Source organism: Megalobrama amblycephala, linkage group LG7, assembly GCF_018812025.1.
Source record: "Megalobrama amblycephala isolate DHTTF-2021 linkage group LG7, ASM1881202v1, whole genome shotgun sequence".
NCBI lineage: Eukaryota > Metazoa > Chordata > Actinopteri > Cypriniformes > Xenocyprididae > Megalobrama > Megalobrama amblycephala.
Genome location: NC_063050.1, coordinates 3,390,704 through 3,462,792, shown reverse-complemented (window position 1 = coordinate 3,462,792; position 72,089 = coordinate 3,390,704). Strand labels below are relative to the sequence as shown.

Sequence of the window (72,089 nt, the reverse complement as noted above, 5' to 3'; positions counted from 1 at the left end):
ACTATGGTACGGTCTAAATCCTGACTGGAAATCCTCACAGATACTATTTCTTTCTAAAAAGGAACATAGTTGTGATGAAACTGCCTTTTCTAGTATTTTTGATAGAAAAGTGAGATTTGAAATCGGCCTGTAATTGACTAATTCTCTAGGATCAAGTTGTGTTTTTTTAATAAGAGGTTTAATAACAGCCAGCTTAAAAGTTTTTGGTACGTATCCTAGTGATAAAGATGAATTAACAATATTAAGAAGAGGATCTATGACCTCCGGAAGCATCTCTTTCAATAGCTTAGTCGGTATAGGGTCTAACATACATGTTGTTGATTTTGATGATTTAACAAGTTTAGACAATTCTTCCTCTCCTAAAGCAGAAAATGAATTGAATTTTTCTTCAGGGACACTACAATGCACTGTCTGACACAATACTGTAGTAGACGGTTGCATGGTAATCATTTTCTCTCTAATATTATCAATCTTGCAAGTAAAGAAGTTCATAAAGTCATTACTCCTATGCTCTTTGGAAATATCAGAAGTTGAAGCTTTATTTCTTGTTAATTTAGCCACTGTATCAAATAAATACCTAGGGTTGTATTTATTTTCTTCTAAAAGTTTTGAAAAATAGGCAGATCTAGCAGTTTTTAAGGCCTTTCTGTGCTCAATAATTTTCTCTCTCCACGAAATGCGAAATACTTCTAGTTTTGTTTTCTTCCAGCTGCACTCCATTTTTCTAGCTGCTGTTTTTAGGGCCCGAGTGTGCTCATTGTACCATGGCGTTGGATTAATTTCCTTAATCTTTTTTAAACGCAAAGGAGCAACTGAGTCTAATGTGCTGGAAAAGACAGAGGCAATAGTTTCTGTTGCAACATTGAGGTCTTCTAAGCTGTCTGGTATGCTAAGGTGATGAAAATGATTAGGAAGATTATTTATAAAGCGATCTTTAGTGGTAGAAGTGATGGTTCTACCATATTTATGGTAGGGAGGCAGTTTAGCCTCTTTGACTAAATGTAGTATACATGAGACTAGATAATGATCTGAGATGTCGTCACACTGCTGCAGAATTTCAACGGCATCAATATCGATTCCATGTGACAATATTAGATCTAAAGTATGATTACGACAATGAGTGGGTCCTGACACGTGTTGTCTAACACCAATATAGTTTAGAATGTCTGTAAATGCCAATCCCAATGAGTCTTTTTTATTATCTACATGGATATTAAAATCACCAACAACAAGGACTTTATCTGCAGCTAGTACTAATTCTGATAGAAAATCGGCAAATTCTTTGATAAAGTCTGTATGGTGTCCTGATGGCCTGTATACAGTAGCCAGCACAAATGTCTACTTACATAATGTTACGTAAAGCACCATCACTTCGAAGGAATTATATTTGAAAGACTTCTGGCTGATACTGTAAATATTACTATAAATTACAGCAACACCTCCCCCTTTGCCTTTCTGACGAGGATTGTGTCGATAATCATAACCTTGAGGACTAGACTCATTTAAAGTAATGTAATCGTCCGGTTTTAGCCAGGTTTCTGTCAAACACAGCACATCTAGATTATTGTCTGTGATAATATCGTTTACAATAAGTGCTTTTGAAAAAAGTGATCTAATATTTAACAACCCAAGCTTTATCATTTGTTTATCATTATTATCTCTATTTTTTATTTGTTGAACATCAATTAAATTTTTACCATTGAATGGGTTTGGAAGTTTTTTGTTTTTACTAATTCGGGGTACAGACACAGTCTCTATGTGATAATATCTAGGTGTAAGAGTTTCTATGTGTTGGGATTTATCTGACTTCTGTAACGTGAGGCAGCTAGCAGACGGTCGGTTTAGCCAGTCTGTCTGCTTCCTGTCCTGGGCCCCAGTTTGTCATGTTTCAGCTCTAAGACTATGTGCCATATTACTAGAGAGAAGAGGAGCACCATCCCGGGGTGGATGAATACCATCTCTTTTCAACAGGTCAGGTCTGCCCCAAAAACTTTTCCAATTGTCTATGAAACCTATATTATTCTGCGGACACCACTTAGACAGCCAGCCATTGAGTGATGATAATCTGCTAACTATCTCATCACTCCGACGAACAGGAAGGGGACCAGAGCAAATTACTTCTCCTGACATTGTATTTGCGAGTTCACACACCTCTTTAATGTTAATTTTAGTGATCTCCGACTGGCAAAGTCGAACATCATTTGTGCCGACGTGAATAATAATTTTAGAATATTTACGATTAGCATTAGCCAGCACTTTTAAATTTGCTTTGATGTCAGGTGCTCTGGCTCCCGGCAAACATGTGACTATGGTGGCTGGTGTCTCTATTTTCACGTTCCGTGTAATAGAATCGCCAATAACTAGGGCACTTTGTTTGATGTTCTTATTGGAACGGAAGAGTGGTGTTTTCCGCGGCTAGGCCGCCTCACCGTTACCCAAGTGCCCTGCTGCGCGGGCTCTACAGCCGGAACCGAACAATGTACAGAGTTCACTAAGCTAGTCGCATCCAAAACAGTATCTGAAGCCCCTGCATTCTTACTATCCTCGATTAAAGTTTGGATGCGTGTCTCTAATTCTGAGATTCTCTCTGTCAGCCTGACTATTTCCCTACATTTATGACATGTAAATCCCTCGTCGCTGACAGAGAGAGCTATACTGAACATGTGACAGATGGAACAGGAAACAATTCTGTGAGAGGATGACATGACTCACCGTGTTTGTAGACTGATTCGATCCGAGTTGCCACAGCTGTTTGATGAACGCGTTGAAAGAGGAGCGCGCGAGACTGATGACAAGTTAACAAGCTAGCGAGATGCAAACGCGTTGTAACAGCGATTTAGATTCAAAGATTACAAGCTAGCGACGTCAGATTAATGTGGTAGGCAATAATAATAATATAAGCAACAATGAATAAAAGTAAGAGATTCAATAAAAGAGAAAACAAAGCTATACGGAGACGCAAACCACCAGCAGCGACGCAGCGAGCAGAGGCAGACCGTAATAAATAATAATTTATTTAATAATTTACTTGATTTTATGTCTCAAATCCCAGTCAATTATTCACTGCAGAAAGTGAAACTAAAAACTCAGAATATCGCCTTGAACATACTTCCGAAATGCTTACGCTGTATGTCCTACACCTTTCCTATTCTACTTATGGAAAAAAACTAAACCCGTAATTCGTCCCGTAACTAGAATAGGAAAGACATATGACATTTAGCGTAAGCTTTTTGAAGAATGCAAAACCGGAAGTACGTTCAAGGCGGTATTTTGTGTTTACAAAGCATAAACAGTTGTATTTTTTCTTTTGAAAATGAGTGATGGTTTCTCTATATAAGACTCGTATTCCTCGTCTGGTATCGTTTAAAGCTCTTTGAAGCTGCACTGAAACTGTCATTTTGACCTTCAACCGTTTGGACTCCATTGAAGTCCACTATAAGGAGAATAATCCTGGAATGTTTTCATCAAAAACCTTAATTTCTTTTCGACTGAAGAAAGAAAGACATGAACATCTTGGATGACATGGGGGTGAGTAAATTATCAGGAAAATTTTATTTAAAAGTGGACTTATGCTTTAACAAGATGACTCGTTGAATTCATTTTGGGAGCGTCGGCTGAATGTATTTTTAGTAAAATGTCTGTATATAAGATAAATATTGGCAAACGTGTCATGGATTTATTGCATTTTGGGAAAAAAAAAAAAAATGTTTTTATAATACATTTTTTAAAATCAAAATGTAGATTTGAACTTTTAATGTCTCTTTAACCAAAATATGCTATGTGAAAGTTTGAAACAGAAAACAATGGTTCCCTTTCAGTCGGTCACGTTCGACGTACGTCAGTAGTGACCGACGAATTGGGATATCGCTAGAGAGCCCCTATCAGCTTCGAGAGAACTAAAACAAGCCAATGAACTGTAGGGTCTGCACAGTCTCAAGGATGAGCAGGTCCCACCATAAACTGTGTTTAAGCCTCAATTCACGGAACTTTGGTTTGTAAATCTTACATCGATTCCGGCCCGGCAGACACTAATGGATCACGAGACTCTTTTTATGACTGTTTCGATAAGTCCCCTAACCTCTCCTCCGCGACTTCAAAGGGGGTGCAACACCACAGATCGGGTTTCTAGGGACGAGGTCCAAATTCCAAACGGTCATAAAAGGAAAATACACGCACACACCCACAGACACACACACACACACGGCTCCCCTACATAGAGACTGTATGCACAAACATTATACCTACAAATATGAATGTATCTGCCATTGTAGTGCTCGCTGCATGTATGTGTTACTAGTGTAGAATTGTAGAATTGACTGTAGTAGGTTAGTTTTCATGTGAAACTGTAGTAATAGAGTGTAAAGGGTATCTTCTTTATATGACGAGAGACACCTGTCGAGTTTGATTTCTCCGTAAAGCTGTGAATCCGAGCTATTCACTGATGTACGTTACATTTCTGTCAAATGCATCGTTCAATGTTTAATAACACTATGAAGAAAATGCATTGATTCAACATACCATAAATTTATTCGGGAGACAGGACAAAGGAATGTGGAAACCCGCCAAATTGCAACGCTAGCATTGGAGGACGTTATCAAGAAGGCGTTCTGGTCTGTTGTCTTTAAAACACCATGACACGCGTCTTTTGGTGGCACAAGTTTTCTGCGCGAGTTCCTGCCGTCAAGACGGACTCTCTTCTTTATTTTCCGGTCATATTACAACAGTTAAACCTTCGTTTGAAACTTCGCCGAAACAACCTCCGGAAGAAGAAGCAACTATCAAACCGAGCGCTCCGAAACTCCAAGCACCCTGACTAACCTATGCAAGTATAACGTTTTTACGATTTTAGATACTGAGTTTCCTTGCTGGCTCTTAAAGGTGGACTGTTGCAATTTGACCTGCTTTGATCATCTCTTTCGTTTCTGCCTTTCCTTCTACTTTGTATGTATTTGTATTTACTTGTGTCCATTTAGCCGTATAACCTGTGTATTACCCGTTTCGTATATTAAACTCATTATATCCATGCTTTTTGTTCACTTGCTCATTTTAGCAACAACCGAGTCACTTTAACGTTCTGATTCTAATATCCTTGCTCTATATTTGGAGTCTATGATAGAAAGTTAGTCTCCCGGCCCGAGAATAACATTTCTGTCGTGATAATCTGTGGATAATTTTCCGTTTCGGTGGACGAACTGATAGTTTTCCACATAATTATTAAACCAGAACTAATCATATATGTGATTGATTATAATTCGTTGTAGTTAATTCACCATATATGTTTAATTCCCCGTTGGGTCGATATATGAACGTCATAAAGCTTTCTGAATTATGATATTCATATTTCATCCATAAATTGATTAATAACTGTACATCGCTACAGAACATTGGCGTGCGATATTTGCATAATGCGCACTGCCCACATCTGGGGGATATAAATAGGAAGCAGATGCAATTGCACTCTGTCTTTCGCTTCGGAGCCAACACTTTGGTGTCCTACAGCCTGACTGAACTTCAAACAAGTCTGAAGAACGAAAAGAAGCAGCCTTACCGTGTTGGTGTTACGACTCTGCAGCGAGTCCGCGAGCTTCAGGAGCCAGACAGGAACTACTGCTGTGAAACAGCGTTCCGCTGTAAATCCATAAAATTTGGTGTGCGATTTGGGCCGGTCTCCTGTGTGTGTGTGTTCACACTCTCGTGACACTCCTTGTGTGTCTCGACACAGAAAGAGCTGTATTTCCCCTTCTAAAATCAGACTTCACAGACAGACACTGCGTCTTTTTCAAGACGTCATTCAGTCTGTGCATTTCTGGAGGCGGTCGTTTCCTATCCTCACTGATGGCCACAATCACTTTCTCTCATGTCTGCTTAGCGTGCTGAGACTGTGTTTGTGGGTGGTTCATGTTCTCGTGAAAAATGAGAGCATGCCCACGTCGCCTTTCTCTTAAGGGCTTGAGCTCTCAGCGCGCCGTGTGCCGTCGAGCTGCCGGTTGACAGCGCACGTTGCTATGGCAACCCTGCACATTGTCTGGCGCTCTAGATGCACGGTCGAGACCCTTTTAATGAGGTGGAGTCCCCTCACTTATTCCCTGATCTAGTTATTTTTCTGCATCAGAAAAATACTACTTTGGTTAATAAGCCTGGGTGACCAGGGGATCACAGTGGGGCAATACCCGCCGAGCCATTCTCCGTGGGCCCCCCACTCCTCTAGTGCATCGGAAACATGTTGTGATTGTGTTCGTGGGTGGTTCATGTTTAGTACAACATGGCCACGTTGGCACCCAGTGCGCCGTGTGTCGTCCAGTTGGGTGGCCACGTTCACTGTTCAACATGGCTGGTAGCTTCTGCTTGGATTGCTGGTCCTTCTCATGGGGGACCTAGCGTCTTAGTCAGAGCTTCAGCAGAGGGTCAGATGTCGACTGCTACATTGGAGAGAGTGTTGTTGGGCTCTGAAAATGAAGATGAGGCTGAGCGTACCACAGTTGTGGTGTGCTTGTGCTGAATCAGATTCAGACTTGACAACAATGCTTTCCCGGGCCTCTGGGGGCGTTGTGCGACGCGTACCCGCCGTGCCCCGCCCCCTGTCTTAGCCCGGAAGTGCATGGAAAAACTTGTTAGATTGTGGCCCTTTTTTTGGCGTCAAATATGGAACGCCAAAGGGGCCATAATCGGCATTGCAAGTTTTTTCTCTCTCACTACCCTCTAGGGTGGGGTGGCAGTGCTACGGGCACACCACCTCTGTCCTGCATGAGTCTTGGCCCCGGCAAGTCTGGGGTAGGCCAAAGTAATCATTGCATTGGGTAGTTCTGAGTCGGGGTTGAGCTACACATGATGCAAGTCATAGCACAGGCCCCTGGCCAGATAATGTCCACCTTGGTGGTCCAGAAACACCCCTGGCTAGTCTTGTTGGGATGTGTCGCCATCAAAGTACGTTTTCTCGATGCACTCATCTCACAAGCTGGCCTAAAACCCAGCCCGCAGTCAACCCAGTTGGCTAGCGGGTAGCGGTCCTGGAGATAAAGCGACCTGGAGCTGAGGTAAACAGTTTTTCGGGAGCGATGCCCGCATCGCTCCCTCCCCGGAGGAGGGCCAGGTGGAGAATTTGGTCTGTTCCGCCGCTGGCTCTCTGGAGTCCAGCGGTACCCACTAAGAGCTGTTTTCTGATCTTCCAGGTCCCAAGTGGGTGTGGCTGGCAGTGTGCAAGGCTCCGCCTTGCCACTCCCAGCCCCCTCTCACTTTGCCAGCAGGTGTCAGTGTGTTGGTGCAGGCCGCGCCCCGTGTGCCGTCTCCCATACGCACTGCTACCTCGCAGAGTCTGATCACACTCTGGGCCGCGACCATGCCGTCCGAGTCGGGTCCCCGTACTCTGGTTCGCTGCCCTACCCCCGGTACGTCTGTGGTGTGTTTGGATCTGCTGGTGTCTGGAAGCCTGGATAGTGCTCTCCAGTCCGTTCCAGACTCGGCTATGCGATTCAGTTCGCCCGGTGTCCTCCGGTTTTCAGGGGTGTCCACTACACTTAGGTGTCGCTGGACATTGCACCTGTTCTCTGGGCGGAGATTGCTATCCTCCTGGCGAGGGATGCAATCGAGCCGGTCCCTCCAGCCGATTTGAAGTCAGGGTTACAGCCTCTACTTCATTGTACCCAAAAGGGCGGTGGGCTACGGCCAATCCTGGATCTGCGCGTCTTGAACCGGTACCTTCAGGCTGCCGTTTAAGATGCTCATGCAGAAGCGCATTTTCGAATGCATCCATCTCGAGGATTGGTTTGCAGCGTTCGACCTGTAGGATGCGTACTTCATGTCTTGATTCTGCCTCGCCACAGGTCGAGCATATCGATACAAAATCCTGTATCGATATGCTGCGGACGCGGCCGTTGTTCCCCTCTTCCCCGTTCGCAACTACCTTGACGACTGGTTGATCCTGGCCAGCTCGCAAGAGCAGTTGTGCGAACACAGGGACATGGTTTTAGCTCACCTCAGCCGGTTGGGTCTTCGGGTCAACTGGGACAAGAGCAAACTCGCCCCCGGGCTGAGGATCTCTTATCTCGGTCTCGAGCTAGACTCGGTCGTCCGGACTACGCCCCTCGCCGAGGAGCGCGTCCAGTCGGTGTTGAACTGCCTGAGTACGCTAAAGCGCAGGACAGCGGCCCCACTGAAAGACTTTCAGAGGATCCTGGGGCATGGGGCATATGGCATCTGCAGCCGCGGTCACGCTGCTTGGATTGCTCCATATGTGGCCGCTTCAACACTGGCTCCGCGGCCGGGTCCCGAGATGGGCGTGGCAGCGTGGTACGCTCCGTGTCCTCGTGACACTGAGCTGCCGTCGCACCCTCATCCGGTGGTCAGACCCCTTGTTCCTGGGGGCGGGAGTGCCCCTCGAACAGGTGTCCAGGCATGCTGTGGTCTCCTCAGACGCCTCTGCCACCGGCTGGAGGCCACATACAACGGGCATGCAGTGTCGGGCCTTGGACGGGGCCTATACACACAGTGATTGGCTGATGGGGGAGGAGTCAGCAATTTAATCATAGAAATATTGTAGAATGAGGTGTCATGTTTCCAAATTAAAATAAAGGTTTTAAAATACAAATGTTGCATTATTCAAATAAATATTTTTTAATAAAAATGTTGCCATAGTCAAAATAAAATGTTGCCATATTGTTGCCATAAAGGTTTTAAAATGTAGGCTAACTGTCACAAATTAAACTAGTATATACAGTTAATTGTCCACCTCTTGGATGTCTTCATCTCAAGGGAATGCAGAATTCAAGTGACAAATTATATATATATCATTTGTAAGTGTGAATTCATGAAAACCATTGCCACAGATAATCAGACAATATTTATTTATTTGTTAAAGTTTTTTTTTTTTTTTTTTTTTTTTTTGGGCGTCTCATCGTAGATTCAAATCTATAAATCAAAATGTATTGCATTTATGAAGTAAAAGTCCAGCACCCAAGGCTCTATCGCTATTGCCTCAATGGTGTACAGTGTCTTTAGGTGGATTAAGACTGTTTGTGATTTGGACTTAGTGACTTAGGAGTCCTCTTGACTACTCCTAATGTTTCACAGATTTAGGAGCTAGTTTTAGCGCTAAAATGCTTTGTGAAATACTCTTAGAGCAAAAATTTAGGACTCCTAAAATTAGGACTGACACGCCCATTATTTTTAAGAGTTTCTCCTAAATCGGCAAGTTAGGAGCTACTTTTAGCCTTAGGATGTTTTGTGAATACGGCCCCAGGTAGTGAACCTGCAAGTGCTGCCCTCGGAGGAGGCAGACCCAGCCCTGGCTTCGCTCTGTCCAGTTCACTCTCTGCGCGTTTACGTGGATAGAACTCGAAGCTTCAGGACCTCAGATCAGCTCTTTGTCTGTTATGGAGGCCAGCAGAAGGGAAAGGCTGTCTCCAAGCAGAAGATGGCCCACTGGATAGTGGATGCCATTGCCCTGGCGTACGTTTCCCAGGGCATGCCGTTCCCGTTCAGGTTGAGAGCTCACTCCTCTAGAGCAGTGGCTTCTTCCTGGGCGCTGGCTCAAGGCACCTCGCTGACAGATATCTGTAGAGCTGCGGGCTGGGCGACACCCAACACGTTTGCTAGGTTGTATAGCTTACGTGTAGAGCCGGTATCTTCCTGTGTACTCGCTTCTACCAGCCGGTAGATGCGTTGTACCTGCTCTTTGTGTCGGCTTGCAATGCCATTCCCGCCCTCTGGGCCGGATACGTGCATCTTTGACTCCAGTTGTGTTCCCCGGTTGGTGAACCCTGTTGAGCTCCTCCGCCTCCTCTTCGGCTCGGACATTGCGGAGTGTCTGTTGCCAGGCCAACATCTGTTCCTGACGTTGTCTGTTGGCTGGGTTCCATATGTCGTTTCTGTACCCTCGCTGCAGTGAGGACACCTGTTGTCTCCTCAGTGAAAAACAGAGTGCGATTGCATCTGCTTCCTATTTATGTCCCCCAGATGTGGGCGGTGCGCATTATGCAAATATCACACGCCAATGTTCATTGGCTTGTTTTAGTTCTCTCGAAGCTGATAGGGGCTCTCTAGCGATATCCCAATTCGTCGGTCACTACTGACGTACGTCGAACGTGACCGACTGAAACGGAACCATTGTTTTCTGTTTTCGCTCAACTATCCGTATTTTGCTATCATAAAAGATTGGTTGTATCGAGTGACCCAAGACACTTAGACAAAAAAAGATACAACACAGTTATTAGTTCCAAGGAGCCGCAGGGAAATGCTTTTCCAAGCGGTTCATTCTAATCCAATGGCTGGGCATTTAGGGCAAACTTCAACACTAAATCGCCTCATGACCCTATTTTTTTTGGCCGTGCTTTCACGAGAATGTGCGTAGGTGGTGCACGTCTTGTCGTGAATGTCAGTTGGTAAACCCACCGGCTGCTCCAAAAGCTCCTTTGCGCCCTCTCCCATTAATGCAGGTCCCCTTCGAGAGAATTGGTATCGACCTCATCAGGCCATTAGAGCGATCAGCGAGAGGGCATCGCTTTGCATTAGTCATCGTGGATTATGCAACACAATACCCTAAAGCAGTCGCTCTCCGCAGCATCTCCGCTAAGAGTGTTGCTGACGCACTGTTTCGTTTAATCTCCCGAGTAGGGATTCCGAAAGAAATCCTCACTGATCAAGGCACGGCGTTTATGTCATGTACGTTACGCGAACTTTACGAATTATTGGGCGTTAAATCGATTCGTACCAGCGTCTTTCACCCACAGACCGATGGGCAACTTGAACGTTTTAATTGCATGCTTAAATCCATGATTCGTAAATTCGTTCAGGAAGACGCCAAAAATTGGGATAGATGGTTAGAACCCCTGTTGTTCGCTGTGGTCTCCCAAGCCTCCACGGAGTTTTCCCTCTTCTAGCTTCTCTATGGACGTCAGCCCCGCGGGGTGTTGGACGTCCTAAGAGAAACTTGGGAGGACGGACCATCTCAAAGTAAAAACGAAATTCGGTATATGCTGGACTTGAGAACAAAACTCCACACTTTGGGGCGGCTATCTATTGAGAATTTGTTACATACTCAGGACAGACAGAGCTGGCTGTATAACAGGGGGACTAATTTGCGCAAATTTTCACCAGGAGATAAAGTGCTCGTATTACTCCCAACGTCACGTTCTAAATTACTTGCAAAGTGGCAAGGACCGTTTGAGGTCACACGGCAAGTTGGAGATCTTGATTATGAGGTAGTACGGTCTGATAGGAGAGGAGCACATCAAATTTACCACCTCAATCTCCTTAAAAAATGGAATGATGCAGAAGCAGTGATGCTGGCGACAGTGATTAGTGGAGAGGATGATCTTGGGCTAGAGGCAAATGTCAAAATGCAATCTCTCGCTCTGGCCCCAGGTGGAGATCACCTCTCGCCCTCCCAGCTCACTGACTTAGCTAAGTTGCAAGCAAAGTTTGCTGACATGTTTTCTCCCCTACCTGGCCGTACTAATCTTATTCAGCACCATATCGAGACAGAGCCGGGCGTGGTGATTCGCAGCCGGCTGTATCACTTGCCTCAACACAAAAAAAAAGTAGTTCAGGCAGAATTAGTCGCGATGTTGGACATGGGAGTAATAGAGGAATCCAACAGTAACTGGGCGAGCCCGATAGTTTTAGTTCCGAAAACGGATGGCTCGGTTTGTTTCTGTGTGGATTATCGCAAGGTGAATGCTATGTCGAAGTTCATATGTGGCAAGGGGGGGCGTGATTCAGCGAAGTCTGCAGCGGGAGAGAGAGTCGGGAGATGCGCGGCGAGTGAGTGGGTTAAACGCAAATAACGAACACCTGTCTCTTGTTTCAGTAATTGGCGTGGAGAGAGTACAAAACGCTAGGAGAAACAGGAGTGTGGGAGAGAGAGAAGGACTGCTGTCTGGTGGAGCTGGTCTGCCTGAAAGAAACCTTGCTGGAGTGAAAGTTTATGCAACTTTATTTATGTTTTGATGCTTTGTGCACAACGAACTGTTTAAGGATTGAATTTATTATAATAAAAACCACCAACAACAGTCAAGCTGACCCCGTGCTCTTCCTTCCTTCCAAGAACTTCATCACAAATATATCCTGAAAATATCATCTGAACAAGTAATTTACATATAGTCTTGTTTTCTTTTTACAGAAGTGATATGAACATGCAAAGACAAATGTCATAAAACTGACATTTTCCCTGAATAATCTTACCTGACAGCTCAAATTATGAATTATTATAATTAATATACCGTTATGAATAAGTGCAAGGCATGAAAACTGTTTTGAACATCAATTTATGTTCTCAGTAATCCATTTTTGTTCATTTTTACTCAAAAATCTTCTGTAGTGCACCTTTAATCGTACTATAATAAAATAATTGATGTAGTAAGTTATAAAGTATCACACGTACCTCTGTTCACCTTTAACTCAACATCATGATTCCATTTCTGCTTATTTCCACACGCATATTCCCCATCATCCTCTCTGCGGAGGTTCCTGATAAACACTGTGAAGAATCTGCTGTTTTCATCATCATACAGAGCAAATCTTTCGTTATAATCCCAGTGACGCTGAAGCTCAGAACTGATGCCTGATATACAGCCCCTCTGTCTGCAGAAAAAAATTCCTTTATGCTGTTCCTCAGTCTTTCTCTGGTTTGAAATCATGCACTTGAACATCAAACTCCCTCCAGCGCATCCAATCACCATGAAACAAAGTACCTGACCTGCCAAACACAAGTTAATTTGCTCTGTGTTATTATATATCATCAATCTAGATCATATAATATATTATTTGACCCAGACTGACCAGTAAAGAACTGACCTGAGATCAGGCAGAGAGTGATGAAGATGAAGATGATGATGGCAGACCTCATTCCTGATTGACTTCAGTCTCACAGATATCCAGAGAAAACCAAATATGACCACAATCCAGCGACAACAAGAACTGATCAAATGTGTTCCTTGAATGTGATGCAAGTCACTATCATCAGAAGTACACACATCCTCTTTTGGTCTTTCTCATGTCTCTACTTCCTTATTCTCTATAAGGGTTTCACCCATCTGCACAGCTAACAGGGCAGTGAGTGTGAAAGATGTGTGAAAGACATGCAGAAACCTAGGGTTGTGCCGATAGATAGTATCGTGCCTTGACGATACTCAAAGATATCATCAAGATGATAATATCTTGGCTAGTTTTCCCATTAATGTATTAAATTATTATTATTATTATTATTATTATTAAAAGGTTATTATTATTAAATTAATATTAGGACCTACAATTCATTCACCTTCCCCAATTTTATAATGATATCATCATAACCACACTTGCAACACCGACGTATGAGGATTGAAAAATCCTCATTGAAAACTTACTTAAAACAGACTACAAAACTGCATCCCACATCAAAATTGAATTGCAAGGTGATCTATTCACAGATTATCAAGAGTGCTTGTATTTTTATTTTTTTCCCCCCACGATCATCAATGTATGGTCCACAAGAGAAATATTAAGTCAATAAATTAAGATATCTACCGCTATTAGCACTGGTAGCACAATTTATGCAGCTTCTGATACCAAAAGCAGTTTTTTCCTTTCTTTTTCACTTTAACTGTAGACACTCCTTCACCAGCGTATGTCTCATGCAAAGTTTGCAAATTGCATGCATTATCCAAGGGCTCACGTTTTGGGGGAAATATTTCTATGCAACATGGGATTTTTCTTCATCACCACCATCACCAAATGATAGAAAAAGATTCTCATTTCCAGGGATGTATTAGAGATCTCATAGGCTGACGCCCAACACTACAGATGACACGAGTATATTAATATAAATGCACAAAGAGCTTCATCCTGCATTCATCATGAAAATCACACACACACACACACAAAAGTTATTCACAAGTTATTTATAGAGCTATTCAAATATTCTAATTCTGTGACTTAGAACGTATACATTATGTGATATTGTTTTTTAAGTTGTGTACATTTTGGGACTTTTTTTTAAAACAAAAAGGTTCTATCTACAAAGTCCAATGGAATGCAAAAACTTTGAAGCTCAATGTCTCAAAACTGCTCAGAATGCAGATAAAACCTTATAATTCCAAGGTGGTGATATGTAAAATTATGGGATTTGCTCGTCCGCCATGACACTTGCTATGAGAAATGCAGCAAGCGGAGTGATACAAATGGTGAAATAGTTCCTGTGGTGATAATGCTAGAATATCGCATAGCTGCAAAAGACCTCTCAGCCAATCAGATTCGAGAACCAGAATGAACTGATGTATAAAATGCCGTATCATCACATACAAGCTTGCAGTATCAAGCAGCAGAACACAGTTTTTGTAGAGATAAATTAAATGGAAGCTCATGAGACCTGAAGCCTATTCAAGTTAGAAATGGAAGAGCCACTCTTACATTAAAATAAGGGAGATAAAACCATAGACATGTATACGTAGATCCCACATTCAACCATATACAGACACCTTGATGCACCCTCCAAGAATCGATGCAAAAACACCCAAGATTTGGGAGGATATTGTGGTAACTTGGCATCAAAAACCACACAAGAGAAGAAAATGCAGGAGGGTGGGTTTACTAATAACTGCACATAAGCACATGCACCCTAATGGCCACAACAGGAACTGAAGTCAGTTATTTCTTGTGTTTCTGCTCGTCTCTTTTTCTGTTCTCTTCTTTCCTTCAGTGATTCTGCTTGTTAACAGGCTTTTTAAGGCTGAGATGACTCTATACTTAACATATACATGTATTGTGGCTCAGATAAGGTCCAGTTTAAGTTTATTTCTTTGCTCTTGGCTGACATGTGGCATTGCTGTGACCTGCTTGTGGCTCAGATCTGGCAAACAGAAGCGGCCCACACAAGGACCGTAATTCATTGCAGCATGTGGGCCAGATCATCATGACACATGTGCCAGATTCCGCTAACCCATTTGAGGAAGAGTGAAAGGGTGCCGTTTCCATTCTTTTTCATGAATGCTGCAAAATCAGCACTTGTAAAACAAGGACCATTGTCGGATACCAACATCCGAGGCAGTCCGAATACACTAAAACTTTGCCTGAGCTTTTCTATAGTGATTTGGGTGACATAATACACACTGTTCTCCTCTGATGATAAGGTTGAAACTCAACCGTATTCATGAACCCTGAACATCATTACATCACGAGAGGTCCAGTGTCTAATTTGAGGAGTATCGACAGGTGCATCACCAAATATATCCAGCATTAATACTTGTTCAGCTCTCTTCTCCTCTATTGCCTCTTCTTTGATGGGTAGCCTGCTTAAAGCATTAGCACAGACATTAGCTTTGGCAGGCCTGAAAGCCATGGTATAGTTATAGGCACTCAGGACCTCCACTTCTTCCTGAGTCCACCTCTGCACTCGGGAAGAGCCAATGGGTTTCTTCTCATTAAAGAGTGAAATCAATGGTTTGTGGTCTGTGCAGATAGTAAAGGACCTTCCATACAGGTATTTGTGAAACTTCTGTATTCCAAAAACTGCTGCAAGCCCCTCTTTATCTAGTTGTGAGTATTTTTTCTCCGCCGCTGACAGTGTGCGAGACATGACATGAAACTTAGTGGTTGTTCACTGCCATCTTCCAATTTGTGCAATAACATAGCTCCTACCCCGTAGGGTGATGCATCACATCCTAGTACTAGATCTCTATCTGCCGAATAATGTATCAGGACATTCGCAGGTGGGTTTACTAATAACTGCTCTTATTACAGAATAGACAAACACTGTCCAAAAGGACAGAACACACTTCTTCAACAAGTAAATTCCCCCTCAACATAAGCACATACACCCCCTATTGGCCATAAATGGAACTGCAAGAATTGTTCTCAGTCTACTACAGATATCCTGCTGGATACTGAGTGAGAGTAAGAGTTTGTTGGGCTGTATTTTAGTGCCTTTATCACATGTGCTGATCAGGCCATCTCGCTTTCAAAGACACTGCTTCATGAATCTTTGAAACCTTTGTGAATTTGTTTCGAAAAAGTAATTCAGAGCGCATATCAAACTTCCAGTCACATAATTTCAGTAAACAAGGTTTTGTTAAATCATCCCCCGGTTTCACAGACAGGGCTTAAGATAGTCCTAGACTAAAACATGTTTGAGCTGTTTTAACTGAAAGCAACTTGCACTGATATATCTTAAAATATGTCAGTGTCATTGTTTTGTCTCAAGATGCACACCAGTAATGTTTTTTTTTTTTTTTTTTTTTTTCCTGGGGTACGTTTATAAAAGCCACTTAAATACCCTAATTGAACTAAGGCCTAATCCTGGCTTAGTCTAAGCCTTGTCTGTGAAACCGAGCCCATAACTGTTTCGAAATTATTCAAAATTTCAATAGTTGGCCACTAAACCAGTACCTGTATATGATTTTTACCTGGTCAGTTTTATAAATATGTAGACATGTAATGACACATTTGTGTAATTAAAAAAAATGAGTATTGCATTAACTGAGCTATCCATAAATCAAAGCCCGACAATTTAATAAAATAACACATATTATAAAGACACTTCATATGTAATGGCATTAGATGATTAGTTAATTGCATTTAATAGATTACACTTTCAATAAAACATTTGCACTGAGTGTTTTTATGGATGTCTGGCTTTCACTGCATTTACACTGTTCTGTCCAGCAGGGGTCATCAGCATGTGGCTTTTTAAATGCTTTAAAACAGTGAATCATTTCGGAAAGCAATTGCATTTTAAAGGGACATAAATCTGGCAACCCACTGTGATCACTCAAAGAAACTTTTTCCCACTCCAAATTACACCTTTGCGTTGGTCAAGCCACCTTCAGGAGGTGTGACCAGTATTAGTTAAAGGCCATTATCTTAGTCAACCTCATTTGCCATGAACCACAGAAACCCATGGTTCGAGCTTTCCACTTGGGAGAGAGGATTCCCAACAACACCATCATCTCATCGAGTCAGAATAACAGCAAAATAATGGAAGAACCTGAGTGAACCAACAAACCATCAAGACTTTAATCTTGTTAAGGCAATGCAAGTATCAAGTAAGGGGCTGGGGTTATGTGATGTGCTGTAGGGACTGTTTTACTCAACCCCTTATCTTTCTGGAGCTTATATGAACCCTTTATACAGTACAGTTTATGGCAACTGTACTGGGGTGTTAGGAACGACTGAGACCTCAGGATGAGCAGCGCCCCCTGCTGGCCTCACTAACACCTCTTTCAGCAGCTACCTAGTCTTCCAGGAGGTCTCCCATCCAGGTCCTAACCAGGCTCAACCCTGCTTAGCTTCAGTGAGAGTGCAGGAGAAAGCTTCAGGTTGACCACTGATGGCTCCTGCTGCAGGTGTCCTCAAGCGTCTCATATCTCACATGACAGCAGCGATCGGGCAGAAGTTCGAGACCGACTCAGAGTAGGGTGTGAGTTTTGGAGGTGCGCAATGAAGAGAGGGGTGTGTTTGTTTGGGTTGATTTAAAATATCAACAGTATTCAACAACGAATTTGAAAAATCGCATACAGCACCTTTAAATGTGTTAAAATGCATTAAACATATTAATTATTTTTTAAGTAGGCCTAATATTAAATTTATTACATTTATTTAAAGTTATTACATTTCTTATTAGGTCAGTTACAAAAAGAATTGACAATCAAGTTTATATCATTTTATCAACTCCATCCGTCATCATATAACTCCAATACATCATATCTTCATTGGAAAGAGTGTATCTCCTCTTCTTTGCTGCCATCTTGTTACTCTTAACTAGGTTAAGACACCTCTGCAGCTCTCTTAAATAATTTAAGAGCTAAGACCTAGTCTTGACACTTAGGAACCTTTATGAATCATACTTATTCTTAAGTCTAAGAATAAGAGTAAAATTACGTCATTCTTAGAATTTTGACACACTTAAGACTAAAATTTTACTTTAAGCCGCTTTATACATACGGGCCCTGATCTGAAGCGATGAGTTATGATGGTGCTCAAGATTACAAACAGCACATCATGAAAAACACCGAAAAAAACTAGATTATGAGAGCCAACATAGGCCTGTAGTCGTCACTGGGGGAAATCAAAGAAGAATTGACATGAAAAAAAATAAATACTTTCTATAGTCTTAAAGTCAGCATGGACTGAAAAATCAGCCTGTTTTCTAAAAGCACATTATTGTAAATGATTCACAATAATAATTTAGGATGTGCACAATATAGTTGAGACGAAAAAAAATAAATACCAGTGAGGAGCATGTAAAAGACAGTCATGGTGCAGACGTACCCACATGGAAAAAACCTATATAAACATATTTCAATATAGGTTTTGATATAGGTTTTTAATATATGTGACATATATAAAATTGGCTGTTTTCCTATATTATATGTACATATATGCACACATATGTACACATATATATATATACACATACATATATATACACATACACATACACATATGTACACATACAATAACATTGCGTTTGCATTGCATTTGGTGGATGTAACGGTGAATGTGTGGAGGTGTATGAGCTGTGATGTGAATCTGGAAGTGACTTGAAATTGAAAAAAAAGTTTGACAAAATAAAAATTAAAAACCATTTTGTTATACATTTCCTTCTTTTCCACTATCTTCATACAAGAAAGAATTGACCTTGTAAATGTTTCTGGAAAACGTGTAGATATCATAGTTAATATATCATGTTAATATATTGCCATAGTTAAATTCCATAACATGCCAATTACATGTGATACCAATTTCACGTGTTCGCACATACATAAGTTCTTGCATAATTTTTTTCGTTAATTCTTAGTTTTTGCCTTGATAATAGAAAATATGAGCTAGGCATCATGTATGACAGTCAAAAATGAGATATGAGCTACAAAATGACCAGATCCTGCCATTAGCTATATAGAAGACATATCTTGTATGTATAGGGCTTATATGTGGATATGAAGAAGCAATACAGGAGACCTATGTTTCCTGTATATGCACATATATGCACCTCAATTTTGCCTATATGTGGTATATATACGCATATATGCAGCGTATATATTATCATATATGTGCATATATGCAGCATATATGTACATATACACTGCATATAGGTTTCATATATGCGCATATATCCACATATAGGTTCTTTCCATGTGGGGTGAGTGCACTACCAATGATCTTAAACACCTCATTCTCTAGCGGGCATCAGTGTGCAGTAGTTTACGTGCAAAACTCTCACTGTCTGGCCACTGTTACACACGCAATGAGAGTGGATGTCTGTTTGTCACAGTTGACACGCAACAAAATGCTTAACGTAAAATAAAGCGCAGTTTTATTTTAAAATTATTTAAATGTTTTAAAATATGACATTGACTACAACATAATCAGTTTTTAATATTTCATTGGTCCTCTCTTGTTTTTGCATGTGTTTATAATTTCTTTGTATGACAGCCTGGCCAAAAATAATTTGAAATTTTATTTCATTATCACACATGAAACAATTGACTCCAAGCACAGCTACAAGATATGCTTACATCTTTTAATACATTTTTTTAAATATTTGAATTAAGGTTGAAGTCAGTTTTCATATGGCTGGACATCACATTTGGCCTCTACTCTATGGCAGTTCATTGACTTTCCAACTGACCATCAAACCATGTGGCAAAAGAAAGACACTTTTATGTTGACTGTGGGCTTCCCTGGAGTTATTGGAGCCGTTGATGAACTCATGACACATTGCTCCAATTGTAAATAAGGAGACATATCAATAGAAAAGATTCCACACCATCAATACTAATTTGTGATAATTTTGCACAGTGCAAAGCAATTTTTAAAAATAAATTTAAATATTAAAACGTTTCAGTGTCTTTTTCAATGATTTTTTTTTTTTTATAATAACATGGAATTATTGGTGTTGTGCTGCTGTGACTTCACCCTTGCAGGCTCCCTATTGGCTGATTCAGAGGTTAAGGGCAACCATTTTGAGTTGACATCATTGTAGTCCTTAGTTTACAGCACTTAAGTCAGCACTTAAGAATCAGTCTTATACTTTACTAAAAGTTGCTTTTAGCTTCTTTATAAACGTTTCTTACTTTTAGTAAACTCCTACTCTTTACTAAGAATTTTTTGACACTTAAGTGAAAACTTAAGACTATTCTTAAGAGCATTTCTGAGAAGTTTTATACATACGGGCCCAGTTTTTGTTTGCTTTGCATTTGTGTTTTAAGGCTGCAGACTTCTGTGTCACTCATTTTAGTGATGTGTCATCTGCTTTGAGTGTCTTTGTATGCTTATATATTTGTTTCTCTGCATGTCTTTCACACATATCTCCACACTCACCGCCCTGTTAGTGTTGCAGATGGGTGGAACAGTTATAGAGAATAAGGAAGCAGAGATGTGAGAACAATCAATGGAAGATGTGTGTACATTTATGTGTGATCTGATACAACTCTTTCTCTGGATATCTGTGAGACTGAAGTCAATCTGGAATGAGGGCTGCCATCATCATCTTCATCTTCATCACTCTCTGCCTGATCTCAGGTCAGTTCTTCACTGGTCAGTCTGGGTCAAATAATATATGATCTAGATTGATGATATATAATAACCCAGAGCAAATGAACTTGTGTTTGGCAGGTCAGGTACTTTGTTTCAGTGTGACTGGATGTGCTGGAGGGAGTTTGATGTTCAAGTGCATGATCTCAAACCAGAGAGAGACTAATGAACAGCGTAAAGGAAAGTATTTCTGCAGAGACAGGAGCTGTAAGATGGGCATCAGTACTGAGATTCAGAACCGTTGGGTTTATAACGGGAGATTCGCTCTGTATGATGATGGAAACAGCAGATTCTTCACAGTGTTTATCAGGAACCTCAGCAGAGAGGATCATGGGGATTATATATGTGGAAACACTCAGAAATGGAGTCGTGATGTTAAGTTAAAGGAGAACAGAGGTACGTGTGATACTTTATAACTTACTACAGTAATTATTTTATTATAGTACGATTAAAGGTGCACTACGAAAGATTTTGAGTAAAAATGAAAAGTTCAAAACAGTTCCCATGCTTTACTCTGATTCACAACAATACATTTATAATTATAATTCATAAGTTGAGCTGTCAAGTCAGATTATTCAGGGAAAATGTCAGTTTTATGACATTTGTCTTTGCATGTTCATGTCACTTCTGTAAAAAGAAGAAAAAACTAAACAAAACAAGACTAGCTTCTATATGTAACTTACCTGATGAATTTTTTTCTGGATATATTCCTTGTAGGATGTACATTTTTCTGTCAATATGTATGATGAAAAATGACAGATCTGGGGTTTTCCAGAAAGCAAGGTTAACTTACCATCACATTTGTCACACAAACCTTACTTACTCGAGGTATACATGGTCAAAACTGGAGTAAGTTCAGTCGACTCAGAGTATGAAAGAGTTAACGGTGAACACAAAGACATTCTCAGGCCTCGTTTACACTAGTCTGTTTTGTTTTTAAAATGCATAACTTTTGCTACATTTACGTCTGTTGTCTACACTACTCCAGTGCTTTCGACCCTTGAAAACTGAGACTTTTGGAAACGCTGCAGACCCCTTTTTAGTTTGAAAAATCTGAGGTTTTCTTTCAGTGTAAACAGACCAAAATTAAGACTTTTGAAAACGAAGGCATGGCTGCCCATATTGCGCTAACAGACCTGAGCCGTGTCTCTCCAGGGCTCTGTAACAGACAAGCCTCCACGACCATGTGAAGAATAACATCCCTTACGAAAAAGAAGTTTATTCAAGTGTGCAATTAGTATACTTCTTTTAAACTAAAAATAAGAAAGTATACTTTCAGTCTACTCTTTATATACTTCTCAGAAATATACTTTTCTATACTTTTAATGTACCTATTCATCAAGATGGCGCCGCGCATGGCAGCCACAGTGCTTAGCTCTTCAGTGTTTGTTCTGTTTTTGTTAGTTTTTCCTGTTTTCTGTTTTTCAAACACCATCAGTTTTACCAGGGATGAACTGCTGAACATTCGGCAGTACACACCACAAAATCTTTTACCGGATTTCGATTATTCAGACGTTTTGTTGAATGTTGTAGTCAGCGGAGCGGCAGCGCTGTTTAGACGCTTCAGGACGCGCAGACGGGGAAAGCGCGCCGGCGCCCTCGTGAAGCTCAGACAGCGCGGATTAAGAACGCCGCTGCCTAGCATCCATCTGGCGAATCTCCGCTCTCTGCCCAACAAAACGGACGAACTCCTTCTGCTCTCCCGGACAAATAAGGATTTCTCGAACTCGGCTGCTCTGTGCTTCACGGAAACCTGGCTGAACGACGCCATTCCGGACAGCGTGTTAAGTCTGCCGGGCTTTCAGCTGTTTAGATCAGATCGCGACGCAGAATCAACGGGGAAATCGTGCTTTTACATCAACGAAAGGTGGTGTTCAGATGTAACTGTGTTAAAGAAGATGTGCTGTCCAGATCTTGAAACACTCTTCATTAACTGCAAACCGTTCTATTCGCCTCGGGAGTTTTGCTCGTTCATTCTGGTGAGCGTCTACATTCCTCCGCAAGCGCACGTGAGCTCGGCTTTACAGATACTCGCCGATATGATCACAGAGAGCGGGCAACAACACCCGGACTCTGTTCTAATCATTCTCGGGGACTTTAATAAAGCGGTTCTCTCACGTGAACTGCCCAAATACAGACAGCATGTTACCTGTCCCACCAGAGACAGTAATATACTCGACCATTGTTACACAGCAATAAAGGATGCATATCACTCTGTCCCACGGGCAGCTTTGGGGCTCTCTGATCACTGTCTAGTTCATCCCATACCAACCTACAGGCAGAAACTGAAATCAGCTAAACCTGTAGCAAAGACTGTAAAGAGATGGACCACCGAAACAGAGCGGGCTTTACAAGCCTGTTTCGAATGGACTGATTGGAGTGTTTTTGAAGCTGCTGCCACCGATCTGGACGAGCTCACAGAGACTGTTACATCATATATCAGTTTCTGTGAGGATCTGTGCATTCCTACAAAGACTCATTTAACTTACAACAACGACAAACCCTGGTTCACTGCAAAACTCAGCCAGCTCCGTCAGGCCAAAGAAGATGCCCGCAGAAAAGGGGACAGAGTCTTGTACAAACAGGCCAAATACACACTGGAAAAGGAGATCAGAGTGGCAAAGAGGAATTATTCTGATAAACTTCGGAATCAGTTCTCTTCTAATGACACAGCTTCAGTGTGGAAAGGTCTCAAAGTTATCACCAACTACAAGACACCATCCCCCAGCTCTGTGGAGAATCAACAACTGGCAGAAGATCTGAACGAGTTTTATTGCAGGTTTGAAAAATCACCATTAACACCTCCAACAACCCCCCTCTCCCCCACACCTGCAATTCAGTTCAGTGAAGATGACGTGCACCAGGTCTTCAGAAAGAACAAGAGAAGAAAGGCACCAGGCCCAGACAGCGTTTCACCAGCCTGTCTGAAAACCTGCTCTGACCAGCTGGCCCCCATCTTCACACTGATCTTCAACAGATCACTGGAGCTGTGCGAAGTCCCCTCATGCTTCAAACGCTCCACCATCATCCCCGTCCCAAAGAAACCCAAAATTACTGGACTAAATGACTACAGACCTGTGGCTCTAACGTCTGTGGCCATGAAGTCATTTGAAAGACTGGTTCTGGCTTTTCTGAAGGACATCACTGGAGCCTTACTGGACCCCCTGCAGTTTTCTTACCGAGCAAACAGGTCTGTGGATGATGCAGTCAATATGGGACTGCATTATGTTCTCCAGCATCTGGACAGACCAGGGACTTATGTGAGGATCCTGTTTGTGGACTTCAGCTCTGCTTTTAACACCATCGTCCCATCACTCCTCCAGCCCAAACTAACTCAGCTCTCCGTGCCCACCTCTGTCTGTCAGTGGATCACCAGCTTCCTGACAGACAGGCAGCAGCAAGTGAGGCTGGGAAAATTCTCATCCAGCACCCTCACCATCAGCACCGGTGCCCCTCAGGGCTGTGTCCTCTCCCCACTGCTCTTCTCCCTCTACACCAACGACTGCACCTCTAAAGACCCCTCTGTCAAGCTCCTGAAGTTTGCGGATGACACCACACTGATCGGCCTCATCCAGGACGGTGACGAGTCTGCTTACAGACTGGAGGTTGAACAGCTGGCTGTCTGGTGCAGTCTTAACAACCTGGAGCTCAACACGCTCAAGACAGTGGAGATGACCGTGGACTTCAGGAGAAACCCCCCTGCTCTCCCCCCACTCACCATCATGAACAGCACTGTGACTGCAGTGGAGTCATTCAGGTTCCTGGGCACCACCATCTCCCAGGACCTGAAGTGGGACAACCACATCGAGTCCATTGTGAAAAAGGCCCAGCAGAGGTTGTACTTCCTTCGCCAGCTGAGGAAGTTCAACCTACCACAGGAGCTGCTGAAACAGTTCTACTCTGCCATCATTGAATCCATCCTCTGCACTTCAGTTACCATCTGGTTCAGCTCAGCTACCAAATCTGACCTCAGAAGACTACAGAGGGTAGTCCGGTCTGCTGAGCGAATCATTGGCACAACCCTCCCCACTCTCCAAGAACTGTACTTATCCAGAGTGAGAAAAAGGGCAAAGAAGATCACTCTGGACCCCTCACATCCAGCACACTCCCTCTTTGAACTGTTGCCATCCGGTCGATGCTACAGAGCCCTGAGCACCAGAACGACCAGACACAGGAACAGTTTCTTCCCTCAAGCAATCCATCTCACGAACACTTGACAAACACGGAACACATAACACTATTACACATTATTTACTTAAAACACTTATTTATATCTCAATTTGCACACATAATTGTATGTACAATTGTCTATAATATATATTGTCTTTTGCTTTTTTTTTTTTGCACTTTGTCTATCTTGTAAATTTGTATATTATTATTTTATTCTTTTTATTATGTGTCTTGTCTTGTCGCTGTTACTCTGTTGCACTGTGGAGCTTCAGTCACTAAAACAAATTCCTAGTATGTGTAAACAACATACCTGGCAATAAAGCTCTTTCTGATTCTGATTCTGATTCTGATTTATGTACTTCTGAGATATATACTCAAAATTGCACTAAAGTATACTTGACAAAAGTCTAAGTATATTTGGCCTATACGTGGACTTGTTTATCGACTCGATCTACTTTAAATAAAAAATAAAAAATTAAAAAAAATTAAACTTACTTATATTTAAGTGTTGATAAAAAAGATTCATGAAGCTAGAATAAAATGGAAAGAGTTAAAGTACAGTTCAAGGTATTAAGTATGCTTATAAAGTGCAAAAATAATATATAAAAAGTAAACTATAAGTGTGATGTCATGTTCACTTAAAGAAAACTTAAAAGTATACTTGCACTAAACTAGCAGTTTACTGAGAGTATATTTCAAAGTGTACTTTCGGATACTAAAAATGTAGCTACTACTAGTATTAAAATAGTAAACTACTAGTATACTAGTATAAGTTCACTTTTAGTACAGATGCAGTACAAATGAGAAACGTAGCTGTGAACTAGTTAAAGTTTACTACTGTTACACTTATAGTACACTTAAACGTATACTTCAATTGGGCCAATTTAGTCCCAAGCGGTATTAAAATAGTACACTTTTACTAGTTTACTACTAGTACATTGATATTATACTTACTACATAAAGTATACTTAAAAAATATACTTGAACATTACTTTAGTATACTTGATCAAATGAACTTGAAGTATACTAGTTTTTCGTAAGGGATGGGGACAGAACTGCAAGCTTTGCTGCCTTTGTTGTCCCTTTTAACAGCCATTGTGAAGTTAAATGCTGCATTTCACTTCAGCTGCCTACATGTGCAAAAGGCAAACTATTATTAGAGCAATCAGCAATTGTTTACACTACCCTTACACTATACCAGCATGTCCACCCAATCAACAATTTGAGCTGTGATCTCAACATGTGGTCACAATGTGAGCTCAAAATAATGTGATCTAAATGTAATGTGAGCTAAAAGTGTAACCTCTCAGTGCACTCACTGTTCTCATACTACCCACTGAGCAAATTACGTCCAGAAGACGTCTTTTTGAGGTCTTGTCTCAGGTTGAAAAGACGTCCACTGAGGGGCCAGAATGAAAGTTTTTATGACGTCTTTTTTGGACGTCTTCTGGACATCCGATATAGACGAACAAGCAGAATCACCAAAGGAGAAAAATCACAATTTTTAAGCCACCATCGTGGAGATGAGTGTTTGCTTTAGTTGAGCTCTTGACCCTTGCCTTATTAATATTAGAGTTTGTTTGGGCTGTTAACTCAGTCATAACACCCAGACAAGTAAAGAGAAATGATCAGGTGATGGTTATGTTTTCACATAATCATTGTTTGATCTGAATCACTGAACTCATTTAGAGCCCAATCTCTGAGTTAGATTAATGTTATTGATTACAGCAGCACTGTGATTCTACAGCACAAGATCAGCTTAATCAAGATAATATAAAGGGTTTCACAAACAGTTGTTCTGAGCAAAAAAAAAATCTTTCTCTTAGGCACACACAGACATCAAGAATCAGCCTGTGAATCTCAAGGACGGTGACAAGCAACATATTCTGATAAACAGATCAACTCTGAACATTAGAAAACAAGCTACTAAAAAGTCACATAAACAGAACAAAATAAAATATGAGAATAAAGGAAATTACTAAGACAATTAAGCTCATAATTTATTCATGCAGCAATGCATGATGGGAGCCATGGATGAATTTTGATTGGTGGCTCCCAGAATGCACTGCAACATGCTTTATTATTCTCACCACTGTTGAGATTCACAGGATGATTCTTGATGTCTGTGTGTGCCTAAAATAAAAGCTTTTTTTTGTTCAACACACCTTTTCTGAAATCATGTGAATCGTATTGATAAAGCTGATCTTGTGCTGTAGAATCACAGTGATGCTGTAATTAATAACATTAATATAACTCAGAGATTGGACTCTAAATGAGTTCAGTGATTCAGGTCAAACAATGATTATGTGAAAACATAACCAACATCTGATCATTTCTCTTTACTTGTCTGACTGTTATGACTCAATTAACAACCCAAACAAACTCGAATATTAATAAGGCAAGGGACAAGAGCCCAACTAAAGCAAACACTCATCTCCACGATGGTGGCTTAAAAATTGTGATTTTTCTCCTTTGGTGATTCTGTGTGTTTGTCTATATCGGATGTCCAGAAGACGTCCAAAAAAGACGTCATAAAAACTTTCATTCTGGCCCCTCAGTGGACGTCTTTTCAACCTGAGACAAGACCTCAAAAAGACGTCTTCTGGACGTAATTTGCTCAGTGGGTATGGCCACAATGTGAGACAAACTGTTGACTGGGCAGTGTGCATGAATGGTCATGTGACATGCGTTTTGTAGTGTGGACAGAGATCTTTTCTGAACTGCAGTGTAAAGATCAGTATGGACGAGGAACGTTTTTATGTTAAAATGCTGTGTTAAAACAAAAATGGGAGTTACCATGGAAACAGATGCTAAGAAGCACACCATAATTCTTCTTTCTTCTTCATTTGTTTAAAGATGATTTACATACTTAGTGCATATCGCCACCTACAGGGCTGTTGTTCATCATTTGTTAATCTTATGTTTTAAGATTAAGATTTTTTTTTTATTACTGTGGACAATAATTATATTGTTTGTTTGATGCCAATTATAAATTAAAAAAAAGAAAGATTGATTAAAAAAAAAAAAAAAAAAAACTGCTTGCAAAGTCTCTCGTCCACCCTCGTTACCCACAACTGAGGTGCCCTTGAGCGAGATTAAAAATCTTTCACGTCCATGATAGCATCATCAGCTGAAGACCTCTGAAGAAAACTGGAACAGAGAATAAGTTGCTGTTTCATAACAGTCACATAACCTGCTTTCTGGAATACTTATTCTCTGAAGACAACTGTACAGAAATCTAAAAAAGAAAAAGAAAATCTGGAAGGAAAGAATAAGATAGAAAGGCCAAGTTCCTTAATAGTAATGTTTTATATTTCAGTGCATTTCACAAGGTTTTGTTGAAATCATTTTCAGGGTCTGGTTGTGGGACGTCTGTTATCCGGGACCAGTATGTTGGACAAACGATCACTTTCCACTGTGAATATGATCATGAGTTTAAATCACACGCCAAAGTCTTCTACAGTCTGAAAGAGAGTCCTGACCATGTGCTGAACAGCTCACAATCATCTGAGGAGAAGTTCATTCTGTCGGACAGTCGTAAAGATCATTTTAATGTGACCATTAGAGACATTTCTGCAGACGACGGAGGAGTTTATTTATGTGGAGTGCAGAGATACGGATCAGATCCATCACTTGCTCGCATAACCTTCATTAAAGAGATTCAGCTGAATGTTTACAGTGAGTTTAGTTTATTTTTTATTACATAATTTTTACAGCTCTAAATAAGAAATGTAAATTCCTCCTGACTTTTAACAATACAATAAATCAGGAAATAAATCTCATTTTGCAGGTCAAATCGCTTCTGTCCTGATTCAGGCCTACTCCAGTAAATCAGTCTTCATCACGTGTAAATTTCCACAAGAGTTCAGAAGAAACAAGAAATTCATCCAGAAAGATTCATCACAGAAGATTATTGTTGATGAACAGAATCGATGGGTCCGTCATGATGAAGTTCACATGTATGATGATTCCAGTGAAGGACTTCTGAAGGTTTTTATCAGTGATTTAATGGCGGCTGATGAAGGAACGTACAGGTGTGGAGTGAATATCGCTGATGATGATCTGTTCACTGACGTCAAACTGACTGTAAATCAAGGTAAAGAGATTCTGTCAGGAGATTCATTGGACACTTTCTTGCAGTTAAATTGAGGGATACTTTTGATATTATATATTTGTCATTGTTTTTGTGTACAGTTGATCATTTTCGTGCATCAAGTAAAGCATCTGCTGTTATTGGTAAAAGTGTGAAACTCACCTGCGATTTCCCTGAGAAACACGGCGAGACCTTCAAACACATCTGCAGAGAGAACAAGCAGAAGATATGTGAGAACATCAGTTCATCAGAGCAGAAACGCTTTGAGTTTTCTGTCAGTACAGCAGGAGTTTTTACAGTGATCATCAGTAATGTGAGCGAGAGAGATGCTGGAGTTTACTGGTGTGGAGCAGAAACCAGAGACACACATCTGACTTCTGTCTCTCTCACCAATCAACATCACCTCACTGTGACCAGTACGTACAGTCACCATAAACCAGATAACATGTGCATTCATTGCAGGATATAAACACTTTCATTCTCTTTGACTATTAGTGCCTCCAGTGGTCGAACGTGAAGGAGGTTCATCAGAGATCAAATGCCCTTATAATGAAAAACATTCAAGAGAAGTAAAACATCTTTGCAAAGGAAAGTGTTTCACTGAAGATGCTCAAAATATCATTCGATCCAATGAAGCCCATGTGAATAAACCAAAGATTTCAGCAAAGGATGATCCTGAACTCAATCTCTTCACTGTGACCTTGAGTGAGCTGAGAGCAGAGGATGCTGGGATATACTGGTGTGCAGTGAGAGATGAGTTTAATCTTCCCACTGAACTCATGATCGTCATGAAAGATGGTGAGGGGGTTTCTGGAGAAAATCTCAATGTTTCTGATCATTCTGTTCTCATACTCATATTTTCTCTCTTCAGCGGTCACTCGTGAAGCGTCTGTCGGAGGATCAGTGTCCATCAGCTGTAAGTTCATCAGGAATCACACAAGGTTTTTCTGCAGAGGAGATCAGCCGAACATCTGTGTCCGAGACGGAGTTCGTGTTTCATCGAATATGAGAACAAATGACCGATTCTCTGTGACTGACGAAACCTCAGCTGAAGTCTTTACTGTGAACATCACCGATCTGAAAGAAGAGGATTCTGGGAAATACTGGTGCGCAGAGGAGAGTTCTGGGTCGTACATATTCACTGAAGTTCATCTACATGTGATCAGAGGTAAAATATTAATTAATCTGATGATAACAATTGTTTTTTTGCTTAAAAATTATAATTACAATAATTTGTCTTGATTGTTGTAATTTGATAAATTTTTACATTTATTCACAATTATTGCACTTTCAAGTATGTGAAAATCATCAGATTTATTATATCATATACATTAACACACTCTCTAAACTGCTAAAACCATAAGGAGTTTCTCTCAAAACCAAAACAGTGAAAATCCTAATAGTGATTTCAAATGATGTTAATGTTTTTCTCTCTATAGTCACACAGAGGCTGTTTAAGTGCATTTATTCAGCAACTACAGTCAGAAACAAATAAGTTGAGATCAATGTTTGGATTTATTACAGTTCATAACTGAAGGTTTGATGGCAGATTCAGTCACAGTAAAACTCGTGAAGGAACAGACGGACTGAACGACACCTTCATTTGAGCAGAATATCTCAATAGAGATCGATAAACTCACGTGTTCATCAATGTTTTCAGATCATCAGGGGTGTTTTCACAGTGTAGAGAGCGCATGCACATGGTTGCCAGATTGCAAATATAAAGTAAAACGTCTCGGTTACGTATGTAACCCTCGTTCCCTGAAGGAGGGAACGGAGACGTACGTCAGTAGTGACCGACGAATTGGGATATCGCTAGAGAGCCCTATCAGCTTTGAGTGAACTAAAACAAGCCAATGGAATTGGCGTGCGATATTTGCATAATGCGCACCGCCTCCGACAGGTGTATATAAATAGGAAGCAGATGCAATCGCACTCTGTTTTTCGCTGAGGAGACAACTGGTGTCCGCACTGCAGCGAGGGTACAGAAACTGTGGCGACGGGACGTACGTCTCCGTTCCCTCCTTCAGGGAACGAGGGTTACATACGTAACCGAGACGTTCCCTTTCAGTCGGTCACGTTCGACGTACATCAGTAGTGACCGACGAATTGGGATCCCAAATAAAGCGCCACAGTTACGAAACCCCTTCCAGTCCCCAGTGCAAGCTCTAGCCACCCGTCGCACCAATTGGGACGGTGAAGGGGGCGAGCTTACGCCGAGAGAGTCTACTGCTGTTCCGACATACCCACTAAGTAAACTAGACTACACTGGGGAAGCGAACCTGTAGGGGACGCTGCGGAGGCCACTACCTACCCAATGGGGAGGAGTTTACGTGGAGAATACACATATGGACTGGCCTGGGGGGCAGTACGCATATGGAGTCCCTGGGATGGCTCCACCTGGGTAGGGGGAGACTCATCTGACAGGTGACAGCAGAGCTGGCTCTGCTAAGGGAAAGACACGGACTCGCCGTAGGGAGTTTTAAACCGTGGACAATTACACATATGGGACCGCCAGCCAACAGACAACGTCAGGGATGGATGTTGGCCTGGCATCAGACACTCCGCAATGTCCGAGCCGAAGGGGGAGGCGGAGGAACTCGACAGGGTTCGCCAAGTGGGGAACACGACTGGAGTCAATAGATGCACGTATCCGGCCCAGGGGGCGGGAATGGCATTGCAAGCCGACACTTAGAGCGGGTTCAACGTGTCTACCGGCTAGTGGAAGCGAGTACACGGGAAGATACCGGCTCTACACGTAGGCTGTAGAATCTAGCGAACGTGTTAGGTGTCGCCCAGCCCGCAGCTCTACAGATATCTGTCAGTGAGGCGCCATGAGCCAACGCCCAGGAAGAGGCCACTCCTCTGGTGGAGTGGGCTCTCAACCCAAGCGGACAAGGCACGCCTTGGGAATCGTACGCCAAGGCGATGGCATCCACTATCCAGTGGGCCATCCTCTGCTTGGAGACAGCCTTTCCCTTCTGCTGGCCTCCGTAACAGACGAAGAGCTGATCTGAGGTCCTGAAGCTTCGCGTTCTGTCCACGTACACACGCAGAGCGCGGACGGGACAGAGCAAAGCTAGGGCTGGGTCTGCCTCCTCCGAGGGCAGCGCTTGCAGGTTCACTACCTGATCTCAGAAGGGAGTGGTAGGAACCTTGGGCACATATCCGGGCCGGGGTCTCAGGATGACGTGAGAGTCACCGGGCCCGAATTCTAGGCACGATTCGTCGACCGAAAATGCGTGCAGATCCCCTACCCTCTTAAGTGAAGCCAGTGCAACCAGGAGGACGGTCTTGAGAGACAGTACTTTTAACTCGACTGACTGCAGAGGCTCGAAGGGATGACCCCGGAGAGATGTAAGAACCAGGGTCAGATCCCAAGAGGGTATGGAGGAAGGGCAAGAAGGATTCAGTCTCCTCGCCCCCCTCAGGAACCTGACGATCAGATCGTGTTTCCCCAGGGACTTACCCTCAACTGCATGGTGATGTGCAGCGATAGCGGCGACATACACCTTGAGGGTGGAGGGAGACAGCCTTCGCTCCAAGCCCTCTTGCAGGAAGGAAAGCACGGATCTGACCGAGCATGATCGGGGGTCCTCTCAGCGAGAGGAGCACCATTCAACGAACAGGTTCCACTTCAGCGCATAGAGGCTCCTCGTGGAAGGAGCTCTAGCGGAAGTGATGGTGTCTACGACCGCTTGCGGGAGATCACTCAGAACCTCCGCATCCCGTCCAGGGACCACACGTGGAGGTTCCACAGGTCGGGACGCGGGTGCCATAGGGTGCCCCGTCTCTGAGTCAGGAGGTCCTTCCTCAGAGGAATCGGCCAAGGAGGGGCTGTCGTGAGGAGCATCAGGTCCGAAAACCAGGTCCGAGTGGGCCAATACGGAGCCACTAACAAGACCTGCTCCTCGTCCTCCCTGACCTTGCACAGGAGCTGTGCGAGAAGGCTCACTGGGGGAAACGCATATTTGAGCAGACCCGGGGGCCAGCTGTGTGCCAGGGCATCCGTGCCGAGCGTGCCGCCGGTCAGGGAATAGAACCACTGGCAGTAGGCAGTTTCTGGGGAGGCAAACAGGTCTACCTGGGCCTCGCTGAAGTGCTGCCAGATCAGCTGGACCACCTGGGGATGGAGCCGCCACTCGCCCGCAAGTGGAGGCTGCCGTGACAGCTCGTCGGCTGCACGGTTGAGCACACCTGGGACATGAATGGCACGAAGCGACCTCAGATGCTTCTGACTCCATAACAAGAGATGGCGGGCGAGTTGCGACATGCGACGGGAGCGTAGACCACCTTGATGGTTGATGTACGCAACGGCCGCAGTGCTGTCCGAGCGGACCAGTACGTGCTTGTCTGACAGCAGCTTCTTGAAGCGGCCCAGTGCAAGACGTACTGCTAGCAACTCCAGGCAATTGATATGCCAATGCAGTTGAGGCCCCGTCCACAGACCCGACACTGCATGCCCGTTGTACGTGGCCCCCCATCCGGTGGCAGAGGCATCTGTGGAGACCACAGCGTGCCTGGACACCTGTTCCAGGGGCACTCCTGCCCGCAGGAACGAGGGGTCCGACCACCGGATGAGGGTGCGACGGCAGCTCGGTGTCACGGGGACACGGAGTGTACCGTGCTGCCACGCCCATCTCGGGACCCGGCCGCGGAGCCAGTGTTGAAGCGGCCTCATATGGAGCAATCCGAGCGGCGTGACCGCAGCTGCAGATGCCATATGACCCAGGAGCCTCTGAAAAAGTTTCAGTGGGGCCGCTGTCCTGCGCTTGAGCGTACTCAGGCAGGTCAACACCGACTGGACGCGCTCCTCGGTGAGGCGCGCAGTCCAGGCGACCGAGTCTAGCTCAAGACCGAGATAAGAGATCCTCTGCCCGGGGGTGAGTTTGCTCTTGTCCCAGTTGACCCGAAGACCCAACCGGCTGAGGTGAGCTAGAACCATGTCCCTGTGTTCGCACAACTGCTCTCGCGAGCTGGCCAGGATCAACCAGTCGTCGAGATAGTTGAGAATACGAACGCCTTGTTCCTTGAGGGGAACAATGGCCGCCTCCGCAACCTTCGTGAAGACGCGGGGTGACAGGGCCAGCCCGAAGGGTAGGACTTTGTACTGATATGCTCGACCATTGAACGCAAACCGAAGGAAGGGTCTGAGGCGAGGCAGAATCGAGACATGAAAGTACGCGTCCTTCAGGTCGATCACTGCAAACCAATCCTGGGGACGGACGCATTCAAAAATGCGCTTCTGCGTGAGCATCTTGAACGGCAACTTGTGAAGGTACCGGCTCAGGACGCGCAGATCCAGGATTGGCCGTAGCCCACTGCCCTTTTTGGTACAATGAAGTAGGGGCTGTAAAACCCCGACTTCATATCGGCTGGAGGGACCGGCTCGATTGCATCCTTCGCCAGGAGGACCGCAATCTCCGCCCGGAGAACAGGTGCATTTGTCCATTGACACCTGAGTGTAGTGGACACCCCTGAAAACCGGGAGACGCCGGGCGAACTGAATCGCATAGCCGAGTCTGATGGTACGAATGAGCCAGCTGGACGGGCTGGGGAGCGCTATCCACGCTTCCAGACACCGAGCCAGCGGGACCAAAGGCAACACAGACGCACCGGGGGTGGGGCAGCGAGGCAGAGTACGGGGACCCGACTCGGACGGCATGGGAGCGGCCCGGAGTGTGGTCAGACTCTGCGAGGCAGCAGTGCGTATGGGAGACGGCGCACGGGGCGCGGCCTGCACCATCACACTGCCACCTGCTGGCGATGTGAGGGGGGGCTGCGCGTGACAAGGCAAGGCAAGACAAGGCCTCGCACACTGACAGCCGCCAGCAGAGTACGGGGACCCGACTCGGACGGCATGGAAGCGGCCCGGAGTGTGGTCAGACTCTGCGAGGTAGCAGTGTGAATGGGAGATGGCACATGGGGTGCGGCCTGAACCACCACACTGGAACCTGCTGGTGAAGTGAGAGAGGGCTGAGAGCGGCAAGGCGGGGCCTTGCACACTACCAGCCACACCCTCCTGGGACCTGGAGGATCAGATAACAGTTCTATTCGTGGGTACCGTTGGACTCCGGAGAGCCAGCGGCGGAACAGACCAGAATTCTACACCCGGCCCTCCTCCGGGGAAATAACTGTTTACTTCAGCTTCAGGTCGCCATATCCCCAGGACCGCCTCCCGCCAACCAACTGGGTTGGCTGCGGGGGGAGCGGGCTGGGTTTTAGGCCAGCTTGTGAGATGAGTGCGTCGAGAAAGTGTACTTTGACAATGACACATCCCAGCAAGACTAGCCAGGGGTGTTTCCAGACCACCACAGTGGACATTGTCTGGCCAGGGGCCTGCACTATGACCTGGATCATGCGTAGCTCAACCCTGACTCAGAACTACCCACATGCAATGAGTGCTTTGGCGTACCACGGACTTGCCAGGGGCCAAGACCTATGCAGGGCAGAGGTGGTGTGCCCGTAGCACTGCCACCCCACCCTAAAGGGTAGTGAGAGAGAAAAAACTTGTAATGCAGATTATGGCCCCCTTGGCATACCATATTTGACACCAAAGAGGCTACAAACTGCCAAGTTTTTCCATGCACGTCTGGGCTAAAGACAGGGGCGGGGCAAGGCGAGTACGCGTCGCACAACGCCCCCAGGGGCCCGGGAAAGCATGGTTGTCAAGTCTGAATCTGATTCAGCATGAGCACATCACAACTGTGGGACGCTCAGCATCATCTTCATGTTCAGAGCCTAACAATACTCTCTCCAATGTAGCAGTCGACATCTGATCCTCTGCTGGAGCCCAGACTAAGACGCTAGGTCCCTCATGAGAAGGACCAGCAATCCAAGCAGAAGCTACCAGCCATGTTGGACAGTGAACGTGGCCGTCCAACTGGACGACACACGGCGCACTGGGCGCCGATGTGGCCATGTTGTACTAAACATGAACCACCCACGGACATAGTCACAGCATGTTTGCGATGCACTAGAGGAGTGGGGGGCCCACGGAGAATCATTTACTACTACAAACTGATAACGGTCAGATAAGTATGATTTGAACCATGCCAATGCAATTCCACTAATGCCAACATAGTTTTCAAGTCTATTTAGGAGAATATTGTGATCAATAGTGTCAAATGCAGCACTAAGATCCAGTAACACTAATAGAGAGATACAACCACGATCTGATGATAAGAGCAAATCAGTAGTAACTCTGACGAGAGCAGTCTCAGTACTATGGTACGGTCTAAATCCAGACTGGAAATCCTCACAGATATTATTTCTTTCTAAAAAGGAACATAGTTGCGATGAAACTGCCTTTTCTAGTATTTTTGACAGAAAAGTAAGATTTGAGATTGGCCTATAATTGACTAATTCTTTAGGATCTAGTTGTGGTTTTTTAATAATAGGTTTAATAATAGCCAGCTTAAAAGTTTTTGGTACGTATCCTAATGACAAAGATGAATTAACAATATTAAGAAGGGGATCTATGACTTCTGGAAGCATCTCTTTCAATAGCTTAGTTGGTATAGGGCAGTGGTTCTCAAACTTTTTTCCCAGTGGGCCGCACAATGGTCCAAGTGCAAGTCTCACGGTCCGCATATAATTTACATATGACGTCACCAATGCAAACCAATCAGATTTAATGTTATGGTATTAGCAGATAATACTATTATTATACCAAGATGTTGCACACAATAAATAACAAATAAAAAATAACTTACTGACATTAGCTTTACAATAATAATCAGTAATGCTCAATGAACACACAAACACAATCACTTTAAGTTGCTATTTAATTCTGTATGACTTTATGACTCTCTTCAACATCATCGCAATAGTCACCAAACAATCACATAAACGCCTTAATAAGCAAATGTTACTCAGCTCTTTTTACAAACAACACTGAGCGCACTGTAGGCTAATTGCAATCTCTGACGATATCAAGCATTCTGTCCTGTCGCAATCCCTCGCGCAGCATCGGATCCGCGAGCGCGCGCAGAGTTGGGCTTATCCAGTCGCGGGTGCGCTGATGTGGTTATTTTACTGATTTAAAATACATCAAACAAACACATCGAATTCACAGTTCAGTCTTTTGAAATTGTAGGTTTTGCTTGTCAAGTACTTTACTACAGAGCAAACAGGAAGGTTGCCCATCTCGCTCATTAGGCCTAACAGCAAACTGATTCTTCCATTCTTCTTACCTTTACTGCTGATGCTGCGACTCTTCTTGCTTGCAGGTGTTCCTTCACTTTATCTTCCACATTTAGTTTTTCTCCTTTAATAACAAATTTGACCATTTTGAGGCTTAAATTTACAAAATTAATGGCTACTGTTTGAATTCTTCCTAAGCGCGCACTTTTGTTTCGTTAACTGAGTGATTGCGTCATTAGCCTACATTGCCTGATGTCTGAAAATAATAAATGCTCACCAAAATTATTTTATATGACAAATAAAGCATTATAGCTCATTTATATTTTTTAATTCACTTTAATTTAAATTTTAAAACAAAAATAAATTGTATGCTATTTATTATTATTATTATTATTACTGTGGTAGGCATATCGCGGGCCGCATTTACATTCGTGACGGGCCGCAGGTTGAGAACAGGTTGAGAACCACTGCTCCACACCCATTCAAACGCTTACTGCGGTGAAGTGTCGCGTTGCGCGACTCGCGCCCAATTACATCAAAAGTATACACTCACTGGATGTCATGGCAACTGAATCACGGAGGAAAACTTTAAATATCTCGCCTTCGCTTTAATTTCGGACCATCTCCAAAAAGACATAAAACACTAAACAAATGATTTTGACATGCGTTTATCAAAATAGGAAATCCAGATTTTTAATCCCTTACACACAATTACTGCTGTTGAAATACGAAATGGAGGCGGGTCCGGATTGAATTCCCTCCGGGTCCGGATCCGGACCGGAGTCCGGACTTTGAGAAGTGCTGGTATAGGGTCTAACATACATGTTGTTGATTTTGATGATTTAACAAGTTTAGACAATTCTTCCTCTCCTAAAGCAGTAAATGAAATTAATTTTTCCTCAGGGACACTACAATGCAAGGTCTGACACGATACTATAGTAGACGGTTGCATGGTTATACTTTTCTCTCTAATATTATCAATCTTGCAAGTAAAGAAGTTCATAAAGTCATTACTGCTGTGCTCTTTGGAAACATCAGAAGTTGAAGCTTTATTTCTTGTTAATTTAGCCACTGTATCAAACAAATACCTGGGGTTGTGTTTATTTTCTTCTAAGAGTATTGAAAAATAGGCAGATCTAGCAGTTTTTAAGGCCTTTCTGTACTCAATCATTTTCTCTCTCCACGAAATGCGAAAATACTTCTAGTTTTGTTTTCTTCCAGCTACGCTCCATTTTTCTGGCTGCAGTTTTTAGGGCCTGAGTGTGCTCATTGTACCATGGCATTGGATTCAATTCCTTAATCTTTTTTAAACGCAAAGGAGCAACTGAATCGAATGTGCTGGAAAAGACAGAGGCAATAGTTTCTGTTGCAACATCGAGGTCTTTTAAGCTGTCTGGTATGCTAAGGCGATGAAACTGATCAGGAAGATTATTTATAAAGCGATCTTTAGTGGTAGAAGTGATGGTTCTACCATATTTATGGCGGGGAGGCAGTTTAGCCGCTTTCACCAAATGTAATATACACGAGACTATATAATGATCTGAGATGTCGTCACTCTGCTGCAGAATTTCAACGGCATCAATATCGATTCCATGTGACAATATTAGATCTAAAGTATGATTACGACAATGAGTGGGTCCCGACACGTGTTGTCTAACACCAATAGAGTTTAGAATGTCTGTAAATGCCAATCCCAATGAGTCTTTTTTATTATCTACATGGATATTAAAATCACCAACAACAAGGACTTTATCTGCAGCTAGTACTAACTCTGATAGAAAATCAGCAAATTCTTTAATAAAGTCTGTATGGTGTCCTGGTGGCCTGTATACAGTAGCCAGCACAAATGTCAACTTACATAATGTTACGTAAAGCACCATCACTTCGAAGGAATTATATTTGAAAGACTTTTGACTAATACTGTAAATATTACTATAAATTACAGCAACACCTCCCCCTTTGCCTTTCTGTCGAGGATTGTGTCGATAATCATAACCTTGAGGGCTGGACTCATTTAAAGTAGTGTAATCGTCCGGTTTTAGCCAGGTTTCTGTCAAACACAGCACATCTAGATTATTGTCTGTGATAATATCATTTACAATAAGTGCTTTTGAAGAAAGTGATCTAATATTTAACAATCCAAGCTTTATCATTTGTTTATCATTATTATCTCGATTTTTTATTTGTTGAACATCAATTAAATTTTTTCCATTAAATGGGTTTGGAAGTTTTTTGTTTTTATTAATTCGGGGTACAGACACAGTCTCTATGTGATAATATCTAGGTGTAAGAGTTTCTATGTGTTGGGATTTATCTGACTTCTGTAACGTGAGGCAGCTAGCAGACGGTCGGTTTAGCCAGTCTGTCAGCTTCCTGACCTGGGCCGTAGTTTGTCATGTTTCAGCTCTAAGACTATGTGCCATATTACTAGAGAGAAGAGCAGCACCATCCCGGGAAGGATGAATACCATCTCTTTTCAACAGGTCAGGTCTGCCCCAAAAACTTTTCCAATTATCTATGAAACCTATATTATTCTGCGGACACCACTTAGACAGCCAGCCATTGAGTGATGATAATCTACTAACTATCTCATCACTCCGACGAACAGGAAGGGGACCAGAGCAAATTACTTCTCCTGACATTGTACTTGCGAGTTCACACACCTCTTTAATGTTAATTTTAGTGATCTCCGACTGGCGAAGTCGAACATCATTTGTGCCGACGTGAATAATAATTTTAGAGTATTTACGATTAGCATTAGCCAGCACTTTTAAATTTTCTTTGATGTCAGGTGCTCTGGCTCCCGGCAAACATGTGACTATGGTGGCTGGTGTCTCTATTTTCACGTTCCGTGTAATAGAATCGCCAATTACTAGGGCACTTTCAACAGGATTCTCAGTGGGTGCGTCACTGAGTGGGGAGAACCTGTTTGATGTTCTTAATGGAACGGAAGAGTGGTGTTTTCCGCGACTAGGCCGCCTCACCGTTACCCAAGTGCCCTGCTGCGCGGGCTCTATAGCCAGAACCGAACAATGTACAGAGTTCACTAAGCTAGTCGCATCCAAAACAGTATCTGAAGCCCCTGCATTCTTACTATCCTCGATTAAAGTTTGGATGCGTGTCTCTAATTCTGAGATTCTCTCTGTCAGCCTGACTATTTCCCTACATTTATGACATGTAAATCCCTCGTCGCTGACAGAGAGGGCTATGCTAAACATGTGACAGATGGAACACGATATAACACTGGGAAAGGATGACATAACTCACCGTGTTTGTAGACTGATCCGAGTTGCCACAGCTGTTTGATGAACGCGTTGGAAGAGGAGCGCGCGAGACTGATGACAAGTTAAACAAGCTAGCGAGATGCAAACGCGTTGTTTCAGCGATTTAGATTCAAAGATTACAAGCTGGCGACGTCAGATTAATGTGGTGGGCAATAGTATATATATAAAGTAATGATAATATAAGCAACAAAAAGTACGAGATTCAATAAAAGTAAGAGAAAACAAAGCTATACGGAGATACAAAACACTGAGCAGCGAGGCAGAGAGGCAGGAGCAATCGAGCCACTCAGATGTTCCACAAAACAAAAGTAAATAATGAAAGAATTCGTCCCTTCAATAAATTTGACGATCAATAAACTTGACCATGTGTATTTTCAGAAACGATGTCATCTTACACTGAAAGAGAAACATCCCAGGATAAAGAAAAGTCTGGTAAGATCTAACAGATCCATTTCTCAGTTTGAGATGAAAGTGATCTTATAAATATATAATAAGTGTTGGATGTACAGCATGTGTATGACTGCTAGATGAATGTCATAGTCTCACCTTGTTTCTCAGTGACAATCTCTTTGCTTTGTGTGATTTATTGACAGAATTTGTTCCTCTAATTTAACCATCGGCTCTACGATTGTGTATTTTCAGAAACGACGACATCTGACACTGAAAGAGAAAAATCCCATGATAAAGAAAAGTCTGGTAAGATCCAACAAATCTGCTTCTCAGTTTGAGTTGAAAGTTATTTTATGATATAAAGATGAGTGTCAGATGTACAGCATGTGTATGACTGCTAGATGAATGTCATAGTCTCACCTTGTTTCTCAGTGACAATCTCTTTGCTTGATTTCAGGCTCTTTTGTGATAGTTGCTGTTTCTGTGGGTTTGATCCTGCTGGCTGTGTGTTTAGTGCTCGTGTTGCTCAAAATAAAATACAACCGTAAACACGGTGAGACACTCAAGCTGCTGCATTTTTAATAAATCTGAGTTTGTCTCCCTCTGCTGTTCAGAAATACACACACAGATTAACTTCACACTTTCACTGCTCATTCACACAGGCATCGTTTCATCAACTCCAGCACAATTACCCACAATCCCCTCTGATGGGCTCCTGTGCACTGCTGTCAGTTTCCAGAAGCATGAAGAGTCTCTCAGTGACGCTGCTCTCGCCTTCAGCAACGAGGAGATTCACTCGGATTACACCACGGTCATTTACCACATTGTGCCAAATTCATTTTAGTTCAGCCTAAAGAAACTCTGGAATGAAATGTATTTTGATTCATTTGTTTCGCTCAAGCTTCCCCAAACACTTAATCAGGCCTCTATTTCTCTAATTTTAAAGAAAAATAAAGATCCCTTGCATTGCACTTCTTATCGGCCGATCAGCCTTCTTAATGTTAACTTTAAACTCTTGTCTAAGTTGCTGGCTTTACAGCTAGAATTCGTGTTACCAACCATAATTTCTCCAGAGCAGACAGACATTCATTTTTTAATATTAGAAAACTGTTCAACATTGTATATAATCCCTCTTCTTCTTCTGTCCTGGAGGCAATAATTTCATTAGATGCAGAGAAAGCTTTTGTCCGGGTGGAGTGGAAATATCTCTTTTACACTCTAGAGAAATTTGGCTTTGGTGATAAATTTATTTCTTGGGTGAGGTTATTATATTCTGCCCCCCAAGCATCTGTCAGAACCGACAATACCCGTTCTGACTATTTTTCCCTCCACCGGTCGACTCGCCAGGGATGTCCCTTGAGTCCACTCCTCTTCGCCATCGCTATCGAACCCCTTGCTATTGCACTGCGGTTTGATTCATCTATAAAAGGCATAAAAAGAATGGGTACAGAGCAAAAAGTGTCTTTGTATGCGGATGATCTCCTCCTTTATATTTCTGATTTGGCTAGGTCGATACCGGCAGCTCTTAATATTTTGAAATCATTCGGAATAATTTCTGGTTACAAATTAAATCTGAACAAAAGTGAAATTTTTCCACTGAATTCTGCAGCTAGGGACTATCCTTTAGTAATTTTCCATTTATGATTGCACACCATAGATTTACTTATCTTGGAGTCTGCATAACGGATAAATTCAAAGATCTTTTTAAATTTAACTTTGCTAATTTATTACTCCAGATGGAGAAAGATTTTGCGCGCTGGTCTTTGCTTCCCCTATCCTTGGCTGGAAGAATTAATTCAGTTAAAATGAATATCCTTCCAAAATTCTCCTATTATTTTCACTGTAAACCTATTTTCCTGCCTCAACACTTTTTTCATAAAAATTGATTCCCTGATCCTAGGATTTATCTGGAATAAAAAGATACCCAAAATTCGTAAGATATTCTTTCAGAGACCCAAAATACTTGGGTGTATGGCTCTACCCAATTTACAATTTTATCATCGGGCTTCAAATCTCAGAGTCATGCAATGCTGGTTAAATCAGGATCAATCTTGGGATTCATCTGGATGGTTTAATATGGAGGCTACTTCATGCATGCCCACTTCACTGACAGCCTTATTACATGCCCACATGCCCCATGCACCCTCAATTTCCTAATCTCCCTAGAACTACTCCCATTGACTTTTTTTCCCAAGCCCACCCATATTATGAAGGGTATGATCTCATATCTTTATAATGCAGTTTGCACTTTGCGTGAATGCCTACTTGCAACTATTAAATCTCAGTGGGAGGAGGGCATAGGAGAAAATATTTCAGAAGAACAGTGGGAAAAGATTCTATGCCGTGTGTACTCTTCATCTTTTTGTGCCAGACATGCTCTGATTCAGTTTAAAATTCTCCACCGTACCCACTGGACCAAAGTTAGACTTTCAAAAATATATCCTGAAGTGGATCCCACATGTGACCGCTGTCACCAGGCCCATGCAGCTACTGCACACATGTTTTGGTCCTGTCCCTCTCTACAAAATTATTGGTCCCAAATCTTTAAAACATTATCTGAAGTTCTTACAAATCATATTGAACCTCTGGCTTTGACTGCTTTATTTGGTACTCTTTCCCCTTCTCTTGATATGCCCAAATATAAGTCTGACTTCGTAGCCTTTGTCACACTGCTGGCATGGCGTTTAATTTTATTAAACTGGAAATCGGCTAAACCTCCTACTCATTCTTTATGGATTAAAGATATTTTCCATTTTATTAAACTAGAAAAAATCAGACACACAATAAAGTGATCCTCTGATAATTTCAATAGAATTTGGGGACCTTTCCTAGGATATGTAGTAAAATGAAAGGCCCTCATTCACCTGACTATACATCTCCTCTGGTAGTAATTCTTTTCCTCCCCCAGTATATAGACCGGTACCCTACTTTAGGGATATGTCGGCTGTGCTGAGTATGTTTAGTACCTTTTTGTACCTGTGATTTTATTTTGTAAAGAATTTTTTTTTGTACTATTTGCTTGTCTTACTATCTTGTTGTTGTTATTATTATTATTGTTATGTTTTTTTTTTTTCTAGTATTAATTTTATTCTTTTGTTATTTGTTGTGTGGATCCTTTTATTAGCAAAAGATATATATGGAGGTTATATAAGTATATGTATATGTTTTGTAATTGTATGTTATATTTTGTTATTATGGAAAATTTAAATAAAGAAACTCTGGGCTCATTTTACACCATCACACTGATGATATTACATGCTATTCTGCTTCTGCTGTCTATCCATCGCTAAATTACCTGTATGTGTTTGTATGTTAGAATAATTTAAGTGTTTAGTTAATAAAGTCTTGTTCGTGTCACACTTATAGTTGTTTCTAGTTCATGCTCATATACTGGAGTCCCTGATCATGCAGATTTTGGCTACATGCTCTGAGTAGAACTGTACAGTAAGAAAGATATTTCCCTTCCCCGGAATAAACATTTCTTATAACAGTCACTGGCCCTCATGGCCAAATCTGCACCGAGCCCAAAACAGCGCTGTGTTTCCAGAAGCACCGCAGATCTTCACTAAAACCCGCCCGTAACACTCCTCTCTGGATCAATATCACACAAACCATCATTTCACCAACAAATGGAAGTTTTATCAGAAAACAACTCGGAAATAAAACAATAACAAGATCACAAAATGAACATGATAAAAGTGGCCGTCTGCTGGCATTTTTATTGTTCACTTAAAGATTTAAAACCAAAGCATTGATGTTTTACCACAGTTTTACAATAATAAGTGATACATTGATCATAATGAATTCATTTGTGTCAAGATTGCACATTTTGTATGTCTCCCTCATTTAACACACCTGATTCAGCTCATCAGCTCATTAGTACTTGAGTTGGGCGTGTCTGATCCAAACTGTGGTGAGGGGTTCAGGACAGGATTGAGAAGCACTGCTGTAGCTGCTGATGCATGCTGTTTCACAATAATGACCCAGGAAATATTTGTGAAATGCTTTTTTTTTTGAGACATTTAAGGACAATTAGAATATAAATTAGGATTTTTAATGCCATGAATTTCACCCTTTTTAACATTTTCCATAGTGTCTCAGTAACAAGATGCTGCAAAGAAAATGAACAGAATAAGAACCAAATCCTTTGTACAAATTGTTCACAGAAATTATATATTTATGTCTATAAGACAAGTCCAATAGGAAACTTATAGGAATGGTAATATGATCGGAATTCTAATTAAAATAGTACAATTTTCTTATTGGAATCATTTAGTATTGTTTGACAAGGGGATGATGTCAAGGACATCACCTGGTAACGTTCAGAGACGGTCACGATGTGGAGTTCTTTTAAGGTTTGGGGGATGTTATTTGTGGATCTTCAGGGAACATTCAGGAGGTTCTGGGAATGTTTATGGGACTATTAGGACGTTCCCTCTAGGTCTCTACACTATTAATCAGGCATGAGCAATGTGTGTTCATGCTAAACACATTCAAAGATAAAACACAAAGCTGACAGACTCGCAATGTGATGAACATCATTTACAGTAATCCGGGGAAGTTCTTGTAAGCTGAAGTCATCTTCTACTTTGTCATTTTGAAAGCTCTGCGTAAGGAATGTTTTCTGGTGCTGCACCGGATTTAAATAGTCTGCCTGAGGAAAAACAAGGAAGTGACCAGGCATAGAGTCCATTCGGGTCCAGGACCTACTGGTTTAAAGAAATATCAGGTATCCAATGGTCCAAAATATAATGACAGATAGCGAGCATTTACTATTTGCTTGTAATTTATTTTTACTTGGACACCAACCAAGTAATGTTAGTGTCTGATGACCAACACATCTCTTTCATTTAACCATCAACACCCTTAAACCAATGCCACACACACACACACACACACACACACACACACACACACACACACCTACCTCTCTTTTCTCCTCTGATAGAGCTTGTTTCCTAATCTAGTTTTATAATACGAGGCATTGTATATTACGAATATTGTTGGCTCTGTGAAAATGACGAACGTTGATCTGTTGAATCATCTACGGTTGGTTTCAATTACAGGTGAAATATAATTTAATATTTAAGTAATCAGCAAACCAAGACTAGAAAAGTCACTCCAATGCACCTTTATATCTGGATACCAGAATGATTGATGAAAAGGACTGCAGGATTGCATAAATATACATTTATTGAGCAGAAATTTTTATTGATAAATAAGAATAATACAAACAATTCAAAGCAGAACACAAGCATGATCATTAATATAATTTACTAAAAACAGAGGCAGAGTATTGTTTTATTTGTTCTTTTGAAGATTATCTATCTATCTATCTATCTATCTATATATATATATATATATATATTCTGCTGCTCAGTATTGGCAAGTCACAGTACTTTTTTTAGTTAAGTAATGTAATTACATTTTTAAATATCTATTTACAGGTTCACATTTCTAAAATATATTAAAGTTAGCAAAGGAGGCTTGTAAATGAGGCTTATTTTTCTCAGCGTGATAAACATCACATCCCAGTAAAACACACTGACATGTATGACATCAAGTACATTTATAATGATAAATTGTTATTACAGATATTTTCTTTCTCTTGATCCGAGCTGCAGCGCTCATCACAGATTGGCTTATTGCTCACAACATAATGCTTCACTTCTGATGAACTGATGCTCACAAAGATTGAAGATAAAAAAAAACAAAAACAAAAACAAAAAAAATAACAACAACAGAAGTCAACGTTTCCCAACAGTGACCTGTAGGTGTCGCCAACTGCTATATAATTTGCTTAATGAAGCTGAATGATTGTTGCTCAGTCATTATATTTTCAGTCACTGACATGATTCTTGATTTGAATTAAAAACTAAACTGTAATATTAGTTATGCTGTGTTTGACAGATGCATAATCAGAGTGAATCTCGTTTTTACTGATGGTGACTGTAGCGTCACTGAGAGACTCTTCATGCTTCTGGAAACTGACAGCAGAATACAGGGGTCCATCAGAGGGGTTTGTGGGTAATTGTACTGTCGAGTAAAGTGGATTCTGTGAATCAGAGAGGATTATGGGTAACTGTCCTGTAGAGTTAAGTGGATTCTGTAAATCAGAGGGGTTTGTGGGTAATTGTACTGTCGAGTAAAGGGGATTCTGTGAATCAGAGAGGACTGTGTTTAACTGGACAGTCGAATAGAGATGATCTGTGTCTTGAATCTCTTCTTGAGCCTGTAAGAAGAAAAATCACCCAAACATGAAGTCTTAGTTCAAAGGTGTACATACAGCATATACAATCCAACTTCTCACGTATCAGGGTTGCCAACTTTTGAATTTAGCTGGAATTGAATGAATGGCAAAACATCATTTTGTTGCATACCCCCTCTGTCACCGCTGTCAGTGTGGGAACTACTGGTTATATCATACCATGTCAACACATGTGTTTAACTTCATGCAGTGCTGCACAGACCGAATGGCATATGACATCAAAATACCACAAGAGCACAGCTTTCTAGTCGCTCGCATGATTCTTGATGTCAAACACCAAACTGTCTGTGCAGCACGTTAGCTTTTTAACTTGGTGTGAGATTTACTTGGGCAGCATAAGAGCGTGAGGCAGAGATGGCAACCTTGAACATATTGAAGCACAGATCAGCTCTGAAACTCACCATATCACGATCTCCTGTCTCTCTTCTGTCTGATGATGAAATGATTCCTGTGTGAACAAGAGCAACATCTGAGACTGAGAAAAGACAAGATGATTTTAACTGTGTATTTCTGAACAGCAGAGGGAGACAAACTCAGATTTATTAAAAATGCAGTAGCTTGTGTCTCTCACCGTGTTTACGGTTGTATTTTATTTTGAGCAACACGAGCACTAAACACACAGCCAGCAGGATCAAACCCACAGAAACAGCAACTATCACAAAAGAGCCTGAAATCAAGCAAAGAGATTGTCAAGGTGATCACATGACATTCATCTACAAGCATTCATACACATGCTGTACATCTGACACTCATCTTTATAGCTGTATCATGTGATCACTTTCAACTCAAACTGAGAAATGGATCTGTTGGATCTTACTAGACTTTTCTTTATCCTGGGATATTTCTCTATCAGTGTCAGATTTACTCAGATCACCTGTGGAACACAAATACGATTGTTTGTATATTATATTCTGTACAATGAAAGCAGACAGTAACTACCCAGCTAACAAATTATTGTTCTAAGAATGTTTTCCAAATGTTCAGTTTGGTTGGAAAGGTTGGTATGATGTTCCTGAAACATTCTTTCAACTTATTTTTTTTACTAACAACTTAGCATTATGTTATAAATCAACACAAAAACAACAATTTTTTTTTTTAAATTCCAAGTATTTAAAAATGTCCAGCTTCCTTAATGTTAATAGAACATGATTTAAAGGGTAGTATGATTTTGCTGAAACATTCAAACACCTGCTTTTAATAAGCAGAATCAATGAAGGAAAGAGAAACAACAAGAACAAGAAACTACAACTGACTTCCAGCTGAAGATAAAAGACATTAAATCTCTGAAGATCAGGGGCCGTATTCACAAAATATCTTAAGGCTAAAAGTAGCTCCTAACTTGCAGATTTGGGAGAAACTCTTAAAACAATGGGCGTGTCAGTCCTAATTTTAGGACTCCTAAATTTTTCCTCTAAGAGTATTTCACAAAGCATTTTAGCTCTAAAACTAGCTCCTAAGTCTGTGAAACATTAGGCGTAGGCAAGAGGACTCCTAAATCACTAAGACCAAATCACAAACAGTCCTAATCCACCTAAAGATACTGTGCACCATTGAGGCAATAGCGATAGAGCCTTGGGTGCTGAACCTTTTCTTCATAAATGCAATACATTTTGATTTATAGATATGAATCTACAATGAGACGCCAAAAAAAACTTTAACAAATAAATAAATACTGTCTGATTACCTGTGGCAATGGTTTTCATGAGTTCACACTTTCAAATGATTGAATAGAGTAAATATATATATATATATAATAAGCGTATTTGGTGTGCTGTCCAAGGGGATCGAGGGCTCCGAGTTTGGAATTTAGCCCAAAGTTCTCCCCGTATCCCCAGCCGAGAGTGAGGAGCGGGGTGGCGGAGGGATGCAGAAAACTGTCAAAGTAACTATAGGCGAGTTGACTCTCGTCTGTGTATATATTCCTCCTCTCGAGCTGATTAGAAAGACTGTTTGAATGTGTTCCTCCCAAACTTTGTTTATAAAACATAATTTGTCGCTTGAATTCTGCATTCTCTTGACATACAGACATCCAAGAGGTGGACAATTAACTGTATATACTAGTTTAATTAGTGACACTTAGCCTACATTTTAAAACCTTTATGGCAACAATATGGCAACATTTTTATTAAAAAATATTTATTTGAATAATGCAACATTTGTATTTTAAAACCTTTATTTTAAAATGGAAACATGACACCTCATTCTACAATATTTCTATGATTAAATCGCTGACTCCTCCCCCATCAGCCAATCACTGTGTGTATACTCCATAGCAACGAGGTCAACCCCGCCCTTACTCTTAGCTTAAGACTTCAGCCTATTCCTTAGTAAAAGTTTGTCTCAGCAGCTTTGTGAATAGGTTTTAAGAGAAAACTCTTAACTAAGAACTTTTACTGCTATTTAGGAGAACTCTTAGTGGTAAGATAAAATGTTTTGTGAATACGGCCCCTGATTAAACAACTCCACAAACAGCATTACCAGCTTCACTTATTACTAACCAGACTGACTTTATTTCTGTCACACGTCTACAGAAGCTCTTATAAACAGATGTTTAGATGATATTTTATTGAAAATTTTTTATTTGAATGGTGATCAGTGTTTGATTTACTTGGGCTCTTGACCCTTGACTTTTGTTATTTTATTTCTTTTTCAACAATTGCAAGTGTTTTCAGTGAACATTTGTGCATTTCTCAAGAAAGAGAAAGATAAAAATCCAACTCTCATCACTTTCATCTCAAACTGAGCAACGGATCTGTTGGAACTTACCAGACTTTTCTTTGTACTGGGATGTTTCTTTTTTATTTTGTTCTGAAAATACACAATCATAGAGCACCGATTGTTAAATTAGAGGAACAAATTCTGTCAAGAAATCACACACTGTTGGATCTTACCAGATTTTTCTTTGTCCTGGGATGTTTCTCTTTCAGTGTAAGATGTCGTCGTTTCTGAAAAAGACAACATTAACAGCCCATTGATCACAGGATAATCTCATCACGAGTTGCCTTTATTCACCCTATCTCCATGCCTGAGACCAATGTGTGAACAATCATGGACTCTCAGGGCCACCAAACCGGTTCTGGCTAGAGCGCAGCAAGAACAAAGAAAGGCCTCAAGACAAAGACAATTTCTAAACATATTGGCTTGAAATCACCAAAAATGGGACCTGGGGTGCTACGACCCAAATACATCACCACAGCAGAAAAGGCGGGGATTAGTAATCCCCTCCCCAACGGGATGGAATAATGGCTTTCCCAAGTGAACAAACCCTTGTTCTGAGTTTCTGACCTGACGAAGGAAGCACGACCAAGGTGAGACTCTTGTGAGTAAACCTTTCACAGCACGGACCTTCAAGCAGCCCAACTGCTTCTGTCGAGGTCTTTGACTCCTGACCTGCATAACTCAAGTACCTCCAACCTACAGAAGATCCTGCGGATCGAACACCATCTGACCTACAGTTCTCTGGATTACACAAAGACCTCCAGCACTCAGTGCAGCTCTGCAGCGGTTGGAAAGCAATCCAGTCTCCCACTGCACACAGAAGGATACCAGTGGACAACGTTTCCCATTCCCGGACTGATCACCCGACCAGGTGAAATGTAAATATAAGCTAAACAAACCTTTTTCCAAAGGCCTTGGCATGAGGTTGTTGCTATATGAGATTGTTATCTGTGTATAGACTGTTTATCTAGGGTCAGCGTACACAGATACAGATACATTAGACACGTTATCTGTATTCAGAGTAAATGCTTATTTACTATTTCATACCAGCATCCAGAAAGACCACAACTGACTCCTCATAGACTGCTATTTACCCATTCATTGCTTCATCCAATCCGTTGCTCATCTACTTGGCATTCATTATGTTAATATCCATTTGTTTAGTAGTTTGTAATTTCTGTTTGATTATTGATTCAATTTTCTTTGTAGTTTAGTCATTTTCCTTAGTAGTATTTAGGGAGTGTGATATTTTACTCTTGTTTATCTTTTTGTTAATAAATTCATTTTTACTGTAAACTGTGTCATTCTTGTGTTGATAATCAGAGGCTCTACAAGCTCGCCCGAATCTCACTAAATCCTTCAGATTTGTCAGATGACAAAATTACTCCAGTTTATAAAATATTAATTCAGTCAACAATCTTCCATGATTGGCTGGTACCTCGAAATATTGGGGTAAAGGGATAATTCCCTTGTTGTAAAGTTAATCAATTATGAAACAAATTCAATTTTAGCTGTAAAGCAGCTTCAGAAGATAATAGTGACCAGTGTTGGGAAAAGTTACTTTTAAAAGTAATGCATTGCAATATTGTGTTACTCCCTATACAAAGTAACTAATTGTGTTACATTACTTTTTCTCATTTGGGTTGGCCTGTTTGTTTGTTTTATAACAACAAAAAAGGTTCTCTTTTTGGTAAATGTAAAGACCCTTTCACACCAGAAGTGAAATGAATATCCCTCAGGCTGAAGGAAATGCAAATTCACATTAGATTGTTCACATTAAATTGTACAGGAGAGGGTGTGAGATTACATTAGGATAAAAGATATCAAGTGTGCCAAGTCACAGAAAAAACATGTTCAAACCTGTTTGAATATGTGTTGACACAGAAGAGCTTTTTAGTGCATAATTTAAGTTTAGATCAATTTTGTATTTGCTTTGTATGGAAAAGAGCTGTGTGAACATTCAAAAACATCTTTTGTGCTCCACAAAAAAGCATCAACAACAAATAGTTAGTCGAGTCTGGATTGACAGAAAGGTGAAGGGTTATCTCTGGGTGATCTGCAGTAAAATGAATCACATCTGTAAATAGAAACATTTTCTTTCTGCACCTTACTGAACTAAATAACTAAAAGACAAAAGAAGTTTCTTGAACACAAGGGTTTTCAGTGCTTCCCGTTGCATGTGGTTTTCAGCTGGTGTGAACATGACCGTTCATCAGACTTTACCACAGCATGTTGTTTTAAAGAGACAGTACATCCAAAAATGATCACACTATAGAAAACTGGAAAAGATCCTGTAATTTTCTGCCTGATCACTATACAGTCATTTCCTTTAACCCTAAAACATTAATATGGAAAATTCCTTCATATTAGCAGTATTTTTACAGACTTTTCTTTTTTTTTTTTTTCCAAAAAGTGGCCCTGGACTTTCTGGCATAGAGCGGCTCATCACAACCTGTCTGCAACAAATCACATTTATTAAAGGATTAGTCCACTTTCAAATAAACTTTTCCTGATAATTTACTCTCCCCCATGTCATCCAAGATGTTCATGTCTTGAAAAGAAAGTTTTTGATGAAAACATTCCAGGATTATTAACATTCCGGTGCAAACTCCTGCGAGGACTTCAGAAGACGCAACATCTGGATCAACATGCACATTCCTAAATTTCTATATATCCTAATTATTGTTAATATTTAATTCATTTTTCCAGGAGCTCATTGCTTCTATCTTCAATTAATTTGCTAACAATGATTGTAAATGAATTGCCTAAATTATTACATTTTTTGCTATTTGCATTCTTTAAATTGTAATGTTGACATTCTCTGTAAAGCTGCTTTGAAACAACATGTATTGTGAAAAGCTCTATACAAAAATAAATGTGAATTGAATTGAATTATTCTATTTATAGTGGACTTCAATGGCCTCCAGATGGTTGAAATTAAAATTTACAGCGTAAGCTTTTTGAAGCATACGGAAAGCGGAAGCACTTACAAAGGCGATCATTTGTTTCTATAAATCATATACATTTACATTTTTTTTCAAAAATGGCCTATCGTTTCTCTAGATAAGATTCTTATTCCCTGTCTGGTATCGTTTAAAGCTCTTTGAAGCTGCACTGAAACTGTAATTTTGACCTTCAACCATTTGGAGGCCAGTGAAGTCCACTATAAGGAGAATAATCCTGGAGTGTTTTCATCAAAAGCCTTCATTTCTTTTTGACTGACGAAAGAAAGACATGAACATCTTGGATGACATGGAGGTGAGTAAATTATCAGGAAATTTTTATTTGAAAGTGAACTAATCCTTTAATGAATGACTAGCATATACTTCTTACATTATAATTTGTCTTTCCTGGTGTACATGCAAATAGTAAATAATTTTGAAGACAAACAGCTCTTTCACATATGAGGGACAGTTTAATACCACTAAATCAGTCCATATAACACACTGCTCTGGTATGATCTAGAACAAGGGTTCCCAACCACAGTCCTGGAGTCCCCAACACTGCATGTTTTCCATGTCTCCTCAATCAAATACACCTGATTCAGATCATCAGCTCATTAGTCAAGACTCCAAGACCTGAAATGGGTGTCAGACAAAGGAGAGATGCAAAATGTGCAGTGTTGGAGTGCCTCCAGGAACGTGGAAGGGAACCACTGGTCTAGAAGTCTTGCAAGTCTTTTTTATGGTGCATTTCTGGTGGTTATAGTATTTGTCCAGTGCTTGAAGTGGAAAAATAAAAGTGCCAGTAAGCTGGATGCTCAGTTCAAAACGCGTTTCTGAAGAATGGAGGGCACGGTGGGCTTCTGTACATGCAACATGTCAGAAGTGACGGTACGCGAGGAAAACTGGCTAAAGGTAAAAATAGAGGTACTGTGTACCAGCGTATACCGGCCCATTTCGAGCACTGGATTTGTCCATTCAGGAGCTTGATATCTCCTGTCATTTTATGGAATAGAGCTCCAACTGTGGAAAAGAGTAACAATTCTTATGATGATGAAAATGACAGTAAATACATAGCAATATTGTGAAATATTAACTTTTTCCTATGTGAATATATAGTAAAGTGTAATTTATTCCTGTGTTGGCAAAGCTGAATTTTCAGGTTTAGGTGATATTTTATTGATTTTTTTTTTTATTTGAATGGTGATCAGTGTTTGATTTAGTTGGGCTCTTGACCCTTGACTTTTGTTATTTTATTTCTTTTTCAACAATTGCAAGTGTTTTCAGTGAACATTTGTGCATTGCTCAAGAAAGAGAAAGATAAAAATCCAACTCTCATCACTTTCATCTCAAACCGAGCAACGGATCTGTTGGAACTTACCAGTCTTTTCTTTGTACTGGGATGTTTCTTTTTTATTTTGTTCTGAAAATACACAATCATAGAGCACCGATGGTCAAAAATATTACAGGAACAAATTCTGACAACCCTCTACGGACACACTAAAGCTTGAGTCGCATTGGCTTATTTTTTTTTTTATTTTTTTTTACTTGCCAGACTGTTTACATGGAATGCAAGAAATTATATATAGAGGAACACATTCTGTCAAGAAATCACACAAAGAGATTGTCATGGAGAAACAAGGTGAGACTATGACATATACTGTACAAGCATTCATGCACATGCTGTACATCCAACGCTTAACATTTATATCATAGAATTACATTCATTCAAACTGAGAAACAGATCTTTTGGATCTTACCATATTTTTCTTTGTCCTGGGATGTTTCTCTTTCAGTTTCAGATGATGTCATTTCTGAAAAAAAAACACAATCATAGAGCACGATTGTCAAATTAGAGGAATAAATTATTTTTATTATTTACAGAGGGTATAATGATATACTGGTTGTTTTGATTAAGTAATAATAACTCCAAAAAAATACAGGTAGCTTACAAAATTAAAGTTAATTGAAAGTATGTTATATATATATATATATATATTAGTTTGTTTCTTAGTAAAAGCAGATCATTCCAACAGTCGCATTTTGGCAAAAGCAGATAACAATGCCATGACAGGGGACAATACCGTTTTTTTTTGACAAAATGTATTTAGGGTTCAGAATGTTCACAGCAGTCAGTTCATTTTTTTTTTTAAATGGCATTATCGGTTTTTGCAAATTGACTCTTCAAATATTCATACACAAGCTGTATATCTGACGCTCATCTTTATATCAAAAGATCACCATCTCAGAAAGAGCAAGTGATCTTTTGGATCTCACCAGAGATTTCCTGGGATGTTTCTCTTTCAGTGTCAGATTTCGTTGTTTCTGAAAATACACAATCGTAGAGCACCGATTGTTAAATTAGAGGAACAAATTCTGTCAAGAAATCACACACTATTGGATCTTACCAGATTTTTCTTTGTCCTGGGATGTTTCTCTTTCAGTGTAAGATGTCGTCGTTTCTGAAAATACACAATCATAGAGCACCGATGGTCAAATTAGAGGAACAAATTCTGTTATTATTTACAGGGGGTATGTTTACAATGATATACTGAAAACAGAAAAGTTTATTGTGTACTGACGAAGTAATGTTCAGTTTCTTGCATAGACCGATTGTTTCTGTAGTGAACAGCAAACATGATGGCACCAGAGCTTCACAACAGAAGTTCACACTTCAAAACAAGAATCCTTTTGTCTCACTGTGCTTAAGACAAAAGGGTGTGATAGGACCCTCAACGACAGCTAAAGGACTATTGTAAGGTGGAGGGCAGGAAAGACAACATTAACAGCCCATTGATCACAGGATAATCTCATCACGAGTTGCCTTTATTCACCCTATCTCCATGCCTGAGACCAATGTGTGAACAATCATGGACTCTCAGGGCCACCAAACCGGTTCTGGCTAGAGCACAGCAAGAACAAAGAAAGGCCTCAAGACAAAGACAATTTCTAAACATATTGGCTTGAAATCACCAAAAATGGGACCTGGGGTGCTACGACCCAATCACATCACCACATCAGGAAAGGCGGGGATTAGTAATCCCCTCCCCAATTGGATGGAATAAAGGATTTCCCAAGTGAACAAACCCTTGTTCTGAGTTTCTGACCTGACGAAGGAAGCACGACCAAGGTGAGACTCTTGCAAGTAAACCTTTCACTGCACGGACCTTCAAGCAGCCCAACTGCTTATGTCGAGGTCTTTGACTCTTGACCTGCATAACTCAAGTACCTCCAACCTACAGAAGATCCTGCGGATCGAACACCATCTGACCTACAGTTCTCTGGATTACACAAAGACCTCCAGCACTCAGTGCAGCCCTGAAGCAGTTGGTTTAGGCATTTTTCGTAGTAGTATTTAGTGAGTGTGATATTTTACTCTTGCATATCTTTTTGTTAATTCATTTTTACTGTAAACTGTGTCATTCTTGTGTTGATAATCAGAGGATCTACAAGCTTGCCCGAATCTCAACAAATCCTTCAGATTTGTCAGATGACAAAATTCCTCCAGTTTATAAAATATTAATTCAGTTAACAATCTTCCATGATTGGCTGGTGCCTCGAAATATTGGGGTAAAGGGATAATTCCCTTGTTGTAAAGTTAATCAATTATGAAACAAATTCAGTAATGCATTGCAATATTGTGTTACTCCCAATAAAATGTAATTAATTGTGTTACATTACTTTTTCTCATTTGGGTTGGCCTGTTTGTTTGTTTTATAACAACAAAAAAGGTTCTCTTTTTGGCAAATGTAAAGACCCTTTCACACCAGAAGTGAAATGAATATCCCTCAGGCTGAAGGAAATGCAAATTCACATTAGATTGTTCACATTAAATTGTACAGTAGAGGGTGTGAGATTACATTAGGATAAAAGATATCAAGTGTGCCAAGTCACAGAAAAAACATGTTCAAACCTGTTTGAATATGTGTTGACACAGAAGAGCTTTTTAGTGCATAATTTAAGTTTAGATCAATTTTGTATTTGCTTTGTATGGAAAAGAGCTGTGCGAACATTCAAAAACATCTTTTGTGCTCCACAAAAAAGCATCAACAACAAATAGTTAGTCGAGTCTGGATTGTCAGAAAGGTGAAGGGTTATCTCTGGGTGATCTGCAGTAAAATGAATCACATCTGTAAATAGAAACATTTTCTTTCTGCACCTTACTGAACTAAATAACTAAAAGGCAAAAGAAGTTTCTTGAACACAAGGGTTTTCAGTGCTTCCCGTTGCATGTGGTTTTCAGCTGGTGTGAACATGACCGTTCATCAGACTTTACCACAGCATGTTGCTTTAAAGAGACAGTACATCCAAAAATGATCACACTATAGAAAACTGGAAAAGATCCTGTAATTTTCTGCCTGATCACTATACAGTCATTTCATTTAACCCTAAAACATTAATATGGAAAATTCCTTCATATTAGCATCGTTACTCCAGTCTTCAGTGTCACATGATCCTTCAGAAATCATTCTAATATGATGATTTGCTGCTCAAGAAACATTTATGATTATTATCAATGTTGGAAACTGTTGTGCTGCTTCAGATTTTTGTGGGAAAACGTGATACGCTACAATTCAAAAGTTTGGGGTAAGATTAAAAAAATAAAACAAATACCTTTATTCAACAAGCACACATTCAATTGATTTAAGTGACAGTAAAGACATTCATAATTTATACAAATTATTTATATTTCAAATAAATGCTGTTCTTTTGAACTTTCTATTCATCAAATAATCCTGACAAATGAAAGTGCCAAGTCAAGTCACCTTCATTTATATAGCGCTTTTCACAATACAGATTGTTTCAGAGCAGCTTCACAGTGACAACAGGAAAATAATGGACAGAGATTGTGTTGGCTTTTCAGCAGCTGTAAGAAACTATTATTATCGAGCTAAAGTAGGTTTTGATTGAATCACTTCCATGGTAAGAACTTTTAATGATTAACTTAGGGGCCGCTTCTGTGCGCAGAAGCTTGGTCTTTATTACAAAGTGACATCGCCAAATTACTGGTCCGCATAGTACAGAAAAAATTAGTTGTGTCTGCGGATCTATGCAAACTGGAATAATTTTGAGAACGTTTTATCTATACATAGAGAGGAAAGGGAAATAGGCCTTCGCAGGGGATAGTTTAGTTGAAATGTCAGGGCTGTGTTATCATCATGTCTGGTCCATCTGGACATGGCCTGGATCTGGCAGACTACGGTAAACCTCGGGATAAACAGAAAGAGACTAATATTAGCGTAGACGCCATTCTTCTTCTGATGTAGCGAGTACATCTGGTGTTATAGGAAGTGTTCCCGGTTCCGGCTGACCTAATTTATGCAGCCTAACAATCTACATGATAGTAGATAATGGTTTATGTGTATGCAAGTTTAAACAGATGTGTTTTTAGTCTAGATTTAAACTGACAGAGTGTGTCTGCTTCCCGAACAATGCTAGGAAGATTGTTCCAGAGTTTAGGTGCCAAATAGGAGAAGGATCTACCACCTGCGGTTGATTTTGATATCCTAGGTATTATCAGCTGGCCTGAATTCTGAGATCGCAATAAACGTGAAGGACTATAATGCTTTAAGAGCTCGCTCAGGTACTGGGGAGCTAAACCATTTAGTGCTTTGTAAGTAATTAGCAAGATTTTAAAATCATTCGATGTTTAACAGGAAGCCAATGCAGTGATGACAGAACTGGGCTAATATGGTCATACTTCCTAGTTCTAGTAAGAACTCTGAGAGATTCTCGGCTAGAGTGAAATCACGGCGGTACTCCACAGAACGTAACTTGACACTGAGTGGACTATAGCATATATCCAGAGGCAGAACAAACAGTCTAGAGCAGTGACAGCTAGCGTAACTCTGTGTTTCTCACTTTGGTGGTGCGTCGCCCGATCGCCCTAATGAAGAAACCGCTCCCGGTTATATGTGACACTTTTCTAATCACGGGGCTTGAAAGTGAAAGTTGTCACTTTTTATCTGTTATAGTACAAATTTGAGAACGATATTTTAGAGTTTTATGAATCATTTTCTTAGACGAGTGAAATTACAGAAGATGGTCACAGATATACAAACATTCACACTTATCTTCTGCCTGACATGCTGAAAACTGCTATGTTAATGTTTCTTTGTACATTGTGTGACACATAGCGTAAATGGCATTAAAAATGAGAAATTTGAAAAAGTCAGTAGTTGTTTGCATCCCTGGAAATTAATGTCTGTCATTTAACATTTTTTTATCTATTTTTTATGCTGTATTGTCTCATCATGTTCAGTTGCTTATATTTTTACCTCATCTTGCATTCTCCTAGCGTTAAAAATCATCTCGCAGCTCAGCTTCTGTGAACAGTAAATCCTGCCGCCTTCGATTTGATTGGTTATTTTAAATATTTTGAAATTGATGAGTGGTTTTAAACTGCTGCACTGAGTCTGAGCACGCTAAATTAGATGTTTTTTAATCAATTGGGCTGTGCAGGCCATTCATCTGGGCCAACGAAAGATATGCTATGTAAATTAACTATATTTCCGCCTTTATATTTATATAGCAATGGGCGGCCCACACTGTACAGCGGCCCACTGGGAAAACTCCCGGTGCTCCATATGGCCAGTCCACCACTAGACCCTGACTTTGACTGCATGAACGAAACAACACTTTTCTCAAAATATCTTCTTTTGTGTTAATTTGAAGAAAGCTAATTTTAATTTCTTGGTGAATAATCCTTTTAATGAAAGAGTATTTTACCTCCGATCACATGTAGATGAACTTCAGTGAATATGAACGACCCAGAACTCTCCTCTGCGCACCAGTATTTCCCAGAATCCTCTTCTGTCAGATCGGTGATGTTCACAGTAAAGACTCCAGCTGAGGTTTCGTCAGTCAGAGAGAATCGGCCATTTGTTCTCTTATTCGATGAAACACGAACTCCGTCTCGGACACAGATGTTCGGCTGATCTCCTCTGCAAAACGACCTCTGGAGACTCTTGTGATTCCTGAAGAACTTACAGCTGATGGACACTGATCCTCCAACAGACGCTTCACGAGTGACCGCTGAAGAGAGAAAATATGAGTATGAGAACAGAATGATCAGAAACATTGAGATTTTCTCCAGAAACACTCTCACCATCTTTCATGACGATCATGAGTTCAGTGTGAAGATTAAACTCATCTCTCACTGCACACCAGTATATCCCAGCATCCTCTGCTCTCAGCTCACTCAAGGTCACAGTGAAGAGATTGAGTTCAGGCTCATCCTTTGCTGAAATCTTTGGTTTTTTAGCTTCATCTGATTGAATGATATTTTGAGCATCTTTAGTGAAACACTTTCCTTTGTAAAGTTGCTTTACTTCACTTGAATGTTTTGCATTATAAGGGCATTTGATCTCTGATGAATTTCCTTCACGTCCGACCACTGGAGGCACTAATAGTCAAAGAGAATGAAAGTGTTTATATCCTGCAATGAATGCACATGTTATCTGGTTTATGGTGACTGTACGTACTGGTCACAGTGAGGTGATGTTGATTGGTGAGAGAGACAGAAGTCAGATGTGTGTCTCTGGTTTCTGCTCCACACCAGTAAACTCCAGCATCTCTCTCGCTCACATTACTGATGATCACTGTAAAAACTCCTGCTGAACTGACAGAAAACTCAAAGCGTTTCTGCTCTGATGAACTGATGTTCTCACATATCTTCTGCTCGTTCTCTCTGCAGATGTGTTTGAAGGTCTCGCCGTGTTTCTCAGGGAAATCACAGGTGAGTTTCACACTTTCACCAATAACAGCAGATGCTTTACTTGATGTACGAAAATGATCAACTATACACAAAAACAATGACAAATATATAATATCAAATCTTTTTCTTTTAGAAAGTGTCCAAAAAATCTCCCGACAGAATCTCTTTACCTTGATTTACTGTCAGTTTGACGTCAGTGAACAGATCATCATCAGCGATATTCACTCCACACCTGTACGTTGCTTCATTAGCCGCTGTTAAATCACTGATAAAAACCTTCAGAAGTCCTTCACTGGAATCATCATACATGTGAACTTTATCATGACGGACCCATTGATTCTGTTCATCAACAATAATCTTCTGTGATGAATCTTTCTGGATGAATTTCTTGTTTCTTCTGAACTCTTGTGGAAATTTACACGTGATGAAGACTGATTTACTGGAGTAGGCCTGAACCTGGACAGAAGCGATTCCACCTGCAAAATTAGATTTATTTCCTGATTTATTGTATTGTTAAAAGTCAGGAGGAATTTACATTTCTTATTTAGAGCTGTAAAAATTATGTAATAAAAAATAAACTAAACTCACCATAAACATTCAGCTGAATCTCTTTAATGAAGGTTATGCGAGCAAGTGATGGATCTGATCCGTCTCTCTCCACTCCACATAAATAAACTCCTCCGTCGTCTGCAGAAATGTTTCTAATGGTCACATTAAAATGATCTTCACGACTGTCAGACAGAATGATCTTCTCCTCAGATGATTGTGATGATTGTGAGCTGTTCAGCACATGGACAGGACCCTCTTTCAGTCTGTAGAAGACTTTGGTATGTGTTTCAAACTTATCATATTCACAGTGGAAAGTGATCGTTTGTCCAACATACTTGTCCAGGATAACAGACGTCCCACAGCCAGACTCTGAAAATGATACAACATAAACTTGTGACGCACTGAAATCTAAAATATTATTAGTATGATTGAAGGTGCATTATGGAATTTTGTCTTCTCTAGCGCCATCTCTGTTTGACACATACAATTGCAGAATTTTTTTATTATTTATTTATTTCTTTTAGGTATATTTATGGATGCCAGTGATCAGAACAGATCTGTCATTCTACATCAAGACAGAAAAACATGAGTCCTACAAGGCATATATTCAGAAAAATGTCATCGATAACAAATAAGTTGCATATACTGTAGTAGCTGGGACTTGTTGAACATGAACATGCAAAGATGAATGATATAAAACTGACATTTCCCCCGCATAATCCAGCCCGACAGCTCAAATTATGAATTATAATAAGCTGACCGTTGTGAATCAGGGTGAGGCATGGAAACTGTTTTAAACATTGATTAATGTGCTCAGTAATTCATTTTTGTTCATTTTTACTCAATGTTCTGCAGCGCTCCATTAATAGTAATAAAGATAATTGCTGTAGTAAGTTATAAAGTATGACACGTACCGTTGTTCACCTTTAAGTCAAAATCATGACTCCATTTCTGATTGTTTCCACATGTATATTTCCCATGATCCTCTCTGCTGAGGTTCCTGATAAACACTGTGAAGAATCTGCTGTTTTCATCATCATACAGAGTGAATCTCCCGTTATAAACCCAATGACGCTGAATCTCAGTACTGATGCCTGATATATTTCCCTCCTGTCTGCTGAAAAAATTTCCTTTATGCTGTTTCTCAGTCTTTCTCTGGTTTGAGATCATGCACTTGAACATCAAACTCCCTCCAGAGCATCCAATCACTCTGAAACAAAGTACCTGACCTGCCAAACACAAGTTCATTTGCTCTGGGTTATTATATATCATCAATCTAGATCATATAATATATTATTTGAGCCAGAATGACCAGTAAAGAACTGACCTGAGATCAGGCAGAGAGTGATGAAGATGAAGATGATGATGGCAGCCCTCATTCCAGACTGACTTCAGTCACACAGATATCCAGAGAACTGATCAAATATCAAGAACTGATCAAATGTTCCTTGAATGCGATGTAAGTCTCTATCATCAGAAGTACACACACCCTACATCGGTCCTTCTCACGTCTCTTCTTCCTTATTCTCTATAACAGTTCCACCCAACTGCACTGCTATCAGGGCGGAAAGCGTTGAGATGTGTGCGAAAGACAAGCAGAGAAACACACAAGTCAGATGACACATCAGTATATTAATATAAAAGCATACGTATAATGAGTGACTGAAGAATGCAAAAGCTTCATCCTGCATTCATCATAAAAATCACAGAAAAACTGACATGAATGAAGAGTTTTATTAGATGTCAGTCATCTTATAACATGCCAACATTTCCAGTAAGAGAGCAGATAGACTCACTGTGAGACTTATGTGCACTGGATGTTGTGAAAGGCCTAGAAATTGATAGAGATGGACCCTGTGATCAGGCTCTGATGGTTTCACAGACAGGGCTTATAGACTAAGCCATGGATTACGCTTTACTTAGTTCAATTGGGGCATTTAAGGAGCTTTTATAAACATACCTTAGAAAAAAACATCACCAGTGTTCATCTTAAGAGAAAACAATGGCACTGACATGTTTTAAGAGATGTCCATGCAAGTTGCTTTCATTGAAAACAGCTCAAACATGCATTGTAGTCTAGGACTAGACTTGGGCCTTGTCAAAGTGAAACCAATGTTTGTCATTTGCATCTAATTTATTACAATCTATTTGTGGACCACATATTATTTCACTTCTGCTTTCAGAGGAAATCAAAACCCACAACCTCTTGCAACCATTTTCTCTTGACACACATTGAGGGTTTAAGTGCATATAGATAGATAAACTTATCTCTCTTTCACTCATGTCCACCTTATTTTGTGACGCGATAAGGCATTTTCTTTGAATGTGCGAAGCATACGATAGACATTAGCTGCTATTATAAATAACTAGAAGAATAACAAAGTGCAGTAAATGCTAAAACTATGTGTGCTATACACCAATGTGTTCATAAGATAAAAATGTTTGCAATATCAAGCAGCATAAAGGGTTTTTGTAGAGCTAAAATAACTGGAAGTTCATGAGTCTGGAAGAAATGGCCGAGCCGCTCTTACATTGTAATAAGCTGGATAGGACCATAGATGTGCATATGTAGATGCCACATTCGACCCACAGTCAACATGTGGTCACTCACATAAGAATCAATGATGCAAAACACCTGCGATTTAACAGGTGAAAATGTGTTGGTTTGTGTTTTATATGTATTAACTCAATATTACAGTGTTTTAAACTATGGTAACTTTTTAGTGTTGTGTTAGCTGATGTCTGTGTCTTGATGTGTTAGTTTAGTTAAATCATCTACTGAAGTTTATTACAGATGAAGATATTCATGTGTGTACGGTTGCAGACGTTCTCGCTCTCGAGTGTTCACGGACCAGATTTGACTGATGCAAAATGGTGGACGGTTTACTTATAGAGGCCCATGGAAACAGCTGCTAATGAGGCATCTATGTATATGCATCTATGGATAGAACAGTATGATGTTTTGCTGCCCTCTGCTGTAATTCAGCGCTCATTACAACAGGTTTCTATTAACAGACCTTTAATTATTCATTTTATATAAGCCATCAATAATGTTTAATTCAACCATCACATTATACACACTATATCCGGGACTGGACTGATCGCTCTGTGTGTGAACAGAGTCACTCCTGAAATTATGATTGACATGGGAGTAACCATAGCAACATTCTGGACTGAACAGTAAACTAGGATAATAGGTTATTCATGTGAGATTATTCAAATCATAAACAATTATGGCCATGAATGCTAGGAAATATTATAACCCCAGCTTAATGGAGCCGAACTCAAGTTCTCTGTCAAGAACAATAACTATCATAACTCTATGTGATATATAGGTCTAATGATTAATTTTTAATCTGTCTCATGTGAATATTTGAGTGCCGTGTTGCTGTTTTGTTCTCTTATCCTCTGACCCGTGTGATTTCCAGATGGTATTTTAGTCATTTCTTTATCTAAAGGCAGGTCATCACCTCACATTAGCCTGTCATTACAAAGACTTATAAAGATAAAACAAGACTGAATTACTCTTTATAGTTCAGAGACATGTTCAGTCACGAATCAACAATATCAAGCTTTGAAAGCCTGTGTGGGGATCAAACTTTGGGAAGGAACAGAAAATATAAAGAACTAAAGTAAATACTGACAAAAAGCTGCAGTCTTGATTTTCTTGCTTAACTTTATTGCATAAATATGAAATGCATTCATTTGTATAAAGGAAAACAATTCTTTTAAATAAAGCAAAATATGAATTCCTCAAAACTATGACATGACAGTAAGACTGTTAGTGTCGCAGTATCAGTAATGATCTGATGATGACAAACTAATCGAGGAGATAAAGCTGAAATGATCATTTCACACAAACGTATTGCCCAGTAAACTCATAAAACAATCTTTGATTGGCATGAGAATTAAAGTCCAAAGTCTTTATTGTCGTGCTTTAATTGATACTATCAAACTAAATGAATGTTCATCCTGCTTATTTATTCTGAAAGGTTGCATTTTATGTATATTGTAATAACAGTTAGGATGAACAAAGTGTTTAATCCAGATAAACAAATGAAGGATTATTGTCTCTTGTTGAAGTCTCAGTCCATTTACTTTCATACTGTTGTTGTTGTTTTGAAACTCAGCTTATTTTAATTTTATTCTATTATAATATTAATAATGATTTTTATTATATAGATTGTTGAGCACAGTTAAAACTTCAGTAAACAATGTATTACAATTATGCATATGCCTTAAACAAGTTTAACAACCTACAGAATGGAATAAACAAACCCATGTCCTTCAAAAATCATCAGTAAAAATGATGAAAAATTTGTATTACATATTTTGTTTCATATATCTTAAAAGGGAAAACAAATTAAATAAAACTGAAATCACTGCATAATCAAGTTCAAATCAAAACACTGAGATTCACAACATTCACATTATCTTCTCTTCTCATTGCTGATGTTTTTGTGTGTCTGTGTGATTTTAGTTCTGGTTCTATGAATTGTTGTCTATATTTAAAGTGATCGTCAGCTCTATAATATTATATATGAGGAATATATCATAAGTTAAAATAATAAATGGCTTCTCTCTGCGTGTCCTTGTTGTACAGTAACCACTAAAGCTCAAACACATTTGGCATTATGAACCGGTGGAGTTTGTGTGGAGCAGAAAGTGATACTTTGATCAAAGTTTTCAAATGCATATTTTTTTTCAATCAATATATTGCATATAAAATTGCTATTAACCTAATCTTTTATTATCCTCACAGCACGTCAGTTATGCAGTGATGCGCTATAAAAATATTGCAGAGCAAATTTAGAATAATATTAATTTAATAATAAAAGTAACCTAATAGTAATAACACAGTAATAGAAGAAATGTAACAGACCTACATTAATTGGAAATGCCGAAACCTCTTAATATTGGCAATATTTGATGCTTTCGACAATATCTCTGGCTATCGTCAATGCACGATCATCGTCTGTTGACGCAACGCAGAACAGGGTTATCAGTTATCTTGCATTGAATTTGTTGATCAAATAAAAATAAAGAGAAATACGGAGTGCAGGTCATAAATAATCCACATACATTAAACAATGTACTGTAAAAGTTATAGTAACTTACTCATTGCCAGTAACAAGAGTATTGTAAATCATCAACTACAATTGTACTGTAAAAATACAGTAAACTGTTGTAAAAATTATCTGTTGCTACAGCTGTTACTGTAAAATAAAGGTGAATTTATGTATGTTTATAATGAATATGTGACTGAAATTACAGTTCTTTACTGTAATCTATTTTACATTGTTACTGTAATGTTAAAATCAGTGCATGATATCTTTACAGTAACATACTGTAGATTACAGTAAACTGTACAATCAACAGTAAATTACTGGCAACAGTGTTGTCAACTTCACAAAACTGTATTATATGTATTAGAATTACAAACAGAGCATCTTATTTTGGCTCTAGAAAAGTATTAAATATTTTCATTTGGCCAAAAAAGAATGATATGTTAATTTGATTTATTAAATTTAAACAGCAAAGTTGTGTATTCTTGAAGTGTAATATATGTAGGTGGTTTTATTGAACAACACTTTAAGATAATGCAGTATTAATTATGCAACGGAGATTGTCCTCTTGTTTCAAGGAGGATGTTGTGATTTGATCAACTTTGTGATTGAAAGACAAGAACCAGCAACAAACTTTCCCTTCCTTTCTGCACTTTTTTATAAATCCTTATTGCATTGTTATCATATTTGTATGTCTATCTTTCATTTAAAGTTAAAAGATAAACCCTTTGAACCCTTAACTACAATTCTGACAAGGCAGAAGGTTTAATGTCAGTCTTCATTAAATAAGTCTGTTGCAGCTAACAGTGATGTTCAAAAACAGTGAAATTTCACAATGGAAACAAACAGAGATCAACTATAAACATTTTCTTACAGTAAACCACAGAATTATTTAATGAATGTGATCATTTACACAAACCTTTCCACAGCTTACAGTCTGAACCTGCTCAGTTGTGTATTTCACTGGGGTTCTGATGTAGAAACTGGAAGCACTGGATGTAAACAGTGTATGAGAATGACACAGAGGAGAAGATATTGTTGAATAAAGTCGTTATTTTTGTTTTGTTTTTGCGCACAAAAACTATTCTCATCACTTCATAACATTAAGGTTGAACCACTGCAGTCAAATGACTGTTTTAATGATGTCTTTAGTACCTTTCTGGACCTTGAAAGTGTTGATTATATTGCTGTCTATGGACGAGTCATATATACCTCTCAGATTTCATCAAAAATTTTGGTAACACTTTATTTTTGGGTCTTTTTACTAGTTGCTTATAAGCATACATATTAATAGAATGCTGGCTATTTAGTAGTACTTAATAAGCAGATATTAATGCCTTATTCTGCATGACCTTATTCTACATTCTTAATCCTACCCAATACCTAAACTTAACAACTAACTTACTAACTATTAATAAGCAGTAAATTAGGAGGGAAAATTCATAGTTAAGAGTTTATATGTGTTCCCTATACTAAAGTGAGATTCTATTAATATGTATGCTAATAAGCAACTAGTTAAAAGACCCTACAATAAACTGTTACCAAGTTGGGTTTAATTACTCTTTAACTACATCACTTTCACTGGAACACTGCATTACAATCGTACTAATTAATACTGAATGCTGACCATTCAACATTGGTCTAATCAAACCATTGATCAACACACACATGTGCAGAATACATCAAATATAGTGACGCAAGCCTCAACTGTTTAATCTAAATCAATGTCATTTGAAAAAATAAAAGCAATCATTCTGCTTTGATATCAGTCACATGGCTTTGTGGATTTTTTCCCGTTTTGAGATGATTTGTGTTGTTCAAACTGAAATGCGACAGCAGATCAAATCAATGTCACACAAATCAATGTTGTTTCAACACCACCATTCCTAAAAATATCTTCTTTTGTGTCAAAAGAAAAGACAGTGACATAACTGATGGCAATATCTTCATTGTGAAACTGACACCTCACAATAAGCATTTATAGATCCAGGTTCTTCTGATAAAACACTGTGCATGCTAGTTAGTTGTTAGAACTTAGTTTTGCGAACAGTTGTTTTATTATTACCAACAGCTCTTTTAATAATGAATGAAATTTCTTTCTTTAAGTTTGCCGTCTGACAACAGTCCCACCTGCCGATAGAAACAGGTACTGTTTAACAGCTGACTATTTAAATACCCGACACAAAAGCTGCGTTTAATGTGCGGGTAAGATAAACGATAGGCTAATCTACCACAGCCAGCAGCATGACACATCATTTTGCTTTATTCCTTTATCTTTTTGTATTTATCTGCTACCAGATAACAAGATAATTTTTTTAAAAAGTTTCCTGATTATGTAAGACACATTTCTAAAGTGAAAGCTCCACCCTAATAGGTGTGACAGTGAAAAAGCCTTTAAAACCCAGCAGAGGATCTCACAGTCGTCACAAGACAGCAGAAGAACATCACACTTCACTCAAAAGCATAAAGTAAGTAGGCATTTGACATCAAACTCCTAGCACAATTTACAGTAGTATAGTATTATAGGACTAACTGTAAAACATTGAACATGCTCTACCCAGAAGTCATAATTTTACAGCAATTAGAAAACTGTTTTAATGCAATTTTTCTAAATTGTTAGAGATAAAGAAAAATGATGTAATTTGACAGCAGTCTACGACTACGTAATTGCTTCTGTATTATTTTGTACATGCTATTTTTATACTAGATACACAAATGGCAAAATAATCATGCTGCTTCATTTATAGAAATGTTTGCAGATTGTTTAAACCTTATTACTGTTTAGACAATTCACCTTAATCATTGCTATAACAAACCAACAACTATAAGAAAATGGAATCCTAATTTTACCATTTGATGCATTATTATAACACACATGCTTTAGTTAATTAGTAATAAACTTTATTTTCCCAGGTGAACATGATAAAGAGAATAAATTCTAGAGGATCAGAAGAGATATTATTACAGCAACAACACATCAGCATAGATCATCTGAAACAGACAGATGAGATACAAGAAGAAGATATTTATAAGACATATATTTCAAAAAAAGACATCCCAGATTATCCGACTCCTGTTGAATTTCACATCACAGAAGTGGCTCATGCCACTAACAAGACAGGACTTCCACAGATCCTGAACTCAGAAGGTTTCAAGGGTCTTGATGAAGATTCATTTTCATGGTGGAGCCTGAAGATCAATGAAGCAGATATAAGAGCAGCCGAGGAGCGTTTCCTCGAGAGTTTGTTCCCAGAGAGAACCGAAGAAGAAAGAGCAGCTCAGCAGCCGTTCCTGAGTAAATTCACCACATCACCAGCATTTGATAATGAAAACTCACACTATAGCAACTTCTGCTTCACACTTCTTCTGACTGAACTGATGGAGGCCTACAAGAAGCAGATGTGTGAGGGTGAAGAGCCGGTTCTCAGGGTATACGGGACCAAACTGTTCAATAAGTTGATTGAGTATGTTGTTCTCGTTCACAGCCCTCAGTTTAATGAGAAGTTTAGTCAATATCCACTGCTTACATCCAGCCCATTGGTTTCTTATGATAGAAATCAAATCATCTGGAGAGCACAAGCCATTTGTAGAAACCACCAATACCAACAGGTAATCAATGGAAACCAGGCTTTCTTTCGAAAACTTGAAATAAAAGACAGCGAGTATTATGTGTGGGATCAGGTTAGCCTTGCCTTTCATGTTAAAGAGGTTCTTACCTTCCCTAAAGAAAGGCTTAAACCAAGTACTTGTGAAATATTTACAAAAACAAAGCTAAAACGTTCAAATGAAGAGAAGCTTTCTCGTGAAGAAGCTGAGGAATACCTTAAAACTTTTCAATGGTGAATCGGGCAAATTCAAAACATTTAATTCCGATAGATTGTCTAACACGACAGTTTTAATTGTTCATTTCAATGATTGTCGACTAACAGAGATTTGGAAGTGTTCAGCTATTGCCACTAAATTATCCTTCCGACATTTTTCAAAAAGGTCTAATGTTGGATTCTCAATAAACCGACGTACATTCGAGGACATCACGAAGCTTATGACAACAAGCCCTAAATACACAACATACAAAGTTCAATGCTGCAATACTTACTAAAGTCACTTGAATCACTCCACCACACATGTTCCCAGAGCAAAAAAACAAGCTATGCTAACTACCGGAACCTCCTCAATACTGAGGAAATATCCCGGACGAGCCCCCAAATTATGTTACACAACCTATAATTCAATTCAATTCAATTCACATTTATTTGTATAGCGCTTTTCACGATACATATCATTTCAAAGCAGCTTTACAGAGAATGCATGTCAATGTTACAATTTAAAGAATGCAGTTAGCAAATAATGTAATAATTTAGGCAATTAATTTACAATCACTGTTAGCAGTTTAACTGAACGTAGAAGCAGTGAGCTCCTGGAAAAATGAATTACATTAACAATAGTTAGGATATAGAAATTGTGCAATGTGCATGTTGATCCAGATGATTGCATCTTCTGAAATCCTCGCAGGAGTTGGTGCCGTCTCTTCATAGGCGTTGGTCATCTGAGGTCTTCTTAAGAGGCTGGATCCAAACTGAAGCTGAAGTCCTCTCTAGTCACCTCGGGACGGGCATCCCGAGGCAAAACAGAAAAGCAAATGGAGAATAATTAGCGTAGCTGCTGTTCATAACATTAAGCAAAGATAGTCATGTGCAATTGATCTGATATGAGATGCATTATGTGAATGCTTGGCTAAAGAGATGCATCTTTAATAATCTTGGTCTCTGAGGAGTACTGTGGTTGAGTAACACAAGGACAATTAACTTAACAAAAAGTGGTTCGCTTTATTTACAAATGAATATAAATTTACACAAGCCACAGAGAAAAAGAAAATGAGCGGCGCTAAACAAATGAAAAGAACAAAACCAAATCATTCACTAACTAATTCCCCACCCTCTAAACTAACTAAAAACAAAACCAGAAAATAAAGAAGTCTTCGACGTTCACGCCATAACTAAAGCTTCACTCTCTATTAGACAAAAACTTACACAAGGTTGCACCCGCTCCTTCCCTAAAGTGTCTAAACAGAGTCAGTCCTGCGTGTTTGTAAGATGTAAGTCACGTGACATACTTTCCTTTTCTTTATCTCCGGGCTGATGAAGTTCTTAGTTCAGATAAGACATTCTCTGTATCATACAAACAATCAAGAAAGCAAGCAAGCAAGCGAACCACCACTAATTAACAGCACTGAACAAATGGCACAGCCAACGAACACTCCAAGCTCCCTCCTCTTCCGTTCTCCACGGCCTCTTTTATCCTGAACCTGTTAATGATTGGATGTTGACTCATCATGATGGACAGATTACTCGACCAATCATAGCACCTAAAACAGAGACAGCAGAGAGTGGAAAAACAGGAAGAAACCAATAACAAAGGGAAAGGAGGCAACAATCTGAACACGTAACATTAAGAATAACACAATTCTGGGAAGATAAAAATGGAAGTGGATCAAAGGTGTGCACATTGGTTATGTGGCTTTGTGGTGTTATGCCAAATAGCATGTTTACTAAAGAAGTGATTTCATGTCATTTTTTACATCAGGGCCCATATTTATAAAACTTCTCAAGTGTCAAAACATTCTTAGGAAAAAGTACCTTTTTCAGTTTGTTGTCAACTGACAAAAAATAACTGTATTGTGTTTACAATGCTGGTGGAGCAATGATTCATTATATTGTGGTGCTTTCCTCTATTTTGTGCATGAGTTTCTCTGCTTCATAGATCAGAAGCACAGATCTGCTTATCAGGATCTGCAGTCTCCATCTCAGTCACCAAAGCACACTACATCTCCCATAATCCTCTCTGGCTACCACCTGATCACACTCCACCATCACCACACCTGTCTGCCATCATCCTCATCAGCTGCTCTCCCTATAAGCCAGCACCTTAAACATCCCTTATCTGGTTTCACTGTTTACGGCTAGGACTGCTAATATGTCTGATGTGTTACTAACATGTGATTACCTTCCTTTGTGTGATACTCACCATTCTCCATCTCCTGTGTTCGCCTACTCCTGGTGTCTTGTGTCATCAGCTTCATCTGATAGGATCTGTAAGACAAGAGTCATTATCTGTTTCATGAAGTGAGGTGTGTGTGGTGCAGCTTACCTTGGACTGTCCTCATCTTTCACTGCACTCTGGTGTTTGTTCATTTGCTGCTGTCATCCAGACATTCAACCCTACTGTCAAACTGTTACTCCCCATCA

The 72,089-nt window shown here is 40.2% G+C and overlaps 2 protein-coding genes and 1 long non-coding RNA gene across 3 annotated transcripts; 2 read left to right on the top strand and 1 right to left on the bottom strand.

The window, feature by feature from the left end:
* Positions 1 to 20,150: 20,150 nt before the first annotated feature.
* LOC125271519 (polymeric immunoglobulin receptor-like) lies at positions 20,151 to 30,260 on the top strand. The gene is made up of 9 exons (XM_048195556.1): positions 20,151 to 20,490; positions 20,584 to 20,898; positions 22,036 to 22,668; positions 28,027 to 28,350; positions 28,442 to 28,768; positions 28,867 to 29,181; positions 29,261 to 29,563; positions 29,637 to 29,933; positions 30,205 to 30,260. The coding sequence occupies exons 1-9, from the start codon at positions 20,439 to 20,441 to the stop codon at positions 30,258 to 30,260; spliced, it is 2,622 nt and encodes an 873-aa protein (XP_048051513.1). The 5' UTR covers positions 20,151 to 20,438.
* Positions 30,261 to 40,573: 10,313 nt separating this feature from the next.
* On the top strand, positions 40,574 to 42,210 carry LOC125271196. The gene is made up of 3 exons (XR_007185537.1): positions 40,574 to 40,626; positions 41,042 to 41,137; positions 41,247 to 42,210. It is a non-coding gene; the product is annotated as an uncharacterized LOC125271196 (long non-coding RNA).
* Positions 42,211 to 45,944: 3,734 nt separating this feature from the next.
* Positions 45,945 to 62,212, bottom strand: LOC125271518 (polymeric immunoglobulin receptor-like). Its single transcript, XM_048195554.1, has 15 exons — positions 62,106 to 62,212; positions 61,693 to 62,007; positions 60,818 to 61,147; positions 60,400 to 60,705; positions 59,997 to 60,311; positions 59,621 to 59,917; positions 59,242 to 59,547; positions 54,921 to 54,974; positions 54,790 to 54,837; positions 54,273 to 54,326; positions 49,744 to 49,797; positions 47,670 to 47,726; positions 47,424 to 47,519; positions 47,254 to 47,300; positions 45,945 to 46,816 (listed from the first exon to the last, which is right to left on the bottom strand). Exons 1-15 carry the CDS (start codon positions 62,155 to 62,157, stop codon positions 46,460 to 46,462), a joined length of 2,688 nt encoding a protein of 895 aa, XP_048051511.1. The 5' UTR covers positions 62,158 to 62,212; the 3' UTR covers positions 45,945 to 46,459.
* Positions 62,213 to 72,089: the final 9,877 nt, after the last annotated feature.

Coding starts and splice junctions, on each gene's coding strand:
- LOC125271518 (XM_048195554.1), bottom strand. CDS start 62,157: ATGAGGGCTGCCATCATCATCTTCATCTTCATCACTCTCTGCCTGATC. Junction 62,008..62,105: donor CACTCTCTGCCTGATCTCAG/GTCAGTTCTTTA, acceptor TGTGTTTGGCAG/GTCAGGTACTTTGTTTCAGA. Junction 60,312..60,399: donor CAAACTGACAGTAAATCAAG/GTAAAGAGATTC, acceptor TTTTGTGTATAG/TTGATCATTTTCGTACATCA.
- LOC125271519 (XM_048195556.1), top strand. CDS start 20,439: ATGAGGGCTGCCATCATCATCTTCATCTTCATCACTCTCTGCCTGATC. Junction 20,491..20,583: donor CACTCTCTGCCTGATCTCAG/GTCAGTTCTTCA, acceptor TGTGTTTGGCAG/GTCAGGTACTTTGTTTCAGT. Junction 29,564..29,636: donor CATGATCGTCATGAAAGATG/GTGAGGGGGTTT, acceptor TTCTCTCTTCAG/CGGTCACTCGTGAAGCGTCT.